Below are 72089 nucleotides of genomic sequence, written 5' to 3' on the forward strand. Positions count from 1 at the left end.
TTTTCAGGTTCTTAAAGACTCACGTGCAGTTCCCAAATTCTAAGGGATTTTTTTGGGATCGTTATTCAAATACTCTTCCAATTTACAATTTAGGAGATAATTCTCAGGAATCAGAACACTTGTGTCAAAATACTGTATGATATCACTTACATGTGGACTCTAAAAAATACAACAAACAAGTGAGTATAACAAAAAAAGAAGCAGACTCACAGATATAGAGAACAGACTCGTGGTTACCAGTTGGGGAAGGGAGGGACAATATCGGGGTGGGGAAGTGGGAGATACAAACTATTGGGTGTAAGATAGGCTACAAGGATGTATTGTACAACACAGGGAATATAGCCAGTATTTTGTAATAACTGTAATTGGAGTGTAACCTTTAAAAAATGTATAAAATTTTTTTAAAAAATTTAAAAAAAATACCACAAATACCACACACACAGAAAAGAATACTTGTGTAAACTGGGCAGCACACTTTCTCTACTGTAGAAAAGTCTGTGTGGAAAACCGTATTGTTACTCCTTGCTTCTTGGCCCAAGAGTAATTGAGACAGAGTATAAAGATAGCCCCTCCCAAACATCATACCCAAGTTCAATCTCAGTCATTTAGGTTCCAACCCCCACCAGCACTTTCTCTTTCCCTTTGCCCAGATTCATTAACTTCCTTGAATTAGTTCACCTCCCATGATTTTTCTTCCCTTCACTAAACTCCTTTGAGTAAGGGCAGTGTTGCAGTCATCTTTGTATTGCTGTATCTCCTTCTCAGAGGCCAGGGCAAGTTTTGCATATGGTAGGTGTTCAAGGCTTGTTTGTGGTTGTGTTACCACCAGAAGGTTTCTTGAAGAAACACTTCCCACCTTGACCCTCAGTAGGCTGGGTGATGTATGGAGCAAGCAGTGGACTTATAGTCAGAAGTTTTAAGTTTGACTCCTGATTCTGCCACTTACTAGCTATTTGACTTGAGGTTAAATTACTCAGCACCGATGAGCTTCAGTTTCTTCATCTACAAGGTGAATAATCCCTATCCAACGAGATTGTTGTGAAGATCAAATGAGATCAGGTATGTCAAAGTGTTTTAAGGCCTCTATAAAACTCAGAGTTTACTAGTGATCATGGAGTGAGAGCAAAGGATCTAGGATGACCTTAATGACTATTGTTAACACCCACCACCACTTTGGTCTATCTGTCTTTTCATCTCTGTATCCTTAGCACCTAGCACAGTGCTTTACAGAGTAGGTTTTCAGTAGATGGTTTTGAATGAAGGCCAATGTTATTAAAATAAATTTTCCATCCTGCTTAGGTGCTTGCTGGGGGAGGGAGAAAGCAAATGGTTCCAGAACGTTTCATGTGGATGTGGATGAGGGCGGTGTGTGCCGAGATGGAGAATGTCCCCTCCAGGAGGTGCCTGCGGGGGATGGAGTAGTTCTGGGTCCACCCCCTGAGGTCTGGAGCCTCCATAGGGTGTGCCTGCCAAGCTCGGCATGTGGTATCCCCGGAGCAGAGAGTCTGATGACATCTCTTGGTTGTGGCTCTGTTGTTGGGACACTGGTGCCCACAGAGTACACAGCAAGCTTGGGGTCAGGAGTGGTACCTGGAAGTGATGTTCTGGGAGGCAAGAGCATCACTGAGAAGAGTGGATTTTGCTCTTGGAAAAGAGGCAAAGAAAGTGACCTTGGCTAGTATTGGCCATAGGCCGGCAGTGGGAGCGGCGGGGCGGAGTAGGGAGCAGATGAAGATTGGAGCAGACCGTGGCTGCCCGGTGCCACTGACGACCACTGGTGTGGGGTGCTCAGAATCTTCTTTGAGACTTTCAGCTGAGGCAGCCAAGTCACCAAACACCAATCTTCCTGGAAGATATCCTTTGGAAACGTACAATAATTTAACCAGATCTTTTTTGTATTGTCCACCTCATTAAGGAATTACCTAAAGCAGAGGTCCCCAACCATTTTGGCACCAGGGATCGGTTTCGTGGGGGACAGGTTTTCCACAGATGGGGTGGGGCATGGAGGGGGTGGTTCAGGCAGTAATGCGAGCGGTGGGGAGCGATGGGGAGTGGCTGTAAATATAGATGAAGCCTCACTCGCTCGCCCGCCGCTCACCTCCTGCTGTGCGGCCCGGTTCCTGACAGCCCAAGGCCCGGTACTGGTCCGTGGCCCAGGGGTTGGGGACCCCTGTTCTAATGGACCTCAAAACCCCCAGTGGTACTTACTCTTCTATAAGAGGATGAGAGCATTTGTACAAAGCTACGGTGTAACAGAGCGAGAGCCTTCCACCCACAGCTTAAAGCTTATATTTTTGTCATTTTAGATCCATATAATCTCTATTAGGCACATGTAAATATAAATTTATGTGTAAATATACAAACATAGAACATATAAGTATCCATTTTGTAATGGAAATAATTATCGAAGGAGGGCAGTTATTTCCAATCTGAGGTGCTTCAATCAGAGCTCTTGAAATGGCTTTTGCTATTATATTTAGATTTTACGTCAGTTGTGAAGAATCTACCTTTCTATCGTTCTGACCGTCTCCTGTGGCCCCTACTCTATGATCTTTCCTTGGGACTTGCAATTAAGTGAGAAATGATCTTGGAAGGTTAAGTGGATAATACGATTGTGAAAACCTATTGAATCAATTTTTTTTTTTTTTTTTTCCCGTGACCATGAAACACAATCTCTAGAAGCTCAGGTTGTGCAACTCCCTGGAAGGCTCAGAGCTCAGCTCAGTGTTGTGTCTAATGAAAACAAAACCAAAAATAAAACCCAAGTGATCCATGAGGCTGGCTCTTTGAGCCTCATTGCCTGTAATTGTAAACATCTGAACTTCAGGATTTTCAGGAAAAGTTCTGCCCTGCAAGAGTACCCCAGTCCAATGTTGTTTTTGACTGGTGACTGTTCATGCTGCTTGTCGTGATTATGCCAACCCAGGTAAGACAGGTGTTCCTTTCTGCCTGGAACAGTCCCTGTGTGGCCTGGAAGAGCAAAGAGCTGGGGAAGTTCAGCTTTTCTGGAGGTCTGTTTGGCCAACCAAGATGCTTAGGTGGAGATTCATGTGGCATCATAAGTCTCTGTCATGGGACTGCGTTTCCTGAGGAGGTGACACTGACCCACGTTTGTGCTGTCATTACCTGGACAAGGGTGGTGTTCTCAGTGGCGGTTGCACTCGATACCAAGGAAAGGATGAGTTATGCCACTGTCACCTGAGTTGCTTCAGGGAGGGAGGTGCTCCAGGTGCACGGGGTTGCCTGTGTTGTCACAGGTTTAATAATCCTGCAAGGGTGGAGCTCCCTCTGAGGAGTTTACTTCTGATTGTTAACACTGAATCCTCTCTGTCCTCTCAGTCGGGGTAATAATAAAAATACTGCTTCTTCGGCATTAACTTTTAGACTGTTAAAGGCATTAACTTTTAGACTGCACGGTTAGGCTATTAGTGTGCTTAAAGATCCAGCTTCTAATCACCTGATCAAGCGTTGACAGTAAAAAACTATGACCCCTTTCATTTGTAGAACATGCTAAGATTTACGAAGCACTTTTACACCATTTCTCTCCTGGGTCCCTCAGGCAAACCCGTGAGCTGGACGTGGAAGGCCCTCTGCCTTCCCCCACCCCCTTTCTAAGAGAATGAGGCTTGTGAGGTCCTGAGTGCTGAGAATCAAGTCACCTGAGTAGGAAGTGGTAAAGCCAGGACTAAAATCTAGGTTTTCTAGTTCAAAGATGGGTGCTCTTTTTTTGGCCAATATTTTGAAGATCTGGTGGCAGGATAATTTGATGATTTACTCTTTTTTTTAGGACAAAGAAAGACGTGCTAACACTTAAGGAAAACAAACGCTACTAACATAATCTGCTGGTAACATCTCCAAATCTCCAGTCATTTCGCTTAATCTCAGCTACAGGGAGAGAGAGAATGGCCTTCCATTTGGGAGAGTCCTGCAGAGGCTGATGTGGCTTTACTGGCCATTCACAATATTCAGGGTCCTGAATGTTCCTAACAGGAGGCTACATGCCTTTTAGTGTTGTTTTCTACTTCAGGAGGAGAAAGCGATCAGATTCATGGAATCTTCGAGCTGAAAGGGAAGGATAGAGATGATTCATCTCTCCACTTAAGCCTTATACTCATGAGCAAAATGAGGCCCCAAATACTGGGTGACTCCCAGGTTCTACATGTTTGTCCAGCGAGACATAAACCCTTTCTTTTCAAACGATTTCAATCTAGTTCATGTAAACCACCTTTCCTTTAAAGAAGAATGTCATTTTAAAGGTCAAGCTACGAATGTCGTAGTCTGCCCCGTGGGGATTATGTAGAGTGACTTGGACGAGGATTTTGACAATCTCTTTATGTGGAAATGGCAAAGCCATTCCCCAACTTTTTATTATGAGTTTCAGAGAGATCTTACTGTGGGTGCACTGTGTGTGCATCCGTGTTGGTCCAGCCCCCTGAGTGAAATGCTGAGCAGAGGGCAGGGGTGTAACACAGAGCACTTACACACTTCCCTGCAGCCGTGAAAGGCCTGATGAGAGGAGGCTGAGGGTGCTTTCATGGTTAGTGGGGCCTGGGGCGCTGTGCTGGCTTGTTTGCTCTTTAGACTTCTGTTTGTCTACTTTGTTGATCATAAACACCGAGGTGGGGACTGTTTCCTGACTAAGAAATCCCTCTGACATTCTAGCAATGACTCACGGAGTCACTTCATGCCTACAGAGTAGCCAGTGGCACCTTGTGACCTTCTTGGCCTGTGTCACGTAAAGCGCGGAAATCATGTAAAACACGGGCGCCGGGTTTCTTCTGTCCCCTAAGGGAGAGCTCAAGCAGCTTCGGGCTCCCCCAGGGCTCCAAGCCAGGGAGCCTCTCCTGACCCAGCATCTCCTCGTTTCCAGTCTCCTCACTCTGACAGTCTGTTCCATGGTGTTTTCTCAGATCCATTTTGGTTCTCCTTTAGCTACATTGTAATTTTCCTGACTGTGGGACCCCTAATGGGCACTTCTCTTATATCCTGGCAGAATATAAGCACCTGGTAAGTGCGTAAAAACACTTATGTGTGGTTAGCTGCTGCAGTAGTGCGAGAAGAGGAATTTTCTAAGATTCCCTTCTTTTCTTCCTCTGTTCCTTCTCTCCTCTCTCCCTCTCTTCTTTCTTTCCTCCTTTCCCCCCTTCTTCCCTCCCATCCTCCCTCCCTCCCTTTTGCAAATATCTATGGCACTAGGGGACAGCCTCGTGCTTGGTTTGGGGAGAGAGCAGGAAAGAAGGCAGGTGTGGCCCTGATCCTCGTGCTTATGATGACTTAGGATTTTACCAAAAGTGCAGGGCAGGGGACGAGCTGGCTGTGGAAGAGGGCATGAAGGTATTTATCTCATGATAGGAGGGGAGTCCTAGATGGAGAAAGCCCGGCTTCCGTCTTGTCTTGGGCAAGTAGAGCTGGGGAGGGAAGAGCATGTGTTTGAAGGAACGGCGGAGCTGGAGGCGTCATCAGGTGGACTCGAGCATTTTAGAAGCTCAGGGCCTTTGGGCAAGTTTTAACACCCCTGAGCCCCTGGCACTTCATCTATAAAACAAGGGTGGTTGTGAGAATTGCATTAGTTACAGAAAAATGCATCTTAAACTCCTACTATACAAATATAAAGGATTTTATTTTAGAGAGCATGTCCCACTTTTTTTCCCTCTATGAAACTTGACCTGAGTAGCTGCTACATCCCTTTGGAGCATATGATAATAGGTAATAGGCCAGTTCTTGGTGGGTACAATTAACTCCTCTGTATGGTAGACACAGTTCCCCTGCTACAAGCACCTTTATTTCTACACGGAAGCAGCATTTTGTTGAATGACACAGGTCGTGCTTGAAGGAGCTAATAAAGTTTCCAGTTGAAGTCATGCTTGGAAATTGTTCCTAAGGCAGAATCTGGTCTGAAAAGAAAAAAAAAAAAAAAAAAAAAGCAAAATATATTCTGTGGTGATGCCATCTAAGGTCTAAATCTGCATTTCTGAAATGGTAGAGACTACCCCTCCCTCTCACCCAAATTAACCAACACAAACCAAAAGATGAATTCCTCCAAGATCTGGATCTTCTCCCTCACTTGTCACGTTTCACCACAATTTAGGGGACCGCTGCTGCCGTGACCAGGAGGCTGGGCCTCAGCATCCTAGGTGTCAAAGGGACTCATCTTGGGAGGGGGCTGGGAAAGGCCAAATGCTCACCCTAGTTTCTCCATGGGTTAAATGGGAGGCTCAGGACTGACCTGATTAATTGTTTTTTTCTGGAATAATAAATATCTATAAAAACCTCCCAGGAACACATGGTGCTAACCAAGCAGGACGTGACTGTTAAGCCAGTTTCTGTGGTGACAGCCACTGAGCAGCACCCATCGCTTTCACTGGGAGCCACTCTTGGTGCCCTGTGTCGTAAGCCTGTTTCCCATAACCTAGGAGAGCGGCTCCTTCCCTAGCCTTGGCGGAGCTGCAGACAGATCTCACATCCTGGACTATGAACTTTAGACCTTGCTTTCTCCATAGCTGCAGACAGACTGGCTCTCTTTAGAGAAAGCCTGCTGTGGCCTACTTCCAGATCGGTTGAGATCCCATTTGCAGGCTCACTGGTTTTAAAGGTGGTTTCTGCAAGGTAATTCAATCAAATCTTTTTTTTTTTTTTTTTTTTTGGTTGAGTCATTTTTTGATTTTCAAAATCACAAACAGCAGAGCGATGCTTTGCAGGGAGCTCTTGAGTAACAAGGGCACATTTGTCATACGTGACCAGTTTCTGATTGAAATGGAGATAATTATTGGGTGTTGGTATTATAATCAGTGATAGACTAATATAGTGACCACTAATAACATCTCTTGACCATCTCGATTTCTGAGAAGTGCTGGCCTGACATTTATGCAGCATCTAGCAAAGTCTATACCTACGTGAAGGAGCCTGGGCACAAAATGCCATCTTTTCTCCAATTTGTTTGTATTGGACAGTAAACGGGCAAGTGGTGTTGACGTAGTGGGTTTAGAAGTGTCTCTGGGCGTTGATCTTTTCATTTGAGAACTGATCAGGCGGGGCAAGATGACCCCCGAGTCTTATCTAGGGTAATTACTTTGTGATTCTCTGAATTAGCGACAATTTTTTGGATTCACTGGAAATAATGGACTCTGCTCTTATTTCTATCTTGGCTAATAACTTGTTAACTGACCTATGACTTCCTCATCTGGATACTGGGTTGGTGTGTTGATCTGTGTGTGTCCTGCCCTCTGGCAGTACATTCTTCTCCTTTCACCCAGAGACTCTGGACCAGCAGAAGGCCTGCGGGAGGGGCTACAAAGTAGCCAGTGGGGCAACAATATGGTGTCCGCCTTGGATGAAGCTGTAAGGATGATTTAGTGCAGAGTCAGCTAGATTTGTCAGTAGAGCAGGCAAGGGGGAGCCATGAGGACAGAATTTCCAACACGATTTCCTCCTCTGTGATATGGGTCACCTTGTCCTCCAATCTCGTCTGAAAAACTCATTGTAAACAACTTTTGATTGCCAGCGAAGAAAAGTGGGTCATCAACAGGCTGTTTCTCCAACGCACGTGTGTTAACTGACAAGGCAATGAGGACTCTGTGTGTATATGGGCCCTCCTTTAATAGTCTCCCTATTGCACCCGTTAAATAAGAGGCGGCAGGGTGGCTTCTTGTTGGCTGAATACTGCTTGTTGATGTGTTTTGTCAACTTCGAAATTAAAGCAAACAAAGAAATTTAAAAAAAAACAAACACCTTAGAAAATACTTTGATTTTCTTGCCAACATTTAAAAATTCAAGATTGTAGCTACAAAGGCAAATTTCTGTTTTTTCCCTGATAATTTCTGGCCACACTGGCGCCTATATTTCTGTATGGTTACAACTAGCTACAGCTCAGAGGTCACTGCCCCCAGGGTTCAGGCACTCTCCAGGGTGACAGACCCAGCTTGGCCCATTTTACCATTTACTTTTTCTGCCTGGCCCCCTGTACTCATTTCAGCGTGAGACCCTTGAACTCAGTCAGCTGAGTTGACTGTCACTTGTATGAGGCACAGGAAACCTGGTTCCAGAGCAGCAATTTCACAGACAATAAGAAGCTCTTTGGGAGTGAAGGCAAGGCTGAGGCATGGACTGAGAGGGAGGGAGGCCCCACCCCAGGCCCTGAGCTATATCTAAGGCAACCAGTTCAGGGCAGTGGGGCAGGCGGGCACCTGGGGTACAGCCCGGCAGCATGCCAGGGCGGTGCCCCAGAAAGGAGGACTGACTTCCTTCTCCTTGGCCTTGGCTCAGCCTCACGGGCGCATCGAAGTCCACGTCTCAGCATGACCACTGAGGACCAGCAGGGAAGTCTAGTTGGTAAATTCACCAGTAAGGTAATATTTAACCTATTTCCAACTGTAATCACGTTGTTGAAATTATCCTCCATCTCTTTAGCTGTTAGAACCCGTAAGTGAAGTATGATACCCCATGATGTTTTAGATTTTCATGGTCCTCACATTTCACAACAGGGATCTCAGCTCTGTCAATATTTTCATGTTCTAGTAACTAATAAAAGCTTGAGTTGGTCATATGGTAATAAATAGCCACCCATCTGGGGCATGGCCTTGTAAAACACAGAACAGGAAACTCCACATCATATGGAAAGTTGTACTTTTAGTTTCATAAACTCAACTTTTGCCTAACAAAGATAGCTCTTATTGAAACTGAGCCCTTAAAGCATAAGAAATATATTTAAATATTTTGTGAAAATCATACCTTTGTACAAAATATTTTCCTATATGTCATCTTTTGGTGGGTATTATCATGATTCTCTGAGATAGGCAGAAAGGTAATTAGCATAACCGGTTTATAAAGAAGGAAACTGGAGTTCAGGAAAATTGACTTTGTTCATGTCATATAATTTGGTAAACGAATCATAACTGGTTCCTGAGGTTTCTGCCTCTAAATCCATAGTTTTTCTACCCTCCCTCTGCTGCCTCTGTGTGTCACAGTGTGTGTTGGTATGCACATATACTAAAACAGATGTATGCCAGTGCAGAGAAGCAAAGTTTATTCTATCTAAGAAGAATTTTCAAAATGCTTGGTTTGGAAAATAGCATATGTTTGCCTGTAGAATATGTAGGGTACTTAAGAAAAAATTGGAGAGGTGCTTTCTGAAAACTTACAGAAAAATTCCATTCCATTGAAGAGATAACAATACAAATAATTTTATAAGCTTATTTTTCTTTCTGGGTTCATGGCCTCTAACAAAATAGTGTTTTGATGAACCGGTTATAAGAAAATGTCTATCCTGAATGACACTGTACAGGAAACGTTTCCCCTAATTGTTAAATATGTATTGGCTATTCTCTGTATCAAAAATATGCTAAAGAAAACTCACAATGTCACAACTCTATTATTTAGCTAGTGGTAGCAAATATTCACATAGTTCCATCAGGTTTCATATTTCACCTGAACCATGCCCTCCCCATCATTTTTGTTGCTGTTTAATTATCAAAACAAACTCAAAGCAAATAGAACACACTGAACAGGTTAGTGCCTTGGACAGTGGTTCCAATCAGGAGGGATGTATTCTCCCCCTTCCTCCTCGTATGGAGATCAAGCCTGTGTCTCTTCAACTTTCCAACCCACTCCAGAGAGGCTGGGTGTCAGCTTTCTTTACTTTCTGGTTGTTGGGTATTTTTTGGGGGGGGTGGGGTGGGGTTGTTTTTTATTGTCAATTGGCAATGTATTAGAAATATACTAAAAGCAAATTACATTTTAATTGAACTTTTTTCTCTGTACAGTTGGTTACGGAATTTCTTTCTGATACCAAAATGATGATGCTTTCAAACAGGGAACTTACATATTTGTAAATATTTAAGCAACTTGAAAGTGCTTGGAAAATTGCACCACTGTGCTTGGGCTGTACTTTTTTAGGTATATCTATATACTGAGAAGTAGAGCTCAAAAACATTAATTTGATTTTCTTAATTATTGTTTAAAATAATAAAGGTACTATGTAAAATTGTATAATGGAACACAATAAAAAGGTAAAATTATTTTTTAAAAAATCAAATAATTTAAATATTAATATCATATTATTAATATTAAATATTTGACCAATTTAAAATATTTGGAAAGTTCAAAATGTTTAAAGACTTGCAGAACTTTGGGTGGGGATGGAAACTATGGTGTGTCTGTCAGGAAAATATTATGCTTATTTATAAAGAAGAGGCACTCACTTAATATAAAAAATTACTTTGAAATGCCTGAAGCATTTGTTTCCAATATTTATTTTGTGAAAACAGGTTTTTAAAAAACAATTAGATGCCATTTTTATGAAACTTAGTGACCTGACTTTAATCAAGTTTTTACAAAATAAAAATATGATTTTAAAAAAGCCATTGGCATCTCAAAACTTGAAGTTATGTTATTTTTAGGAAAGTATATTATGTATTAGATAACTGAACATTGAGTCTTTTAACATGAGGTCAGGGTTGGCTTGACCCACGTAGGAAGCGTTGGTCATTTACTGTGCCTCCCTACTGCATTCGGCTTAGTTTTACCTTTAATGTTGAGTTTTCGTGTTGGGAAATAAGCTACTGGATGTTAATACTTCTCTCTTCCTCATCTTCCAGAGGCTTTATGTGATCGTTTCTTCAAATTAAGTCTACGAAGAAAAATTATCAAACGACCAAAATGCCTGCCTTTCTCTATCTGATCCTTTACATATCCTCACACAAATGTTAATAATATCAGTTCTAGCATTAATCTTCCCATTGTTTTTTGAGTGCCCTTTGAGAATTCCTCTTTCTGTGCCTTTACTCATGTTAGTCCCACATTCAAAATGTGCTCTCTCTTCCATTCTACTAATGGCAGCCTGCCCCTGTCTTTAACATCTACCTCGAATCTTACTTTCTTCATCACATTTCCTCAGGGTAGGTGTTTCCTCTGAACTCCTATACAGTTCGTGTCTAAGTCACTTTTGTCATATAGCATTCATTACCCACTTATCAATTTCTAGGACACAAAGTTAAGTAGCTGTAGGTCTTTCAAGGAGCTTATAATTTAAAGAGATGATAGCCTATATTTTCCAAAGTAAGAATAGCCCATGAAAAATAGGGGAGTAGGAGATCCCGTGAGTGAGAGGTAGCATCCAACAGATGTGAAAGCTCCTAGGAGAGTACTTGGTGCATACCAGATATCTGAACAATTATTAGGCCCCTTCTGTGTGACTGAGGAAGGGACAGGGAATCAGAAACGCCTCATTTAAGAAGTAGCCTTCAGTTTTGATCAAATAGGTAAAACCTGAATCAAGTGGAGAGGGGGAAAAAGAACTTTTCAGGCAAAGGATGCTATCTAGGCCAGCAAGTCTCAAACTTTTGGTCTCAGGACCCTTGACACAGCACATATTGAGGATCCCAAAAAGCTTTTGTTAATGTGGATTGTATCTACTGATATTTACTTTATTAAAAATTGAAACTGAGAAAATTTAAAAAATTTTATTAATTCATTTAACAATAACAATGATAAACTCATTACATATTAGCATTACCAACATATTTTTACTGAAAAAATAGGCAAAGGTTTGAAAACCAAAATCTTTAATGAGAAGATTGACATGCTTTTCTTCATTTTTGCCAGTCTCTTGAATTCCTGGCTTAATAAAAGAAAGCTGGATTCCTTATCTGCTTCTGCATTCAGTTTGTTGCAATGTCACAGATCATGTAGCTTCTAGAAAACTCCATTGTACACTCATGAGAAACGTGAGTGAAAAAAGCAAATAACCTCTTAGTATTATTATAGAAATAGGTTTTCCCTGGTGGACTCCTTGAGAGAGCCTCGGGGTCCCTGGACCACACTTTGAGGACTGACAGTTTATGCTATATATGGCTATCTATCTTGTTTTATGGATATTTTGTATTCATTTCTGGTCCCGCCCCCTGCCATAGTTAAATTGCAAGCTTCTTGAATGCAGAGACCATGATAGGTGCTCAATAAAGTGCTGATATTGATTTTGATGAGGGTGTGTATTCAATTTAAATACACACACACACACACACACACACACACACACACACACGTATGTAAAATAGATATATATGTGCCTGCATATCTATCTCTTGTGAGTTTCTTAGGGAGTAAAAGTTCAAGCACTGGAAATATGGTTACGTGATAGAGCTGACTATTAATGATTTGCCTAGGGGTAGTAATAGAGGCAATGTTAGTAATGAAGCTCATTACTCTTTCTACAAAAGAAATTAGTCAGAAAAGGAAATCCATGTGCATAGACAGGATGGCAAACTGCCAATTTCACATTTGCAAATTTTGAATTCCTAGGGCTTTGGGTCCCACTTCATCACGTCCCTTTCCTGCCTGGTGACAGATGGCAGGTGTGGTCAGATTTGCACGTGAATCAAGCATACCTTGGAGCCCAGGCCTTGAAATCTACCATCGGAAATCCATATTCTTAGGCAATTTCTCAAGAGAATTGCATCAGGAAGAGCTTAGCAGGTTCTTTCAGGAAGCCGTATTACCATAGTGTACTCAGGGCTCTGAGCAAAAAATGAAATGTGCCCCAGTCCCTTATCCTTCTCTCAGAACATGTCCTTCAGAGGTGCGTCAAAACAGGAATGGCTCTCATCTTACTTTCTGCCAGCATAAGCCTCGACCAGACTTGCTTTGCTTCAACTCATACATTTAATATGAAATTTAGCTACAAAGAGCTTAAAAATCCTTTGGCTTTTCAAACTAAGAATTGATACATCAGACCTCCTGGAGATGATGTGTTCTGTTTCCATTTTGTAGGTGGAAGGAACAGGTTAGTACAGATGGAAATGATCAGATGCATTGACTGAAACACCGGACACTTACATAATTTTAAAGCTAGGAAAAGTTCAGAGATTGTCTAGTGAGTCCAATCCTCTGTTTTACAGAAGAAGGCACTGAGACCAGAGACATGAAGTAACTTGCCTGGGGACTGTGGGCTTTCTCTCTTTGAGTCTCTGGGCTGAAAGTCGTTTGTGACCCATACCGTATACCAGCGCAGTGAGTGGTTGAGCTCAGGCTTCTTTGAGAACCCAGGCTTCATCTTCCTTAGGACCTGCACCATTTCCTGTATTGAGAGCTTGTGCAAAAGAATGAGGTATGGGGGACGTGGTCTCTGGCACCAAATGAGTGAAAAGAGGCTCTTTTGTTTTTCGCTCTTAAAGGGGACACCATGCTTCTGAGTGAGACTGGGAGCAAGTCATCCTGTAGACCAGAGAAGTGGTTCTCAACCCTGGCTGCCCATTCCAATCAGCTGGGTCGGTTTACAAAATGCCAAGGCTGTGGCCCCCAACCCAGATCAATTAAATCAGAATGGGGCTGGGAGAGAGAGCGTGAGCATCATACCAGGGAATTCTCAGCGCGCGCAAGTGGCCCAGCCCTGTTCTGGGGTCTGCCTGCGGCTGCTCTTGAAGCCTTGCTCTCCTCTTACTCTGAGGATGGACTTCAGCTGCCCACTTACATCCTATAGAAGAGGCAGGATCCCTGGCGGACCTTGCTTCAAAATTTCAAGAAGAACTTGTTGATGTTGTCGGGGAGGGAGTGTACTGCCCATCAGGGTCAGGGGCCACCACTTCCAGCTTCGTAAAGGCCAAGTAACTCGATGACACGGAGCTTCCTGCCTGTCTGCACGCTGCCCACTGCATCGCACGTCTGGCCTTCCATGAGCAAAAGTTTCACTACTGAAATCAGTGGGCGACCTTTCTCGTTTTTTGTACACCCGGAGGAAGAGACGGTTTGCTATCGAGTAGGTTTGCTACGGAGTTTAATACTTCGGTCAGACAGGGGAGAATCTAGCCATGGAAGCCTGAATGAGAAGCACTTCTGGTGCCTTTGCTTTTTCACTGTTCGCTGCTGGATGAGGTGGTTATTTTGTGAATGTGTTCAGTACCTTTGGAACTCACTGAAGAGACGGACTCACAAAATACCCAAACGTGGTCAGGTGACTGATATTTTTTCCCTACTTCTATTCCAAAGGTGTTGGCACCCTAGCAAGAGAGTAGGAGATTCCAAGGTGTAGTGGCCAAGGTACCGGCTTCTCCCCATCACAGCCGTGTGCTGCCTCTTGCCCACATCTCAACGAGTGGGAGCTGAAAATAATCATCATCTGGAGAAGCTTAGTGGGAGAAAGCGAAGGAACAGACACAAGGCAAAAGGCAAAGAAAAAGCTGGAGGCAGAAGGGGGCAGCTGTGAGTCTTGGCACGGCCAGCTCTGGCCTCTTCTCCCCATCCTTGGCTTCACCTGCAGGCTTCCTCCTGCCCTTGGCTCCAAACCTCCCTAGCAACACTGAGGAAGCTCCGATATCCTTGGCAACCAGGGCAGGTGCTCTGATCCAAACCGCTGCCCAAGGCTAATCTTGCATTCGAATTATTCTAGCGAGGAATAAGCAAACTCAGTCACTTCCCTACCCACCCACCCGGCCACTCTTCCCTTAAGGAAATTCGGTCCAGGGGCTCCCAGGGGAAAATCATGAAATTAAATTTTGATGTAATAAATTCCACTTTAGGAAGTAGTAATTTTATTAGCAGAAACTGCAATTCTATTGTATGTGTATATACTATTTCATAATATTAAAAAAAAACACTGAGTATATCAAATACTTAGATATATTTATTATAATATTTTGTTATGAATTATTAATTTATTTTGTTCAGATGAGTAGTAGGAAGGATCTTTAAAAGTTTAAAAAATATTGTGAAAGAAACAAATAAAAATGATCAAAGCCTACCCACTCTCTTTTAGTCCCCCGCTTTTAGACCACTGTTATCCTAATTTAGTGGAAAATCACCTCAGCTCCACTTCTGAAGCAAAGTTTGAGAACTTCTCGCGTGATGGATAAACTTTTGGACTCTGAGAGAAGCCACCCGCTGCTCAAGTTGAGATTCTGGTTGGTGCTCTGTTCCTGACAAATCTCGTGGCTTCGACAAAGACTCAGCCTGGTCCTCGTGGAAGCATGTTGCTCGCCCTGCTGGTCCTTCCAACATGCCGGAGCTCTGAGAGTCAAGCTAAGGTGTCAGTGGCCTGGGAGGGAGGGGAGAGGTTTAGTTATAAACCAAATTGCCCAGCAAACATTATGTGATGATAGCAGAACAGAAAGCAGGAGGCAGGAAAGCAAACTGTGTGCTGCCCAAGAGCCGGAGCAGTTGCCCTCGCCCCGGAGTGAGTTTTCACTGAAGCACCTGCGGAAAGAGCCGGAATTTCAGGCTCGAAGGGGAAGAGGCAGAATGGGGAGGACCCTGTACCTGGGGTGAACAAAACTTGAGTGGCGAGAGAGGGAAGAGCCAGAGCAGAGGAGGAAGTTCCCTGTCCTCTGTCACTTTTAATTACTTCCCCTACCGAGACCCCAGGAGGCAAGAAGGGGGCCCAGCCAGCATGGGAAAGGCGAGTCCTGCAGCTGGGGAAGGGCAGAGAAGCACAGGAGCAAGACGTGGAGCCAGACACCGTTGAAGGGGAGAGAGAACAGAGCCCCACGTAGAAATATTGGGATCAGTTAATTCACTAGAAGGTTCTTCAGTGAAATGCCTGAAATTAAAATGACTTATAACACTGGCTTAAAGGTGAAGATACTGTGGTGGGAAGAGCTTGGATGGGGTCCACGACAGACCTGGGTTTCAGCCCCAACTTCAGCTTTTAGTAACGGTGAGAGAGAAGGACTCATTGAGGAAGAAAAGTCAGCTTCCTCATCGGCAAAACGGTGAGAATAATAATATCTCACAGGTTTCTCATGAAGTTTGCCACGATGTACTCAAAGGGCCTGTCGAGATTCCTGCCACAGAGGGAGGGTTGACTAAAGAGCAGTTGCTGTCAGCTGGTTTGGAGTGAAATGAAGACCGTGAAGGCAGCTCTGTGGCTGAACATCCCCGTAGGGAGGAGATCGGGGTCACGCGATGCGGATCTCTCTGGGTTTGTGAGGTAGGAGCCCGGGCAGTGGACGTTAAGATAGTCACTCAGTTGCTCTACCCAGATGTTGGGGGGCTGACTGGTGAGGTACAGAATGCAGCCCACGTGGTCTTCGCTGGCCACCAGTGGGGACCCCGCGGTAGCACACAGCCCTCCCACTACCTCGTGGACAAGTGAGAAGGGACATGTGAGATTGAAACCCCAGACGCAAGCCAGGAAAACATGGCTGGGAAGAAGCAGGTGCACTGGCCCAGACCTCACAGGAGTTGGTTGCAAAAAAATTTAAAAAAAGATAAATGGGGAGGACAGCGAAAGAAGAATCCAGGAGAAAGATGAGTGTCTGGATCTTTCTAGCGATGGGACAGAAAAGGAGTATGGAAATAGGCATGTGGGAGAGGTGAAGTCAGCAACTTGTGATCTATCACCTGTTAAAGGGTGGTTTCTGGGCTCAGGGAGTGAGGGCTGAAGAGGGCCTCTGGAAACCTCAGCTGCGACCATCTCTCGAGGAGTCCAGGAGGCCATCTGAGGAAGAGACCGCGGGGTGACAGCCAGGTGCTGCCTTCAACACGGGGTGGGAACAGCTGTGGTGAGATCCAAGGATACCAGGTCTGGGTTCTAGTTTCCCCCGGCCTTTAACGAGCCCAGTGACCCCCCTATAAGTCATTTCACCCCGCTAGGCCTCAGCCTCCTGGCTATGCAGTGAAGGAGTGGGACCAGCATATCAATTCTAAACCTCTTAAAAATCCACATCTCCTTTTGAACAATGCCGGAATCTCCTCTGCTCCTCTCCCCCAGCTAGACCATCACCCAGCCCCTTCCAAGGCTGACGTTTGCTTGTTCTATGATGGAGAAGGACAAGATGTGTTCCCAAGATGATAATAAAAGAAAGATGGGGTGAAAAGAGATGCACAGGGCCTCCGCGTGGGCTCTGTGGTGGCCGCTGCTCTGGGAGAAACTGTCTGTTGGCCACAGCCCAAGTCTGGGTGGGGACAGTTACACTCAGATCTCCCCTTGCAGCTCGGAGCTGAAGGAGGGCAGCTTGGGAAACTGGAGCTGGAAACACGCCCTTACATGCGGCTTCCTCCACAGGGAGACTCTCTGGGGAGGCTCCAAGCCGCCCTCCAGCTCCAAAAAAGTAAGACCTTAGAAGCTCTGCCTCCAGGGTTCCCTGAATATTCCCAATCAGGTTTGTTTCCAGACTCTTTAAATGGGAAACCCGGACAATCTGTGAGCAGCCCCTTTGCCCTTCAGCTGGCGGTGCTCCCTCCCTCAGCCCCGTCCTATTTTAACTTCCTGTGAACAACCCTGCTCATCCTCCCCTTCAACCTACTATGCATAGGCAGCTCCGTAAGTTCTTGTGAAACGGGGGTTAAAGTGTAAAGAGGTAATGCTGCCTAATGGTTAAAAAACAAAACAAACTAAAACAGATTCTGGAGCCGCCCTGCCTCACTTCAAATATAAGCTTAATAGCTGTGTGTCCTTGGTAAGCTCCTTGACCTCTCTGTGCCTCATCTCCTCACCTGTAAAATGTGGTTAGTAATGTACTCAACCTCATAGATATAAGTATATTAATAAATATAAAATGCTTAGAAGAGTGTCTGGCACAGAGTAAGCACTACACAATGTATTAGTGGTTATTATTTTCCAGTTTCTCACATTTTTTTTTTTTTACCAAAATTAGTTCCTTTCTCAGTATTTTTTTTTTTTTTTGCCAAAGGGAAAAAGCCAAGAGCACACAATAAAGCAACTGTAGAGAGTCGGTAGTAACAAAACTGAGGAATTTCCATCCTCCCTCTTGCCTTTTACTCCTGCCCTAATTCGGAAAGGACTGTTGGTTATTATTTTCTATAAATCTGTCGTCTGTAATTAACTAATTTTTTTTCAAAAAGGAGTGTTAGTGAACTTAATAATGGAAGCAAGATTGGGGAGAAGGAGGTGGATTCACCTCCTCCCCCAGGTCTCTGTCTCCCTCCAGCCTTACCTTCACTTCTAGAGCGAATTTCAAACCACAAATACTTTCCTTTGAATTTTCAAGTTCAGGTTTAAATTTGAAGCGAATTTTCAGATTTAATTTTTAAATTACTCAATTAAAATCTGAGGGGGAAGGAAAGCGGTGTTTGATTACTCTAAGCAGAAGGAGAAACTGTAGCAAAGGAAACCGCGTTGCAGAGTTTAAGAACCTTTATCTGTGTAGAATTGGAAGATGTGGAGCACAAAGCTTGGGAGGAGAATGGAACAAACACGTCGATATTCATAGGGCTTTGTTTAACAATGGGGTCGTCTAGAGTCTAGATTGGAAAGGAGGTGAGGAAGTAAAGCAACACGTTATCTTTCATTGTAATTGTGTTTTATACAATATCTGTTAATAAGAAAGTATTGGGAAATGCTTTCCCAATAAGATATCATAAAACATAATCACAGGATTTAAAATGTAAGTCAATGAGCTAAAAATGTTTTCACCAAGTTTTTGTGTATTTTTTTTTTTTTTTTAGTTTCGTAACATCAAGGGATTTTTTTTTTCCCTATCAAATCGTAAATACTTCCTGGCTGGGTTCTTTCAACTTTACAATTGCACTTAACCTTATGTACCCAGACCCGAAAGTCCCTTAACCAGGGGAAAGTCACCTAACCACACCCCAGAAGAGGAAAAATAAAAGACATATTGTTGTGTGAGCCACTTTCTTTCAGGCAATGTGTCTGTTGCGATAAATTACTTCATTTATTCATCATGAGTTGGAGACAGTCGTGGTGCCTTGTTTACAGGAAGTTCTTTTCACAGATGGGCTTTACTAGCTTAACTGAACTTACGCCCCGAATTATATCACTCAGAACCCCACCTATAATTATTTTCTTTCATTCTTACGTGACCAGATCAGGGGGTGTGGGGCGGGGACCCTCAGAAGACAACATGATCTTCTCGAGGATTTCTGCCAGTTCAAGAACAGGCACGAGAAATGGCATACACACAACTTAGCAGTGCAGGAAATTTCTCATGACTTCTACACACTCTTGCTTGCCTCCTGTAGAGCTCTGACCTCGTGCTATCTATTTACCTGTCAGGCTCCTCGCTAGATTGTGAGCCCCTGGAAACCTGGGACCATGTCTTATTCAACTTTTACATCCTCAGTGCCAGGCATGCTGTTCAGGTGGACTAAATTATTATATTATGACTCTTTTATATCCCATCTCATTCTGCCAAAGGACTTAAGAGGTGCTCAGTAGACATTATTGTTGAATTAATAAATGTTTTTGAATGTCATGGACTTTGATACTGAGAAGGCAGAAATTAGAGCAGGCACACCTTGATGACATGGCAGAGATGGTTAATGTCCCAACTGGGGGCAGGGTGGGGCAGAGAGAGGGTATTTGTGGAGTCGTAGGGCGATGAAGGCCTCCGCAGCAGGAGGGTTTACCGAGATTCCCTCTTATCCCTGTTTGTGGAATGCCCCCTCTGACTTTACATGAACCCAGACAGTTGTCTGGCACCATCTATGTCTGTTGCACAACCAATATGTGTTTTCTTGCAAGCTTTTGATTTCCCTTAACAAACAGGTTTTTGGCTTCCAGAACTTGGAAAAAGAAGTCTCATGGAAGGGCTATGTGCTTGTCTATAGTGATAACCATCACCAAATGCCAGCATGGGGAGCCACACCATGGAGATTAGGAAATGGGAGCCCTGAGATAGTTGTCCTGTCCCAGGTCAGACAGGGTACCAGCCTTTGGGAGAGAATTGACTCTGCCCACATCTGCCTTACCAGCTGTTGGCTTGGCTTACTGGACCTCATTGTTTCTTGGAGAATGCTTTGCTATTGAACTAAAAATGTGGGATCTCCAGTGTCAGAAGGAACAATTCACTCTAAATCCATTTATTCCATCACTTGGCCCACAGGGAGACTGCTGGGTGGGATGCTACAAATCTTTCGTGGAGCCTAAGTGTCTTCTTCAACAAAGGATGAATTTAAGGGTGACCACAGGAGAACAATACTTCCTTTGTTGTGGAAAACCTCCTCTAATTTTTCCTCCGGGTTGTCGTTGCTGTTAAGGCTGTTTTGTTCATGCAAGTGTTTATAGCATGCCTTTGCACTTTGTCAGGGGAAACTGGCCTTTCATCCTGCCATTTTGCTTCTGACTGTATCTCATTGATCCTAATAATAGACATCATGGCAACCACCTGTACTTAAGGTCATTGCCTCATGGGTTTCACACTAATGCTAGCCTTCCTGGTGTCCTAGTCACAGATCTGAATAGGCACACCCCTTCCTAACTACTTGCAAACATGTCATTTAAAAAAACCAGAACAACTTGCTTCTCCATGAAAAGCTGTGACTGACACTCCACGAAGTATAATGTTGACAGACCTGTTGTTCATCTTCCCTAACCATGAGTTTGGTGGATGTCCCCTACCTGAATCACCAGGCAATCTGAAGGAAAGTTTTTTTTGTTGTTGTTCAGCGTATGTGTGAAACGTGCAGTGAGTGTACACTCACATCATGCCAAGTGGATTCAGTCACATGGACTGTAATTCGGGCCATCCAGCCCTACAGGTAATTGACACATATCTCTTTCAGGTCAGGTACCTATTTATACAGCTGATACGTGATTCGTAAAACTATGTTCTTGAATAATAGAAACTAAGATGGGGAAAGCCCCAAGCAATACAGCACCAGGAACACTCTGGGATGCTTGGCTGTGGGCACTACATTTCCCTCACCCTTTATTCATTTCATGATTCAAGTTGCTTAATCTCTTTTGGTTTATGTTGGTTCATCTGTAAAATGGGGATTATAATAATACATTACCCACCTCAAGACAGTCTGCTTGGTGATGATCTTTTCAGGTTCCTTAAGTTCTCATTCTGAATCATAGCGTTATATCACCAGTACAGAATTTCCCTGCAGGTTTGTTTTTGAACTGATTTGAATGAATGGATCTTTCATGGGCGCTGAGATTAAGTGCAGTTGGACCCAGCCAGCCTCTATTTTTGTTATCCCCCGTTCAGTAACAGATCAGCTTTGGATGGTTATGTATCACACAAATAAGGAGTCATCAGATGTGCACTCATGTCAAGATGGTCAGGTTTAGAATCCTGCCTAGTGATCTAAGTTAGATGGGTTTAACCAATTCAGAGTGATCTTATCAACATTGTTGTGTGGGTTAGGGGAAGTCACAGACATCCTCTTTGTGCTGAGTTCCAACTTGTAGGGAGTGAAGATCTTCAGACCATACTGTCCACCCTCCTTGTGTCAGTTTGGGATTAAATAACTAAGTGCAACTCGCTTTCAGCCCAGCTGGGTAAGTGGGTTGAAGAGTTTTTTTTTTAGAGATGAAAAATTTGAAAACAATAACAACCATAAGAAGTGGTTGTTGGGGATATATTTTAGTGATTACCTACAAATGGTTATGACACCGTACTTGTCGTTAACAAACTGAATTACCCAACAGTCTTCCTGGCTGGATGTGCTGTATTTCCTGCATGTACGTCTGTTTTTATCACAGCTTGGCATCATTTTTAAAACATCTGGGTCCTGATAAAGGGAATTGAATGCAAAAGAATTCCACATTAGGTAAAACAACAACTTTCTCCCCTCTTAATGTTCTCCTCCCCTCCCTTGATAATTCCCAGACTGTGGGAGGAGAGACTTAACCCCAGACCCCTACACTCCATCCACCCTAACCCTAACCCTAACCCCACCCCTGGCACACACACTCCTTTTGCTTGTCTATATCCTATCTGTCTGCTGAAGTTAAGTTTATGTCTTACTTCCTCTAGCTTTGAGTTTTTCCAAACTTTTTATCATGACCCAGTATACACACGCGTACGCACACTTTGTATATCATGTTTAACAAATACTTTTAGTACCTAGTATGTCCCAGCACTGTTCTAAGTACCTTAAAAATACTAACCAACTAAATCCTCATAATCCTATGTGGTAGAAACTATTATTCTCACTTTACAGATGAGGAAACTGAGCAGTCAAAAGTTTAAGTAAGTGCCTCAAAGTCATTGCTAGTAAGTGGCAGAACTCATTATGAGCTCAGGCATGGATTGTACTCTGGTCTGGTCTATTCTGTTATTTCTTTACACAAATGTTAGTCAGGATCCACTAAATTCCTTCAATGTCATGAAAAACACGAACATATCACTCTATCCCTCCCGTCACTGTAGTCTGATAGCACAGAATAAGTTGTCTATTTCACTAACTTGCCCTTGTCAATGCTGTTATTATTTAGCTTTGTGGATATTTAACAAGGTGACTGTGGTAAAGACTGTGTAATCTAGACTTTGAGTAATATATCAATGTCAGTTGTTAAGAGGCTATCTTTTCCAGCCTTCAAGGCCAGAACACACGCTGTGGATGAGGGTGATGGTTATCTTAAGGGGAATGCTTATGTCCACTATCAGTCACTCTGAGGAGGGCTTAAAATTGAGGCCGAGGATGAAACCTCAGAGAGAAAGGTCTTAATTTGGGATGGAGGTGTGGACACTTCCTCTTTCTGAGCTAGGTATTGTATTTGATCTTGACTCTGAGACATGAAGAAGTTTGGAATGGGTCCTGGGGAGGAGGAGAGGGGCTCTCCCTGGCTCTGTGGTGGCCATTGGAAGTGAAATAGGGAATCAGACGCTGAGAGACCAGGGCGTGAATCTGGGTTGTACGCTGGCTAAATAGGCCGAGTGGTATAAGGAACAGCAGTGTCCTGGAGGCCTCTGTCCTGAGGTCATAGTGGGAGAATATTTGTATAATGGAGACCCCAGCAGATTCTTTAATATAGTGCTTGGCGGGTGTTCCAGGTTGGCAGAAGGCTGTGTTCTACCCAACCATTCAGGGACCTGGTTCCTTCCTGGAGATGATTGCATTGCCATTCCTCAAGGCAGTGGTTCTCAAAGTGTGGGATTCCGCAGAGTCAAAGCTATTTACCTAACAATGCTAAGGCATTGTGTGCTTTTATCACTCTCACTCTCCCATGAGTATAGGGTGGCGTTTTCCAGAGGCTACCTGACAGGTGATATCACAGCAGACTGAATGCACAAGTGGATATGATAATCTTGCTGTCACTTGTTAAGCCCTGCTTTAAAGAAAGTTGCCAAAAATGTGAAACAATGCCCGTCTCCTCACTAAGTTAATTTTTGGGACATAGAGTTGCCACTAATATTAACATGTAAAAGACTTAGAACATTAATAAAATATGTTATTAATATTAACATGTAATAGTTTTATTGTTTTTAGTGAATTAACAAATATATATACTTTTAAATTCTCAGTTTTAATGTCTAATAAAGTAAATATCACTAGATATAACCCATATGAACAAACACATATGACGTCATTAATAATTTTTAAGAATGCAAAGAAAGGGATCTTGAGGCTAAGAAGTTTCAAAACTGCTGAGTTGGAGCACTGATGTCTGCATGGTTAAATCTGGTTCACTGCCATGACTGGATTGAATTGGCAGGAAGAGGGAGAGGAGGGTTCTTTTGGACTCGTGTCTCTATGGGCAGCTTCTTGAGCTTCCCAACATCATAGTAGCTGGGTTCCCAAAAAAAGAAGCATCCCCAAAGGGAGCATATAATTTTACTTTTATATTAAGAGACTGGAGTGTTCTGAACAATATGGATTATAAATCATATATTATACCATGTCGTATATTACGTTTCCCTTATGAAAAATTGAACCTACAATTGAATAAAGAAAAATCTTCCTTATATATCAATTCACTCATATGAAATACTACTAAAATAATAACAGTTAAGTTATTTAATCAGTCAATTTTCTTACAAAGGGTAAAATGATGTGAAATTGGGTTCACCAAGAAAAGTCATGAATTCTGTCTCCCAGATTAGACAGTAGCAGGGACCTTGTCTCATACTTTTTGCGGTGAGACTCCATGAAAATTTGAAAACATTTTTAAGATAAGTTCACCTTCCAGACGATTGGTTTAAGAATATGTGGTGTGTGTGTGTGTATACATAATGGAATATTACTCGTCAATAAAAAAGAATGAAATATTGCCATTTTCAGCAACATGGATGGACCTAGAAATTATCATACTAAGTGAAGTAAGTCAGACAGAGAAAGACAAAATATCATGATACCACATATATGTGAAATCAAAAAATAATGCAAATGAATCTTTATACAAAACAGAAACAGACTCACTGTCATAGAAAACAAACTTATGGTTACCAACAGCGAAAGGGTGGGGATTAGGAATATGGCATTAACAGATACAAAGGACTATACATAAAATAGATAAACAACAAGGATTTACTATATAGCACAGGGAACTATGTTCAATATCTTGTAATAACCTATAATGGAAAATAATCTGAAAAAAATATATATATAACTGAATGTCTTTGCTGTATACCTGAAACTAACACAATATTGTGAATCAACTATATTTCAGTTAAAAAAAAAAAAGGTAAGTTCACCTTCTGAAATAGAAACTGGCAAAGATCAATATGTAAGGGATGCGATCAGCCAAGTGGTTTGGTGTTTGTTGCTGATGATTAGAGTGTATCCTGAATCCCATCATGGAGACTAGAACATTTATCAAATACAATTCAAGTGAGCAGCCTATTTGTAAAATAAGATTAGAATATATGTGATTATAAAAATGCAAGTTGCAATTACATAATAGTATGATGACAAACATGATGGCAGCAGTGATGCTTTGTAAGATCGATTCTAAGGGAAATGAAGGATAAAAAAAATTGCTGTGGCAGTGAAACACTGTATATATCAGTTATTTATTCCTTCTTATTGCTGAGGAGTATTCTACTGTATGGCTGCAACACAATTTTTTTATGCATTTACAAGTCAAAGGACCTTGAATTGTTTATGGTTTTTTGGTGATTATGAAAAAAACTGCAATAAACCTTTGTTTTTATATGGACATAGGTTTTAATTTTTGAGGAGTAAACACGTAGGAGTGGGATTGTGGGGTTGCATGGTGAGTATATGTTTAGCTTTATAAGAAACTGGCAAACTATTTTCCGAAGTGGTTGCACCACTTTGCCTTCCTACCAGAAGCGCATGGGAGTTCCAGTTGCTCTACATCTTCGATCCTCACCAGCACTTGGTTTTCTCAGTTTTACAAGCTTTAGCCATTCTAATTGGTGTGTAATGGTATCTCATTGTGGTTTTAGTTGGTATTTCCCTAATGATAAAGGATTTTGAACATTTTATGTGCTTATTCCCCATCCATATATTTTCTTTGATAAACTGTTCAAATCTTGCGCCCACTTCAAAAATTGGGTCGTTTGTTTTCTTATTATTGAGTTCTGGGAATTCTTTATAAATTCTAGATGCAAGTTCCTTATCAGATGTGTGTTGCAAATATTTTCATCCAGTCTGTGGCTTGTGTTTTAATTTTTGTTTTGTTTTGTTTTTGGCCACACGGCATGTGGGATCTTAGTTCCCCGACCGGGGATCGAACCCGTGCCCCCTGCAGTGGAAGCACGGAGTGTTTTAATTTTTTAAATAGTGTCTTTTAAACGTTGGTGAAGTCCAGTTTATTTATTTCCTTTTATAAATCATGCTTTTTTTGCTCCATGTAAGAAATTATTGTGGGTCCCAAGGTCACAAAAGTTTCTCCTATTTATTTTTTCTAGAAGTTTGATAGTTTTGGATTTTACATTTAGGTCTATGATCGCTCATGAATTTAATTTTTGTATATGGTACTAGGTGTGGGTTGGGGTTCTTTTTTTGGCACATGGATGTTCTATCACCATTCGTTGAAAAGGCGAAACTTCTCCATTCAATTGCTTTGGCACCTTTGTTGAAAATGAACTGACCCACTGTTTAGATCTATTTAAGAACTCTATCCTGTTCAGTTAATCTGTATGTCTGTCCTTTGGTGAGTATCACACTGTCTTGATCACTGTAACTTATAGTAAATCTTGAAATCAGGTTGTGTGTGTCCTCCAGCTTGTTTTCAAGATTATTTTGGCTATTCCAGATCTTTTCCTGCTGTTTATTGGTTAAGTTACAGCCTCTGATCCTCAAGTCTCTCACCTTTAAAAATGTAGATAATAATCACACCTACACCATAGAGTTATTGGAAAGGTTTCATTTTGTAAATCATACAGTAAGGTGCCTGGCACATGTTAATCTGTCAGTAACTGTTAGCTATTATTACTATTTTCATTCTCTAATTTGCAAGACAACTTTTCTACTATCTCACCTGAAACCTGAACTTTACTGTATCCTGAAACATATATACACCTGCTGCAACTTTAAAAAATTTTCGGTGGAGGTTCACTTACTATAAAATAATTTTTTAGAATAACACTTTGTCTAGTTGAGGAATTAAAATATAAATTTAAAAAGGAGTATCCTGGCATGGAAATATTTCTTACATACCTCAGTCTACTAAGTTTTTGTGGAGAACAATACTGGAAAACAATGAAAGTGAATAAAAGATGCAACTGACATTCTGAGTAGAGGAAGGAAGAGCATACAGATCAGGGGGAAGATTCAGGAGTCAGAATTCAGGAAACTCGCTTCTTGACTTGCAACTTCCTAGCTGTGCAATCTTGAACTCACTCTTGTAGTCTGTTTTCTCATCTACATAGTGTCTCACAGTATCTGTGGTGAAGATAAGTGAGCTGATTATGCTGTGAAAGTGCTTTTTAACGTGTAAAATGTGGAACCCATGGTTCCTCACACTATGTACCAAGATACATTGGGATGTTGCAATGAAGTCGTAAGGGTGCTGTGGCTTATTTTAAATTTTCTTAGGAAACACAGTAACATCTGTTGGGTGCTGCCTGAGTTATTACACTGTATTGTTTGGCCCTAACTATTTAACAAATAAAAATATTAAGTATACATTTTGGTGTAGGATCCTGTGAGAAAAATGATTGAGTCATTAAGCGTACTGTGAATGAGAAAGTTTGGGAATCTCATTGATAAATATCCATTTGGGGAAAGCCTTGTAGGTGCTGGGCACTGGTGTCTGGCATAAATGGGAATTATTTATTTTTGGTGGTTTTGTCACTTCATAATCTTTAATGTGCATTTTTGGTGCAGGGAGTTTTAAAACCCATTTCAGGAAACAATACCAGAAGTACTAGAACAAACTCGTAGCATCATCAGGGTGTGTAAATAGCCTGGCCAACAGCCTCCTTCATCCCTTTACCCGCCCCAGCAAACACATAGAGTGATCTTATGTGCTAAGTGCTCTACATATATTAATACACTCAGTCTCTGCCACTCTCTCGAGAGGCATTTTGAACACCTTGTTACAGATGAGTTAAACAGGTTGCAGACGGTAAAGGACTGAGCCAAGGCTACTTAGCTAAGTGACAGATGTTTGGCCCCAGTCTCTTGTGCCCTCATACGGTCTGCTAAGAAAGCCAAGGATTGTAGGAGAGGGGATTCTAAATGACTGATGAAATCCTATATAGTTCCAAATTGATATTATTTTAAAAGTTTCACTTTGATCTTTTTTTAATTGTTTGAGGAAAACAATGCTTGGTGAGGTTGGATGTAGCTTATCTATAATCATTCAGAATTCTTAACTGCGTGATCGTGTGTTCTTACAGCCTAAACTTGATTCTACCAAAATCTGTGTGTTGTAGACCCAAGAAACTATAAAAACCCAGTTTTTTAAGGGCAAAATGTTAAACTGATTTTTAAAAATATAGTAAAAAAAAAAAAAAAAAAGAAAGAAATAGAAAGAGGGATAAGATGCCAAAATAAAAAATTCAATTTCCTTTTTTCAAGGAAAAGTAATGCTTTCATGATGTGGTAAGTTACCATCATTACCAGAAGACATATGGTTTCATAAACACAATGCGTGAACTAAGGAGGCTTGTTGAAACGTTTTGGCCATGCAGGTTTCCCGTGCTGCAGTGACTGGTTGATAATAAGAGGTAGAACCTGCCAAAACTCCAATCCTGCTACATTTTGTGATATCAGCCAAGGAACTTGGTCTGCCTGTGCTGGCCCGTGCCTCCCACCTCATCACCTGGGTACCCTCTCTGGATTCCCTGCCCTCCAGCTGTACTCAACCCACTGCAGTTATTCCCACCAGCATCTCTGCTTAGGTCTCTATGCTTTCACTCTTCTTTTTGTTCAGAGCTTGCACTCTCCAATAGAACTTTCTGTAACGATGTCCATTATGGTAAACACCAGCCACATGTAGATACTGAGCACGTCAAATGTGGCTAGGGTGACTGAGAGGCTAAAATTTGTATTTTATTGGTTTTTCATTAACTTAAATGTCCACAGGTGGCTAGTGGCTGCAGTCTGGGACAGCACAGCTCAGATGGTCTTCCCCTTATAAATTGTCCTCCTCCACTTCTAGATCCTTATTGTCAGGTCACCTCCTACTCGTTCTCGAAGATTTAAGAGCCGATCTCCCGGGAAGCCTTCCCTATCCTTGCTGTACCTTCTCCCTCTAAAGCCACATGCAGATTTCTGCGGCCCCATCTTTGCACCCATAGCAACGCCTTCCCTTGATCCCAGCAGCACTGTGATAAAGATTTTATCCACTAGACTGGGAGCTCCATGATGTTCTGGGACTGTGTCTTTTCATCTTCAAGTATCCAACATGTTGCCTTGTAGCTGATCAATGCCTCCTTGTGGATGGAATAGGATTGGAGTTGATCAGTCTCTCAGGCATAAGATTCTATGACTACGTAGGAGAAAGATTGTGGAATGTTGCACTGGAATCATCAATGAATAAAACAAGTTAATTCACTTCATCTAAGGGGACCTTCTGATCCACCCAGAGAACTGAGTGTCATTAGATGTCACCCTTTAAAATGATCATATTGGAGTATACAAATTCTCTTCATGTTGTTGAGGAACTTAGCACAGCACTCTGCATTGGTCTGTCCAGTTCTTGGCTCATTGTTGCCAGCTGTGGTCTCAGTTTTATAGACCTAAAAGCAAATTTTCCAGGAAGTGGCAAACCAATATCTCAGGTTGGGAGAAATTGAAGAAACTACCTTAGAAAGTTTACCTGGGTATCCCAAGCTGCTCAAGTCCTCTCCTCTCTGGAGGTGAAAATGGAAAAATGTGAACATCTTCTGTAAGGCAAGGTCAAAAACTCACACAAAGGAGTGGTTTGTGTGCAGTGTTATACTATCACCCAAGGCTACCCAGACCTTTTCTTTTTAAACTTGGTTATAACAACATAAGCCATTTACTTTCTCCTCTTTTTGTTTTCCTGATAATCTGTAGAAATACTCTTTGTCCCTTTTATCCAAAAGACTTACATCTAGTCATTTAACACCAATATAGATTTATATATCGATTGTGAAGATAGTACCAAAACTCACTAAAAATATTTTAAAAGTGTTTTTTCCAAAACAAATGATAATGATGATAATAAGTAATAATAATAATAAAATCCTTAACACCTTCTTTATCAGCTTGCGTACCTCACTATTGTTCATCTCACTTTATGCAGTTGTGGTTGGCAGGGCGGGGGAGGGAGTTTTCATGCTTTAGAAGCTTAGCATAGTTTGTTAATATGTGAGACACAAATTCAAAGAGCATGCCACAATACTTAACATTTGGTAAGATGTTCTTACACTTACAGGATATGTTTGGACTCCTGACAATTAAAATCGTGTATATTTAGTTCATGATTAGTAAGACTTAAGTTGCCTTTCCCCCCACAAAATATCATATCCAGACATTTGAAAGTCTTCAGATGGTTTTGTTTAGCATCAAAGTGTTTTCACTTAAAAATGTTAACATTCAAATCAGTCTCACAGCGAGTGGATGACAAAAGCTATGGCAGCAATCTTGTTCAAGGAATGAACATTTCCAGTTAACCATGTTGAGCAAGATGTACTTGAATGAAGCTGGCAGTTGATTCCAGGCTTCCAAGTGGAGTTCCTGGGACGTAAAGCCGCCATTGTCATTGGCACTTTGAGTCATTCAGGTCACCCAGGAGAAAAACTGGCCTAGCAGTTCGTCCCCTGTGACTCAGCCTGGTGGTAGGTTTTAGTCAGGGGAGTGATTCTTTGATTGGAAATGTCAGCAATGAAAAAATCAGCTTCTAATGGTATCAGCTGGACAATTAACCAATTTCATTGATTTTTTTTTTTTTTTTTACTGTCATTTTTTTCTAACTCACCCAAGTCTGACCTACTCCTTTAATTTTTAAAAACTTTACCACAAATTGTGCATTGAGTGGAAGGCCAATTCATTTATTTGTTCATTTATTCAGGGATTCATAGATTGATTCATCTATTCAGCAAATATTTACTGAGCATTCACTGTTGGCCAGGCACATTTTTATGCACTGGACTAAACCAGTGATTAAAAATTAAGTCCTTGCCTTTATGGAGTTTACCTTCCTGTGGGGACAGATAGTAAACAAATAAACACATATAACATGTCTAGTGTTCCTATGTGCTAAAATGAAAAATACAGTGTGGTAGAGGATAGGAAGTGATTGGGGTAGAGATTGCTTTTTTTATTTAGGATGGTCAAGGAAGGTCCCTCTGATTAGGTAATGTTTGAACAGAGACCTGAGGAGAAGAGGGTACAAGTCAAATGGATTATCTGAGGAAAGATTTTTCTAGGCAGAGAGAACAGCAAATGCAAAGAGGCCTGTAGCAAAGGGTGGGTTTAGAGTATCTGAGGAATAGAAAGGAGGCCAATGAAATCAGAGCAGGACTGAGGGGAGGTGGGCAAGATAGGAAGCAGAGAAACTGGAGGCTGTTGAAATGGTCCTGCTGAGACAGCCAAGGGAGCAAGGATACTGGTAGGGAGATAGACTTTGCAGAGGGAACCAGGGCCAGATCAGTCCCTCTGGGTGGAATGGAAAGCCCCCAAAGTTTTTGGACAGAGGGTTGCTCTGACATGTTTAAACTGTTCCCTCTCACTACCATGAGAGAAGAGGAAGCTGGGGCAAGGGTGGATGCAAAGAAAGCAGTTGGGAAGCTGTTGCAATGACCTAGACCCAGTGGTGGCTTGGATTAGAGTTTAGTGGTAAGAGGTGAGAAGTGGTGGAATTCTGGGTATATTTTGAAGGTGAGGTCTTCAAGATTTGCTAAGTATTAGATATGAGATGTGCTAGAAAGAGTGAAGTCAAGGACCACTTGAAGGCTTTGGCATGAGCACCTGGAAAGATAGTGCTAGAGCTACCATTGGCTGGGACGAAGAAGACTAAAGCAGGTAAAGGCTTTGCTTTATTTGGGGGAGGAGTGGGGAATCAGATGGTCATGTGAACATTTTAAGTTTCGGACTTCTGTTAGATGACTGGATGGAGATGTCTAGTTGGAAGATAGACATAAGAATCTGGACAGTAGGTGCATGATCAATGTTGGAAATATAAAAATTGGGAGCCGTAAGTTATAGACAGTATATAAAGCCATGGGACTAGAAGATAAGGCGGAAGCAGTGAATGTAGATAGAAGACAAGGGAGCAGAGGACTGAACTCTGGGAAAGATGACAAAGGAGTTTGAGAAGGGCTGGCCAGTGAGGTGGGTGGAGACCAGAAGAGAGGGTGCCCTGAAAGCCAAGTGAAGAAGGTAAAGAAGAAGGAAGGGATCAACCGTGGCAAACGCTGCTGAGAGAACAAGTCAGAAGGTGGCTGAAGGTTAAGCATTAAGTTTGGCAATGTGGAGGCTACAGCTGATCGTGGTGCATACTACTGCATTAGGTTTTTATGGAGGGTGCTGATGACAGAGCAATAAGAATGGGTTGAAGAGTGTGGGAGGGGAGGAAATGGAATTAGTGAACACAGAAGGTTGTTTTCGAGAGTTTTCTTGTCAAGGAGAACAAAGAAATGAGGCAGTAGGCTGGTACTGTATGTGCCGCTGTATGGATACATGTGTGTGGAGATCAAGATATGTAGCAATCAAGGGAAGTTTTCATCCTGTCAGTTTCAATGCTTTCAGCAATGGGCAGTGGTCTTTTAAAGAGAGATCACATTTGAGATTGAGAACATTGTTGTGTTCTGTGAAAGAGGAAGGTGATGGGAGAAAAGTGTCTTCATGAATGACATAATTACTACTTTCTCTTTGCTCTAATTTTTGTTGCACAATCACAATAAACCATTACTTCACTCTGCCTTTTATAATATAGTAGCAGCATCATTGTAAAAAATGGTTACCGTGTACAGGAAATATGTTAGTTTCTTTTACTTAATTCCTACAATAATTGTATGGGGTATCTATTTTTTTTAATTAAAAAAATTTTTGTTTGATGTGGACCATTTTTAAAGTCTTTATTGAATTTGTTACAATATTGCTTCTGTTTTATGTTTTTTTGGTTTTTTGGTCACGAGGCATGTGGGATCTTAGCTCCCTGACTAGGGATCGAACCTGCACCCCCTGCATTGGAAGGCTAAATCTTATCCACTGGACCACCAGGGAAGTCCCATGGGGTATCTAGTCTTATTTTTCTATTTTATGGAAGAGGAAACTGAGGCTTGACGAGATTATTGGTTGTGCCCAAGATCACACAACTGGGGTTTGTGCTCAGATGGTTTTGACCACAGAATTTGAACTCTTGACCACCACGCTTACTTCCTCCTTTGTTTGTAACTGCGCTGAGATGGGACTTGGACCTTTGTGTATCATTTATACATTATGCATCCGTGTTATTATGTGCATTTAGTAGCTTCCTGTTTGTAAATCCACCTTGTATCCTTGCTGGCTTGCTCATGAGGTGGATCACGTGTTTCTTGAGTTATCTTAAGAGAAAGGTGGAACAGGTTGAGGGCAGTGACATACGCTTCAGAAGCTCTCAATAACCCCCAACGAACCTGGATTCTTCAAAATCTTGATTACAGAAATTAATGGGTATAGTGGGGAACGTCTTCTGTGTTTTTCAGAATAAATCAAAGAGACAAAATATACTAACTAGTCTTGTCTATGTGCCAGTGATGTAAGAGATTAGAGGAAAAGAGTCTAGGTATATAAGGAAATAAGCAATAATAAATCAAAACATGATGCAATAGTGTTAAAAATGTCCTGCTTGTAGGAAACAATCTTTTCAATCTATTCAGTAGGTAAAATGTGTCTAGCTTCAGAAAGAAGTTGAAGGCACAATAAAGTAATGAAATCGGTTAAGTTGAACTCAGGTGTTCCTTTGAGTTCACCAAATACAGATAAGAGGCTTCACAACAGAGACAGAGAGAACCCCACTTCCCTTCAGCCACAGCTCTCAGCCCTGCAAAGTAGCTGATCCTAGAACATGCTCTCTTCCGTTAGTTTGATGAATCCTTCTTAAAGATGTGGTCAGTACTAAAAACATGTCCATATACATTTCATGTATAAAAAGGGAAAGAGTAAAAGAGCTGAAAATGGAGGATATTGTATTTGTCTTGGGTTCTTTCTACTCACTATGGTTTATGAGATTATGTAAGGTTAAGTAAAAGTTTTAGTCTAAGGACACTTCCAAATTAGAGCACTTAAGCAGTTTGAGTCTCTTGATTGAAAGGTATCAGAGCAGGGCACAGTGACTTAAAGTCTGATTAATGAGAAAATATGTTACTACTCGCGGATGCTTTGGGATGGATGGGATTGCTGAGCAGTTTCTCAAATATTTATAAATTAATCACTGGATTAAATGCACTGTCCTTGTCTCAGAGACTCATCGGGTCTGGTTTTGAATATGATGCTTTTTATTCTTTGTGAATTTGAGGCTTGACAGCTGATACTCTCAAGATTTTTAGAACAGAAAGAGTCCCATGTTGTTAAAATTACTGAAAAGAGTATAGTTCTCTGATTTCTTGTAATATTTGATACTATTATTTATGAGTTTTAGTAGAATCTGAATTAGCTGAGAAGGCTGCATGCTTCGAGATTCTAAAGGTACTGTATCTGACTTCTTTAAAATCCTTAGCATTCTGGTGTGGTCTCTTCCTCCCCTCGTTAGGAAGGAAGCCGGCACAAGATATCTGCAAGTTCTTGGTCCTGTTCCTAGCCCCATCCCCCAATCCCACCCAAAAGCACATGTACCCTTATTTGGAGCATGGCTTCTGCTACTACAGCATCCTTTTCTCTTATAATTGAGGATGATCTGCAACAACTTTTTTTTTTGTCTGGGGGAGACAGTAAAGGAGTCATCTGAGTATTTCTTAAGCACCTATATAATGATGGACATAAAACCAAGCTCCTCAATCCTGGGAACTTCCATGACTAAGTGACCTAGCTACACATGCCTGGGGCAGTGTTATGCTGGAAATGTTGAAATTATATACAAGCTAGATACATTTTTGTCTTCCATATTGTTCTTTAAAAAGACATGCAAAAATAAAATGTAAAGAAATGGCAAATGGGGCTTTTGCCACAAGGGAGACACCTGTAAGTTTACATGGCCTATAGCGGAAGAGCGGGCACCAGGAGGGTGGACCCTAGAGAACATGATTCTGCCTTAAGCTGACGAATATCTGAGCCCAGCTCGCAGTCTGACCATGTGTTTGCAACTATTTTTCGGGAGCAAGTAATGTTGGAGATTAGTTTTACATGACCAGAGATGTTGTGTTCTGGTAAGGAGAACTGAGAGCTTGTATCAGGAGTCAGTGAACTGTGCAAGTGAAGGAAACAAAGACAGGTAAGCATCCCTACCTGTGGGGATCACAGAAGATGTGGATGCAGAGGGCAGGATGGAGGGCAAATCAAGCAGTTGTGTTGAAGGTAATAGAAAGCCGGTGAAGGGGATGCTGATTGGAAGGGCTATTTTGTGTTACTAGAAGCCAGCTTACATAGAATTAATTGTTATCTGCTACTCAAATAATAGGTTAGATTTCCTAATTTTCTATGCCCTTTCTCAATGGGTCTGCACTTGGCTCCTAGAATTTGGAACTGCAACCCAGAGAATGTCCTTAGTCTCCATTGGGTGATGTCAGGGCGATGGTGAGCTGGCCATGTCTGCACTAAGTTGTGTGTATGTGGAGACATGGAGCCAAAAGATCCAGTTGCGGTGGGAAGAGACAGAATGAGAGGGAGGATGTGTGGATGTGTGTGTGTGTGTGTGTGTGTGTGTGTGTGTGTGTGTGTATGTGAGAGAGAGAGAGAGAGAGAGAATGAGGAAGAGGGAATAGAGACGGAGGATAGAGAAATCTGGGGCAGCCTGAGAAGGAACCACATTCCTCTGCATGGGGAACAAGAGGCAGCAGATAACGAAGCCTTTCACCTACAGTGCCTCATAACACTGGCGAATTTAGAATGGATCCTTCTTGCATTAAAATGAACAGTTGACTTGGACAGCATACAACTTTGTGAATGCAGGCCTATCTGTGAAGGTACCATGTGCCGATGCATCACGATTTGCAGAAGATTTTAAAGTCATCTGCAAATTCTTTGGCCCTCCTCCCGTTGAGTAGGGAGGCCTGTGTTCTTCCTGCCTCAATCGGGACATGCTTGACACTACTTCCGCCTACAGAGCGTGGTGAAAGTGATGCCGTGTGTTTTCCGAAGCCACAGAAGGATGAAAGACCCTGCACCTTCCGCCTGTTTCTTGTGGAATGCCCACTCTGAGGACAGCTGCCAGGAAAGAAGCCTGACTATCTGAGACTACCATGCTGGAGAGACCACATGTAGGTTTTCTAGTCAACAGCTCCAGCTGAACTCTCAGCCGACAGCCAACACAAACTCCAGCCACAAGAATGAGCTGCCTTGCATGTCCGGTCTTCAGATGACAGCAGACCCAGTCAGTACCTGTCTACATCTGCATGAGAAACTCCAAGCAAGAGCTTCTCAGCTCACCCTCCTCAAATTTCTGACCCACAAAACCATAAGCAAGAAAGAGGACAGGAGATGGCTATCAACCATGCAACCAACACTCTCTGCCACAGACTGCTTGACTAAAGAAAACTTCTCTTTCTTGCTACCACTAAAAATGGTCCAGTAGACAAATGCGCTGGAGACCTCTCAACTTGTTTGGGTGTAACATTGGCTAAGAAGGTCAAGGGTATTTTCTTTATAGTTCAATCTCTGTCTGGATTAGCTAACACCTCTCATTTCTGTGCCACAAATTGAATTCCCACTTGTCTTTTCACAAGTATATAGCATGAGTCACCCTGTGTGGAGGGCAGGGTGGGAGAACTGGGGAGAGTGCATGTGGGCCAGTGCAAAGTCATCACCGCTACTGGGAAAACTCAGACAAATGCCTCATGACCAGTGCTGGGAAGAGTCAAAACAGTGGGGCAGGAGGAAGGGGGAAAAGGAATAATGTCAAGGGAGAGGCAGTGCTTGCTTGATTGCATGCCAACCACCTTGGTCTTCAGAGGAAGTGGGAATTCCAAAGCCCTTCAAACTTAAACACATGACTTCTTTAAGACAATCGCTATCAGATGGAAGCTTCCAGCATGTTATTTCATGAACTTTTTCTGAATCATGGAATCAATTATGTTGCCCTCTAATGTACCATCTGAGAAATCAATGTTAAATTGACTGTTATCTAGATTTAGTGAACATGGAACAATTTATATTTGAGAGCTACAATCCAAAGAGTATGCTCTCTGTTCATTCTTCTAGATCGAGGCTCACACGTGCACAAGCGTCCAGGGGCCAGGCCACCATGGCACAGGAAGGAAGCCTTCTAACTGAGATCACAACGCACAGATGACCCTTCCCAGGAGTCGTGGCTGCTCGAGGCCATCCAGTGGCTATGAAAAAAGTGATTTAGTTTGCCAAATATAGCAGCCTTTTAAAAGAAACTCCAAAGCTGGTTTTTAATGTAAAATCTGATTTTTGAATGTTGGCAATGGATTAAAAATTTTCATAAGACACCCTGTGTGCCAAATTCAGCCTGTGGCAGACAGTTGAATCCTTTCTCGATTCTTTAAGTTTTATTCCTGCATCAAGCTAGCTCACCGGAAGGTAACATCCAAGGCTATGTTTGCTTGACTCCTTATGGAAGTCGTCATTGAGCTTTATTTTAATATGATGCCCTTGACTTCTATCAAAGATCAATGTCTGTTTTGCTATGCAGCATTTCTTATAAAGATATACACAGCAAATTTCTACTAGAAATCCTTAGGAAAAAGAAGTCTGTCTTTCCAGATATATTTGTGTGCTTCCTTTCATCAAATAATTAGAACTGTGTAACTCATTATATTTCTTCATTTTGGCTTGACTTCTAAGGAGCTCAGAGTTAAATATAGTGTTCATACAAATATACTCCATGTTTCTGGTACTATGAACTTTCACTTTTATCTAATATTCCTAAGAGTTTCTAAGTTTCCTTTTATATATCTGTAACTTACCTGTTTCTCACACATCTTCTTACTATTAAGAGATCAAAATCTTTTATGTATATCATATACACATATATAACAGATCATATTTTATATGACATATAACATATTTGTGAGTCTAATACTTTTTTACAACTTCAACCCACCCTTCTACTTTGCTTTTTAAAAAATAAATACAATAAAATGTTAAAGAGTAATGCTTTGCCCAATTATATTTGGCTGTCCGGCTACCTGACTACCTTAGAGATATAACTTAGGACATATAAAGTGTGCTTTGTTTTAAAATAGGTTTCCCACATCTCAAATGTTTAAAAATTGCAGATAGTTAAATATATATATAAATAATTTATAGTTTCATCACCCAGTAACTACTACCATGAACAAATTTTACTTTCTCCCATATTTTTTCTATGTATAAATATTTACTATAGATAGCATATACTATGTTTACTACATGATTTATACTATGTAATGCTATATACTATGTAATATTTACTACATAATATATATTTAATATATGTGTATATTATATAAATTATATATGAGATAATATTTCAAACACAACTTTGGAATGGGATTTTTCTTCTTAACGCTATATTCTTAGCGTTCTCCCATGACCCTAAACACTTTCGAAGAAATGCTTTTAAACATGTTTGTCATATTCGGTTAGACATTTTACCCTTCTATTGTTAGACATTGGGTTATTTCCCATTTTCAATATTTAAACAGGGCTACCATGAATGTAAATATTTGTGTGCAGCTTATAATTTTCCTTAGGGTAAATTCCTAGAAGTAAGCTTAGCAAGGACAAAGGGCCACATTTTAGAAAAATACTGGCAAAATTACTTTCCATAATGGTAGCATTAATTGAATCAGTATCCAAATGTCCCTGTCTCTTGACACGCTGTCAAAGATGAGATTGCCACATAAAAAATATTTTGATCATTTAATGGATAAAATACAGGGCCTTATTACTTTATATTGCATCTCTTTGATTATAAATGAGGCCAGGGATTTTTGTTCTTGTTTTTGCTTGTTTTGAGTCTCGGCATTTGTATTTCTTCTTTTGCAAGCAGTATATTCACATCCTTTGCCCGTTCTTATATTTCAGTGTTAGTTTTTTTCTTGGGCCAAAAAAAAAAAAAAAAAAAAAAAGACGTGGGCTAGATTTTATTTCCGTGACTGTTCTACTTCTTTGGACCAGTATCTGAAAAATCTCAAACTTCATACCAAATGTTTCCAGACTAAACTCTACTAGCCCTTTCCATCCAATGATATACAGATCTGTAGTTTACTGAAAGGGAAATTCGGCTGCTTTGTAATAACTCTCACTGTTGTTTGCCAAAGTGCAGTTCCACAAATTGGTAGACACTGACATGCAATCCATGCTTTTTTCCCACCCCTCTGAGACAATGAGAACCCTTATCTCCTTGTCCCAGGAGAGCTGAACGCTGCTACATGCAAGAAATCCCATTTGCCATCAATTCAGTTTTCCATGTGGGACTTTCCTGACGGGGCTTTCTTGATTCTTACTCATTCTTTTCTTTCCTGGCCACCCACCTCTCCCTTCTTCTAATAATTTAGAGTTGTCTTTCCAGAAATATCAACCAGGCGGGTACAACTTTTCAGTGCTTCCTACTCCAGTGACGTAAAACACCCACAAAAATTTTCTGCTAATCCTGAGTAAAACAAACAACAATATGTCAGCAGTGCTCTTGAGGCCAGATCGTGCAAGTTGTCATGCAGAGCTACCAGCAGCAAGCCCATCACTGGGGTGTGTGCATTCTTGAGAGGCAATGAGACAGCTTTGGCTCAAACCTCCTGTATGTCATATTTAAAGAAATCAAAGATATTTGTTTTGGTTTGGGGGCTGGAATTTGTGCCTCAAAATAGCTACAGTTTTCTCAGAATTTAGCATTGCCAAAGAAGCAATTTGTAAGCTGTAGTAGTGAAACAGGGCACAGTTTCCTTCCAACTTCATTATGTGCATATTAGGTTGTGTTATTGTGTTTACATAAGGCATTTCTTTTGAAACACTGTACATTTGGTAGAAATAGGAAAAGCAAACACATTTAGGTCCCATCTCTGTCTCTGTTTAGCTTTGGGAGAGACATGAAGGGGCACAGAGTTCGTCTTTGCTGGGCTAGCCTTCATGCTAGGAGAGTGGGTAAGGGCACCCATAGGCAAATCCTCATGGGCCTTCTGGCCACATGGAGGTCCTGTGAAGGATTCTACTTTATTGATTTGGTGCCCTGAAAGCAGCCAGAAAAAGTACAAACAAGTAAGATGAACAAAACCCACCCCTCTCCCTCTGATTCCACGAATATTGCCGTGTACAGCCCACAGTAGCCCCACCTACACCTCCCTTCCACCTCCCAGAAACCCTTGTACCAGCCACTGACTTGATCCAGGGTGTGCCTTTTGGAGAATCCAAGACAGAGGAAGGAAGAAACCATTCTGGTTATAGAAAGGAATGGAATAACCCCAGGCTGTAGGCTACCCACAGCGTGGGTGAACCATCACTGAGGGTGGGCCTGGGAGTGGAAAGTGAGGGTGGAGAACTGCGTAGCGTGTTCAGGAGGTCTTCTCTGAGCCACTCATGTTGTGATTTGTTATTTCTATTGGGCATCAGTTGGTCTGGACCCTTGGTTGAAAGTGACCAAATCAAAAACCAAAAACGAACACAAAACACTGAAATGAGCTTAAGCAATAAAAATAATTTATTAGCTAACGTAATTGAACAGTCCAAGGGTAGGCTAGTTTCTGACGTGGCTGGAATCAGAGGCTTAAAAGTGATAAATTTCCAGATCCATCTCTTTGCAAGTCATTTTTCCTGGGTGAGGATGGCCAGTGGATGTTTAAGACCCCCAGCCTACCAGCTTCACAACCTCAGCAAGAAGAGAGCGTCTTTCACCAAAAGTGAAAGATGGGGAGGACAGGGGAGAATGGAAGGTGGGCCAGCTCAGGTCAGCTGTCCATCTTTTAACTCAGTGGAGGAGACCTACATCCTACATTACATGTCCATTCCTAAATTGGGGAGTAGGGCCCCCCAGGAATGAGAAGTTTCTATTGTCAGGAAGAGAGGATTCTGTTGCTAGAAGAATGAAAGACATCACAATCCACTTCATCATGGTGTGGTAGCAAAGGCACTAGGCTTACAGCCAGACCTGTCTGTCCCACTCTGTGTCCACCATGCTGTCACCCTGGGTAAGACACGTCTAAGCCTCAGACCCCTTAGTTGTTCAATGGGAACAAGAATTTGCACTTGATCATTTCAGCGAGACCACTGTGCGAAAGATACAGAAACAGTAAGAATGGAAGGGATTATTGCTATTGTCTCTTTCTGGCCCCTGGAGCTGGCTATTGCAGGTCATCTGTTTACTGGCGTCTTTAGTTTGTAAGGTTCTAAAAGGGAAGGTCATTGCATAAGGTTCAAACTAAGAGCTGCCGTCAACCTACCCAGGTGTTCAGACAGCGCATCTGCCTCCCACCTGCTTCACCCAAGTGATTCAAAGAAGAGCGTGTTGGTTTCAGCTTCCTAATCATCATCAGCATGACATGGAGAGGCACCTCTCTGTGAGGCAGCTTCACTCTGAAGTGTTGGGTTTCTATTTGCAGACTCTTTGGGAAACGTCTTTGACTCCTGAGGACCAAAGCATTTGAAATATTCATCTTTTTTATCCCTAAAAATGGAGCAGGAGGCCTGGCACCTCTCCTGAAGCCCCAGCCACACCTGCTGTTTATTCTGCACTCATGCAGCAATGACTCTCCTCTAGAGTTCATGGCATTTCCTTTGACACATCAAAGTGAAACTCCTAGAAGACAGAAACAACATGTCTATTGTTAGATGAAGAGTACTCCATTTCAAGGTGAAAACTAAAACACCGGGTTGAATTTTTTTTGAAGTCCTAATACCTTGAGTGTTTAGATTTGGGGGTTAGGGGCAACTGAATGGTTATTGGGGAAAGTGCAAGCTGTCATTCTTGTAAAGCCCATCCCCTTGGAAAAGGACAATGTTATAGAAATATTTCAAAGAGAAAAAAAAGACCAACTGAATTCACAGGAGTTTTTCCCATATCCAAGTTGGTCACTAGACTCCCTATACTCTGGATTTTACACTGAAATGTATCCTTTTTCTCCCTCACTCCCTTAGTTCTGCCGCATTCAGCTCCTACCTGAATAGCCCCTCCTAACTCATTTCTAATGCCTTCCCTTTTCTTTTTTTTCTTTTCTTTTCTTTTCTTTCTTTCTTTCTTTCTTTCTTTCTTTCTTTCTTTCTTTCTTTCTTTCTTTCTTTCTTTCTTTTTCTTTTTCTTTTTTTTTTACATAGGGAACAGGTTTGTTTACTTTTTGATCTGCTGCTCTCCCCAAAGAGCCAGAAATTGTGTTTTTAAAAAATTTTTATTGAAATATAGTTGATTTACAATGTTGTGTTAGTTTCAGATGTACAACAAAGTGATTCAATTATTCAATATATTCTTTTATATATAAAAGAATATATATATTATTTTACATTTCTTCTATTATAAGTTATTACAAGATATTGAGTATAATTCCCTGTGTTATACAGAAGGTCCTTGTTGGTTATCTATTTTATATATAGTAGTGTGTATACTTTGATCCCAAACTTCCAATTTATCCCTCCCCTCCTTTTGGTAACCATAAGTTTGTTTTCTATGCCTGTGAGTCTATTTCTGTTTTCTAAGTAAGTTCATTTGTATCATTTTTTTAGATTCCACATATAAGTGATATCACATGATACTTGTCTTTGTCTGGCTTACTTCACTTAGTATGATAATCTCTAGGTCCATTCATGTTGCTGCAAATGGCATTATTTCATTCTTTTTTATGGCTGAGTAATATTCCATTGTATATATGTGCCACATCTTTATCCATTCATCTGTCGATGGACACTTAGGTTGGTTCCATGTCTTGGCTGTTGTAAATAGTGCTGTAATGAACATTGGGGTGGCCTCCTCTTTTCTAGTCTGTCTTCTCTCCAAATGTCCTTCCTCTTAGTCTTATCCATCTAAGTACACATCTGAGGTCATTTAGTGTGATGTACTCTAGGCTAGCTCATTAACTATCTGTGGCTTAGTTCTCTTAGTAGTTAGTTCAAAGGGTTATGTGAGGCTTAAGTGGATTAATATATGTAACGTGCTTAAAATAGCATCTGGCACATAGGAATTCTTTTTTTTAAAATTAATTAATTAATTCATTAATTAATTAATTTTTGGCAGCATTGGTTTTTCGTTGCTGCATGCGGGCTTTCGCTAGTTGCGGTGAGCGGGGGCTTCTCATTGCGGTGGCTCCTTTTTGTTTCAGAGCACGAGCTCTAGGCACGCGGGCTTCAGTAGTTGTGGCGTGCAGACTCAGTAGCTGTGGCTCGCGGTCTCTAGAGCGCAGGCTCAGTAATTGTGGCGCACAGGCTTAGTTGCTCCACGGCATGTGGGATCTTCCCGGACCAGGGCTCGAACCCGTGTCCCCCGCGTTGGCAGGAGGATTCTTAACCACTGCGCCACCCGGGAAGTCCCCACATAGGAATTCTAATTAAGTGCTGGCTGCATAAATGTTGGCTATTATTACCAGATCCTTGTGGGCTCCAGCTTAAAACCCTTCCCTCTCTTCTGGTGAGGGAAAATGTAGCTCCTGTCCCTGGCCTGCATCCCCTCATGGCGCGGCCCCTCGCCGTGGCTCCACCTCTCCTCTCACACCTCTCCCTCATGTGCTCTGTCCTCTGTGCTCCCACCACACTGGTAGGCACTAGGTATGTTTCACCCAGGTGATTTCTTCTCCCTTCCCTCCATGACCACTCGGGGAACTCCTTATTGTTCTTCAAGGCTGTGCACCAGTGGAACCTCGTCTAGATTTTTCTGGGGAAGACTTAAAGATGGCTTTTTTGGTGCTTTCTTCTATTGTAGCAATTATGCTACCACACTTAAAGATAACAAAAATAACTACTGCTTACTGGATATCTAGAACGTGCCAAGGACTTTATATACATCATTTCATTTAATCCTCAAGACAAAAAACATTATTCCTATTATAGATAAGGAAACTGAAGTTCACAGAGCTGAAAGTCACTTGTCCAAGGAAGCAGTGGTGCCAGGATTGACACTCTGGTCTGATTCTGAAATCCGTTGTCCTTTGACTATATGCCATGCTTCTTTGCAGCATGGTTGATCGTTTTCTTGTCCTCTTGCCTTCTCTGGACCTTTGAGCTGCCTCAGTGCCATGAACAGCAACCTTAAGAGCTCCCTCACTGCTCATGGAGGAATCCGAGCCCAGTAAAAGTCTGTGTACTAGGCACCCTTGACTCAGAGAGCCCTGCATATCTTCTTCCAGCCCCAAATGGAAACAATCACTTTCATTTGTTTTCTGACCTGTCTGATCACTAATTGGAGTTTTCTTCTATGTCAAAGACTCTTCTACCTGACTCCTGGCAATGATCCTCTAGAAGTAATAGTTTTCCAGTTCTCGTGTGGGTAGAGGAGTCACGTGTTGAAGTACCGTGTACATGCAGCCTGAAGTGGTTCCCTGGGCACCACTCTGCAGCTCTGGCCAGCATCCCTGCCTCCTGCTTCCTGGCGAGAAGGGAATTGGCAGCAGACTTCTTGAGGGCAGCAATTGTACCTTGGATGCACAGTGTGTAGCCCAATATTTGGCATAGAATAGACACTCAAAAAATAATGGTTGAATAAATGAATGATTGTTAGATGCAGTGATAACCAATCAACAGTATGCATTAGGTGGAAATTGAAGTCAAGGCATAGGTTCCTCAGAAAGGCCAAAGGATGACTGACCCTCCATTTTGCTTCTAATGAGAGACTCCTTCGAGGCACATGGTGGGGAGGGGAGGATGCAGAGGATCTGGATAATCGTTGTTTGAAGAATGGATTGAGACGCCTACTAGGGCCATCATCGACCTACATGCTAATCAAGACAGTGGTGATTCCTCTATCCAGCCAGACTTGAGCTGAAGGACCTTCCCTTCTGATAAACCTTTCTCTCCATTATTCATTTATTCTTCAGCCCTTTGGAATTTAATAGCTCTTCTGATTTGTTTCAATTCTAAAATTAACAGAAAATATCTTTCTTCAAAAAAATGAGACAATGAATGCAAAATACTTTAAAACAGAACCTGGCACATATAGAGTGCTCAATGTGTTTGCTTTGTTTTTTCACTCCTTTCTTTACTAAAATTATGTTGTTAATATCGTTACGTGTGATCCTTGAAAATACTTGTTGCAAAATTAGATTCTTCATGACGACTAGTCAGTCTTCTAAGAAATAAAGTAGAACAAAAAGAAGGAGGAAGTCAGGTGCCATTTTAAAAGAACTACATGTAAACTATAGATAAAATTAAACCTGTGTGAAAGCCAAAGCTTTCACCAAGGAACGTAATGTATTTCTGTCCCTATAACCATGTGTGGGAACCTTGGCATTCTCCAACTTTACTGAGGAAAACAGATTTTACTGGGACTGATTTCTCTGAGCTCCTCAGACACTTGCTCTTGTCTGCAAGAGGTGGGCGCTATTGCGGACGAAGATGTGCATTTGATCCCTCGTGCCTACATCCCATGTCTCTGTGGTCCTGCAGACTATTCTCAACCCTGTCCAGTTCCACCTAGAGCTTCTTCCAAGGGCAACATCTTTAGGGCCTAATTGTTCCCTCACAAAAGAAAGCCCACCTCCCCGATCTTGGAGCATTTCCCTTTCAGCCTGTGAGAGAATTAGTTCTTGTTGTTGTACCAGCCAGCCACTTTCTTGGATTAGCATTCCCAGGCCTTTCCAGGCTCAAGGAAACTTGGCAGGATGATTTGGCAGCTCCCTAAGCTTACTAGAAATACTAGAAGCCCACAGTATGCATAATGCTAATTAAGTTTTCAGCTCTGTCTCTAAACCCTTAGAGTGTTTAGAAGATTGAGTAACTTGGGAAATGTCCTGGTGGGGATTGACCAGAGAAGACACTAATCCCTAAAAGCCACTCAAAAATCAAGGCTGTGGGGTGCACACGCGTCCTTGGCCAGGGTGCCCCATCCCTTCAAAGAGTGGTCTTTTTCATTGTGTTTCCTCACTGGCAGTGAAAACCCTCTGGGAGCACCACATCATTTTCCAGTATCACTTCCTGAGGCGCCTCTATTGATTTCCCTCCTTCGCCTTTGGAAATGTTTGGTTTTCACTGAGCCGTCACACTCAGAAGGTGTGGCGATACTGTGGTGTTCTGCCACACCTCAGGGGTGGGGCAAGACGGGTGCCCGTGCCAGGTGGCTTCCCCCGCACCCAAGGTGTGGTGATGTCACCTATTCTTGCCACATCTTGGAGTATTTTATTAATCTTGCACTGCAGTCATCCCTAAAGGAAGACAGATTGATCTGGTGCTTTAAGCCCCTCCTTTGACAACCTTCGAAATATTGGTCACTGCTGTGGGACTTGTACTATATAGTAAGGATCAGGCTTCTAATTTTCAAGATTTTATTCCTTTTTTTTTTTTGTCCACGCCGGTGCAGCATGCGGGATCTTAGTTCCCCAACCAGGGATCGAACCTGCGTCCCCTGCAGTGGAAGGGTGGAGTCCTAACCACTGGACCACCAGGGAAGTCCCCTAATTTTCAAAATGTTATACTGATCACTGCAATATCTTCTAAGAAAGAAAATGCCAAGTGAGGAGACTGAAGTGAAATGGGAGATGCTGGGCTTTCCCCTTTATTATAGAAATTCATGTATTTCGAGAGGGTACAAGTTAGGCAATAAACTTGGTTCACGTTCTCTAAAACTTGGTGCTGGATGCAGACTATTATGTATAGGATGGATAAACAAGGTCCTACTGTATGGCACAGAGAACTATATTCAAGATCCTGTACAAACCATAATGGAATCACTTTGCTGTACAGCAGAAATTAAACACAACATTGTAATCAACTATACTTCAATAAAATTAAAAAAAAATCAGATCAGAGCAACTTAAAAAACGTACAGTTTGCGTAAGACCTAAAAGGAGTATTTATACTATATTACTGTTCATTATAAAGTACCCATGTGAGACTTAACAAAAAAAAACCTTTGTGATGAAGAAAATCTTTCAGTTACTAATATTTTTTCTAATTTATCAGTTTTGAGGTCAGTACTGATTCCTGGCTTCCAGCCATGGCTGGAGCGGTGGGGACCAGTTCCCTTCTTTGAGCTCTGGAGTTTGGGTGCCCACGTGGATGGCATCACTGTTGATTCAGTGTAGTCAGGCCTTGGTGAGAAGCTCTGGGCCAGAGAGGTGGGAGGATAGTGACCCAGCCTAATCCTTAAAGGAGTGCCGGGGCAGCAGCCGGTCCTGCCCATCGGGGAACCCACAGCCTCTGCCTGTGCTTAGTATGGAGTTAATTAGTTTCCAAGGGAAAGAAAAATCAGCAGTTCCTTTCTTGGAGTGTTTTTGGTCTTATCGAAGAGTCAAAATGAACGTGAGAATGCATCAAGGGTTAACCTGTAAATTATGTGGCATGGATTATGCATTCAGTGGGAAAGCAGAAAAGGTGGACGTCAGGATGAACTGGAATAGCTGGAGGAGTGAGAGCTGGCAATCGGCTTAGAACAATGGGTACAGTTTGGGAAGGTCCCGTATGAGGAGTTTTATAAGATTCAATTTGTATAAATGACTCTCCAACAAACATTGCTTTGGCTGTCGCGAGGTGTAGAAGAAACAAACCAGGATCCCCTGTCTTCACACACTCCAGCTCTTTCCTGAGCTGCTTGTGCAAAGTAATTTACAGAACACACAACTCAATTTAGGTGTAAAGTGAATGTAGTGTATTAATAAGAAAACGTTCAAAATATCAGTGGGGGAGGGACTGGTGAAAACTAAGATGATGAAATTACCTCAGTCAAATAGAAGGAGTCAGTCAAGGATTAATTTTTTTTTTCCAGTTAAAGAATCCTTTATAACAAGAATTGGCAGATGGCAGTCCTAGGACCAAAGCAGGCCCATTGCTTGTGTTTGTACAGCCTCAGAATAGTTTTTGTATTTTTACGTGGTTTTAAAACTATATAAGTATCTACATAATATCCTTCCCTGTTTTGCCTCCTGGGCCAAAAAGCCCAAAGTATTTACCGTCTGGTCCACAGAGAAGGTTCTGCAACGCCTGCTCTATGATAAGGGTTTACTTGAGATATTCTTTAGGGTTTATTGTGTTTTTTTCTTCCCTAACATCTTATATGGTCTTTGCAGCTTTATGAAGTGGTCAAAACGGACACCATTATCTTTATTCTATGTAGAGCTTTTTAAAGTTGAGCGAAGTTGAGAAGTATGTCCTGTCACAGTGCCCTTAGCTTTGGGAAATGTACATTGAATCATCACAGCCATTGCTTGGGGGTAAAATATTGCAGTGCTTTGAAGACAAGGGGGATGCCTGGTATAATAATCCTGTTTTAGAGGAGGGGGTGGACTTATATACCTAGGAAGCAAAGGGTCTTCTGTGAGAGGAAGAATCAGAACCGCAACCCCTGCTTCTAGCGTTTCTGGGAGACCTGGTGTGGTGGGTCCCTGTTGGAGTTGAAGCTTCAGCATTTGGTTTGACTGAATATGGATGTTCATTTTGACCCAGTGGTATGGGTTAAATTGCATTCCCCCAAAAGGTGTTAAAGTCCCAACGCCCAGTACCTGTGAATGTGACCTTATTGGAAATAGTGTCTTTATAAAAGTAAGCAAGTCCAAATGAGGTTATTACGGTGGGCCCTAATCCAGTAGGACTGGTGTCCTTATAAAAGGGGCAATTGGGACACAGAGATAGACATGTAGAGGAAGACAATACGAAGACCCAGGGAGAATGCCGTCTGAAAGCCAAGGAACGCATGAAGCCACCAGAAGCTAGGAGAGAATCCTGGGACAGAGCCTCCCTCCCAGCCCTCAGAAGGAACCAAGCCAGCCAACATCTTGATCTCAGACATCTAGCCTCCAGAGCTGTGAGACAATAAACTTCTGTTGTTTAAGCCAGCGGTCCCCGACCTTTTTGGCACCAGGGACGGGTTTCGTGGAAGACAATTTTTCCACGGACGGGGTAGGGGGTGGTTCAGGCGGTAACACGAGCGATGGGGAGCGATGGGGAGAGGCAGATGAAGCTCTGCTCGCTCGCCCACCGCTCACCTCCTGCTATGCGGTCGGTTCAGTAACAGGCTGTGGCCCGGTACCGGTCCGTGGCCCGGGGGTTAAGGACCCCTGGTTTAAGCCACCCAGCTTGTAATGCTTCGTTGCAGCAGCCCTAGGAATCTCATTTACCCACAGCCTCCCTAGCACAGTGGGTACGCTTTGGAGATACTATGTGACAGTAAACTGAGGAGCTTAGCAGCGAAGACCTGAGTGAGTCCTGCCCCCTGGGCTGGGCAGTCCTGACTCAGTGGGCAAGAATGACCAGTCTTAGCATGTAGGACTGAGAGCAAAGTACACAGAGCGTCTCTGTGACACTGGGTGGCGACCTCGGTTGTGACTTTGTCAGACTCCAGGTCTCTGCACCATTTTGGACCTGCAGATGCCCCTGGACTTCTTGCTAGTTTTCTGGATACTACTCAAGAAGAACTTACCAGATGGCTGGTTAGCAGAGCAGGTTACATTTTAAAAGAAGTAATAAAAAAGAGATGTGACCCTCGTCGTATTTCTAGTTTGGGAAATAGCTTATCCAGGTAAATTTACAAGAGAGGAGTTGGCTACACACAGTCTCTGAGACTGTGCAAGTGACAGGGCCACTGAGGAGTAGTAACCAACAACTAAGCAAAGACATAGGTGTCTGGCCTCCAGCCCAGTCCCGATTCATCCCACCACACCGTGGATTAGTTATGGACTTTTAGTTGACTTATACATAGTCACAAGGATGATCTTCGTCAAAAGACTTAATTTTAATGAGTTTTGCTAAGAGCTGCAATATTATTAACAGAAATGTGTTCACTAGGGAAAGGTTTAAGCCTTTCAAAGCCTATTCACAATTCATAACGTTTATTTACCAATTGAGTTCATTTTACGAGAGCATATGAAATTTCTCCTGAGCGCTGTTGGTGTTGACAAGCAATAAATAAGGCCATTTAATATTTCTCAACGTTTTACCATCAAACTTGAGTTTCTCAGTATTGGATGGAGAGGCACTTTTTGGTGGATCTACTGCAAACATGGGCATGTGCATCTCCCTCCATTCCTCCACTCTGTCTGCTCAGGACGTGACTTCCAGGCAAGGAGAATGGCCACCTCCATATCTGCAATGAGTCTGAAGATGCCAAAATGCCATTTCAATTAGCCATGATGTGTTCCCTAAGATATACTCATATTTATGAATAAATTTTCATTTGAGCCTCTCTTGAATGTCACTCTGGGTTGGCAATTCAACCGTGAATCGATTTTCAAATTTCTTCTTCATATTTGGACATATTCTGGGAAGCCCGCCTGCTTGAAGACCGATCGTAGCGAGACATACTAGCAGCATCTTTGAAAGCACAAAGCCAAAGCCGGAGTGAGTGTGACTCAGAACGTGTTGCTGGCCACATAGGACCATCTATAGCTAGGAGAACAAGCAACCCGGGGCCAACACTAGCTCTAACTCCATCAGGCCTGCTGTCATCACAAAATAAAGGTGGTGAGAACCTACCTGCTTCCCTTGGGTCAAAGTGGAGCAGTGGCCTGTCTGCTTTTAGGTAATGACTTAGCTGCTGATTATGTCACTGATAAATGTTTCCTTCTCTAGTTTTCCTCCCCGTCTCCTCCTGCCTTTTGCTGTATGACTGACTGAAGTGAAACCCAGGGGAGAGGAAGCAGACACAGTGAGAGTCCTGACTAAAGGTGACACGTAGCAGAAGAAACGAAAGTCTCATGGCATCACTACTGTGTGATGCAGAGGTCAAGGTCCATACCCTATGTGGGCTGGGAAGCAAACAGCTTAAATGAATGGAACTAGCGATTCCCAGCTCATAGTGGGGAGGCAGGGCTGCCTAGGGAACAAACCTCCAGAAGATAGACATGGTCTCACCTCGGGTTTCAACCTTGCTCAGAAATCTCTTGAATGTGTCTCTTCACAGCTTGGGCTTCCTTCTATGTCTTGTCTGTAAACGGAAGGGCTTGTGCTCAGAGTTTTCCAGAGGGTCTTGTGTGTAAGTGTGCGTGAGAATGTGAGTGAATGTGAATGTGTGAGTATAAGTGTGTGTGAGAGGGCGTGTGTGTTGGGAAGGGGGAGGAGGAGGGTGGTAATGAACAGAGCAGTGGGTTCAAGCTCATTTATCTAAAAATCATAGTCAACATGTATGGACTCCAGACCATATGCCTGGCACTGGCAAATGAGCTTGAGTCTGAGGGCCATCTGGAGGCTGAATTTCCTCTTTCTTAGGGACCCCAGTCTTTTCATTAAGGGTTGCAACTGATTTGATGAGGCCCATCCACATTAATATGGGTTATTTCATTTCATAATCTCACAAAGTAAGTAGTATTGTCACAATTTTATAGATGAGGAAACTGAGGTTTAGAGAATGTATCAATATTAGGTGTCTCTGGAGAAACAGAACTAATAGGGGGTGTGTGTGTGTGTGTGTGTGTGTGTGTGTGTCCAACTCTTATCTTTCCCTATCTGTCTATCTATCTATCTATCTAATCTATGTATCTATGTATCTATCCAGACATTTATTTTAAGGAATTGGCTCATGCAATTGTGGGGAATGGCCGGTCCAAAATCTGCAGGGCAGACTGGCCAGCTGAGAAACAGAAGAGTTGATGTTGCAGCTTGAGTCTGGAGGACAAATTTCTTCTTTCTCAGGGGACCTCAGTCTTTCTCTTAAGGTTTTCAATTGATTGGATGAGGCCCACCCACGTTATGGAAGGTAATCTGCTTTGCTCAGAGTCCACTGATTCACGTGTCAATCACATCTAAAGAATACCTTCAGAGCAACATTGAGACTGATATTGCCTAAATATATGGGGACTGTGGCCTAGCCAAGTTGACCCATAAAGTTAACCATCACAGAGAAGTGAAGCCCATGTCATCAGATGCAAAAAAGAGGCAAGATTTGAACTCCGACAGTCCGTCGTCAGAGCCCATGGCCTTCACCTCTACCTTTCTCACCTATGTCGGGTGCCAGCGTGGCCGTGTGCAGATGGCCCAGCCTCTCTACTCCCAGATGTCTCAGCAGGAAAATGACCTCACAATATCTGCTCTGCCCACTTCCTAGGATCGAGTAGTGACCCCTGGGGGTAATGTATCCAAAAGCTCTTAGCATCATGTGAGTAAATGTCAGTGGCACTAAAAATCTAGGTCCTTTCTTCCCCCTGCCCCCCATTTAAAATGATTTCTTTGAGAAAGTAAATCAGCATAACCCTTTTTAGAGGGCAGTTTGAAATTTTCTTTCAATATAAGAATGTGAATCCTCTACGATCTTACAGTTCCACTTCTAGGAATCTTATTTTATAAATGGATAAAGACATAGTTGTAAAGATTACTATTCCAACTTTGCTTAAAAGACAGAAAAACCCCAAAACTGAAAACAATGTAAATTGCTCCATAATAAAGGAACACATAACAAAATGATGACAAATCCATTCAGTGAATTGCTATACAGGTATTAAAAAGAATGAGATGCTGCTATACAGATGACCTTGGAAAGATGTTCAGGATATATTATTAAGTGATGAAAATGATATTCAAATAACTTGTTAGGATGGTCCCTTTTTTATAAGGAATAAAAACTATATATGTGTATATATTGATAAACATAGAAAAATGCCAATATATACATATCAAATTGGAGTGAGATTAAAGAGAGGAAAGAGAACTGTCTCTTTGTATATGCCGTATATATTTCTACATTTTCTTTTTTTTTTTAATTTTACACTTTATTTATTTATTTTTGGCTGTGTCGGGTCTTCGTTTCTGTGTGAGGGCTTTCTCTAGTTGTGGCGAGTGGGGGCCACTCTTCATCGCGGTGCGCGGGCCTCTCACTGTCGCGGCCTCTCTCGTTGCGGAGCACAGGCTCCAGACGCGCAGGCTCAGTAGTTGTGGCTCACGGGCCCAGTTGCTCCGCGGCATGTGGGATCTTCCCAGACCAGGGCTCGAACCCGTGTCCCCTGCATTTGCAGGCAGATTCTCAACCACGGCACCACCAGGGAAGGCCCTATTTCTACATTTTCTGAATACTTTATGAGTTTTTCGTTTATTTAGGTATTGGTTGCTAAAATGTTCACTATGTCAAACGGAGATTTAAAGATAAAATTTTAACCTTAGTCTATTTTCTTTAATATTAAGTTGACTGCTCCCTCCCACCCCATACTATGGGTCTACACTAATTTCCATAGCTTTGCTAAAGCATAATTTAGGAAGGGAATCACTAGATGAGACCACCTTGACATTATAGGACATTTGGGAAGGACATCCCCTAACCTGTTCTCTTGACCAACCGACATGATGGCGCCCACATGGAAGTGTTTCTGGCAATTCTTGTCCTCTCTGTGTCTGGCAATACCAAGACTGATAGATACATGGAGACAGAGATGCGAATGCCAGTGTCAGCTCACTGAAATGAAACCCTCACAGACATTCTCCGGCTTTTCTATATTTGGAGAGTAGTTTATGCAGGCCTGGAGAGCAGTGACTTAGCTAGAAATGTTGAGCTCTCAGATGAAAAAGTCCTTCAATAATAAAAAAATTTAATTTATTTTCCCTTTCTAATGCAGAGCTACTGGGATGGTATTTTCAACAATACTATATAAAGAGATAATGAATTTCAGGCAAACGCTGTTTCTCTGCTCCCACCTATTGCTCTGAAGAGCTTTTAGAACTTTCTACCCAACCAGAGCAGATCTTTTCGTGATTAATATCTAGGTGGCATTAGCTAGCAGTTGTGAGCTTTCTGAGAGCAGTGACTGCAGGGTCTGATCTTTATCTCAGAATCCCTGCACGGCACTTGGCGTCTGTGTGGGGAGCACTCAGGGGTCAGCTGAATTCATCTTCTCGTCTTGCTCTCTCTAGGAAACATTTGCAGCTCATATTTGATCCTCATGCCCCCCTTGCTGACAGCTCTTCAATGCCTTCTTCTGGCTCTAAGCGTCAAATCCAGAGCCCATACTGTGTCCTACCAGGCCTTTCATGCTGGGCTGATGGTCAGCCAGTTGTACTGGTTCCACCAGCCAGGTTGTTGAGAGTCAACCTCCCTTCTGACCCGCCAGGTCTGTGCCTTTGCAAATTGCTGAATGTCTAGAACATCACTCCTCCTTACATGACTCAGTCCCTGCCCACCTCTCAGCCTCATCGCCTGCTCATTTTCCCTGTAGTCACGCTCTGACTTTCTCTGGTTCCCTTGAATGTGCTGGTTCCAGGGCATCTCTGTCCTGACTCATTCTGTGTCTTCTGCTGAGGAATCTTTTCAGTATCCTGTCACCTAGTCATTAATTCTTTCTCACTCTTCCCATCTCAGTTGGAACGTCAAGTCTGCAGACACCTTCCCTGAACCCCCATCCCCAGACAAAGTATACTCTCAGAGCACGCTATAGTTTCCTTAAGCATTAATCAAAACTTTAATCAAATGATTATCCGGGTAATTTTTGAATGATAGACTCCATGAGGCCAGCAAACTCCTCTTGTTCTCCCAGCACCAGTGTTTGTCACACAGAAGATTCGTAATAAATATTTGATGGAGTGAAACAATAAATAAAAGTTTAGGCCAAAGCAATGTGAATCATCAGATTTTTTTTCTAGAGCTATTCAGATTCTATAAATAAACCTTGTTGAATAAGAAGAGCTCTGATTTAAGTGCTTCCTGCATACTAATTTCATCCATGTTTGAAATGTAGCCTCTGAGTTTTCTTAGCTCTATTGCAGCTGGACAGATCTATTTGAACTACTTAGGGGCCCTGCTTTACTTTTTCTCTTTCTTTTCTCTCTCTCTCTCTTTTAAAGCATTCTCTTTGCCACCACTTCCTAATTACATCTCTAATCTCTGGAGCCATGGTCAAGTAATGTTAAATTTCAACCACAAATGAGGATTCTGTGAAAACCAACCTGGAAACAGAAATAAAAGGCAGAGCTTATGGAATTTCTCTTAGGTTCTGTAGCCTGACTTATTTTAGACCCTGGGATTTGAGCATGTGCTAATTTGTCTGTTTTGTTTGTCTAGATCAATTATGTTTTTCTGTATTTATTTGCAGTAAAAAATATTTTCCCACATGAAGGAATCATTTTGAGTAATATTATAACAAACTGAAGTTGGCCACACACATCCTGAATGATATTGTCAGTATTTCTTCTTTTCTAAAAAATTTGGTTTTAATTAGTTTTATGACCCATAAGATAGCCATTTCCATGAATGAACTCTATGCTTCATGTCCCTACCAACCACCAGTCATTTTATGCAATGTTAATAGTCAAGAAAAATCTCTGCATTAAACCTTAAAACATCATTCCAAACACCCAACTAAAACTCCCCAAACCAAACCAAACAACACATAGTTTTTTGTTTTTTTGTTTTTTCAGAATGGAAAACACATTTTTCTTTGGGTACTATCAATGTTCATTTTTAAATGATGCATTCATTTCCCAAGGTTCTCCTCAAGCTGAAATACTCTTCCCAGTGCCTATAACCTTGGAATGATTAGATAATCAAATCTCCTAGGCAGATTTTAATGTAGCCATATGAAGGAAAAGGAATGGTGGTGAGCAAGAGAGAAGAACTTTCTGGATAGAGTGACCAAAAAAGGAGGATATAAAAAAATATGGGGCTTCCCTGGTGGCGCAGTGGTTGAGAGTCTGCCTGCCGGTGCGGGGGACACGGGTTCGAGCCCTGGTCTGGGAAGATCCCACATGCCGCGGAGCAGCTGGGCCCGTGAGCCACGATTACTGAGCCTGCGCGTCTGGAGCCTGTGCTCAGCAACAAGAGAGGCCGCGATAGTGAGAGGCCCGCGCACCGCGATGAAGAGTGGCACCCCGCTTGCCGCGGCTGGAGAGAGCCCTTGCACGGAAACGAAGACCCAACACAGCCATACATAAATAAATTAAAAAAAAAAATATGAAAGGTCAGAAAATCTCCCAAATGGTATAGTTCAGGCTCTGGTGAAAGCCAATTTTGGCTACCTGAGCCCTGGCAGGGGCAGATGAAACAAGCCAGTTTAGCTTGAAGAAGGAGATACTCTGGTTAATCCCAAGATAGGACCCCAGTCCCCCCATCCCCTCTCCCTAGAGAGCATACGGTCCCCCACTTGGGGGGGCATTCCCGTGGTTAGTTGATCATTAGACTACAACTGTTCCCCAAATCAATGTGTGTGAGGACAGGAAACCCAGAAAGGTGAGGTTAGGTAGCAGCAGTTAATATTTTTTCTAAAAAAAATTTTTATTAGAGTATAGTTGATTTAAAATGTTGTGTTAAGTTTCTGCTGTACAGCAAAGTGAATCAGTTATACATGTACATATATCCACTCTTTTAGATTCTTTCCCATATAGGCCATTACAGAGTATTGAGCAGAGTTCCCTGTGCTATACGGTAGGTCCTTATTAGTTATCTATTTTATATATAGTAGTGTGTATATGTCAGACCCAATCTCCCAATTTATCCCCCCCTCCCCCTTTCCCCTTTGGTAACCATAAGTTTGTTTTCTACATCTGTGACTCTATTTCTGTTTTGTAAATAAGGTCATTTGTACCATTTTTTTTTTTTTAAGATTCCACATATAAATGATATCATATGATATTTGTCTTTCTCTGTCTGATTTACCTCACTCAGTATGACAATCTCTAGGTACATCCACGTTGCTGCAAATGGCATTATTTTGTTCTTTTTTATAGCTGAGTAATAGTCCATTGTATATATGTACCACATCTTCTTTATCCATTCCTCTCTGATGGACGTTTAGGTTGCTTCCATGTCCTGGCTATTGTAAATAGTGAGCAGCAGTTAATTCTTGATGCAATGCTCCAGTTAATAGAGTCTGAAAACCTAGTGGACATTTTTTATGCCCCTGGGATTTCTCCACCCAGGAATCTGCATCCAGAAAGGCTTTAGGTGAGAAGCATCTGTGAAGTGGTTCTTTTTCATTCTCATTATTGAGGAGCAGGAGGGAAGAAGATGGCCTCTGTTGTCTGGTCCGCATAGCCTCAGTTAGGAAGGAAGGAATCTCCTCAGGACCTCAGCCTAATGCAGCCTCCCACTGTGCCCCCTCCCAAAATGGGCTGAGAGCCGATTATGGAACTTCTACCTTGTTGACTGAAGAAGCAGGCTGAGGACAAAAGGCTTCAGCTCTGATTTTAAAATTCTACAAAAACAGAATTTGGGGCTCGTCTAAGTTCAGTTGTAAAACTGTGCTTGAGGTTGATTCTATTTAATTTCCTTAAAAAATTAAGTAGTGACAGCAAGCTTATTGGTGTTCTCATATCATCAGATTACTGATGTGAATAACTGTACTGGGGCCTTCTTTGGCATAGGGAGCAAGGGATTTCATTTTTAAGCTATCACGGTCAGAGTAGAACCTTGGCTTTTGTTGTTTCCATGTTGACTTTGAAGAGGTAATGTATTGGGTTGGTCAAAAAGTTCGTTTGGTTTTAAGTAAAAATAAAAAATACATTTTTCGTTTTCACAAAGAACTTTACTGAACAACATATTCGCTAAACGAACGAACATTTTGGCCAATCCAAATAGATGGTGAATGAGAAAGTAGAAATATCTCCAAGTCCAGATTAATGGTCCCGGTCAAGATAGCATAGTAGGAGGATGTGGAATTCACGTCTCTGCACAACTAGGACAGCTACCTGGCACTGGTGGGGGACCAAGGACACCTAAGGGGACAGGACGAACTTGTGGGATCTTGGTTTCCAGGCCAGAGGTCGGGCCCAAGCCCCTGTGGTGGGAGTTCTGAGTCCAAACTGCTGGACTGACAGAGAACCTTAGACCCCAGGGAATATTAATCAGAGTGAGGCCTCCCGGAGGTCCTCATCTCAGCACCAAGACCTGGCTCTATCCAACTGCCTGCAAACTCCAGTGCTGGACGTCTCAGGCCAAACAACCAGTAAGACGGGAATACAGCACCGCCCATCAAAAAAAAAAAAAAAAAAGAAAGAAACGACAAAAAAAGTTACAGACGAAGGAGCAAGGTAAAAACCTACAAGACCAAATAAATGAAGATGAAATAGGCAATCTACCTGAAAAAGATTTCAGAGTAATGATAGTAAAGATGGTCCAAAATCTTGGAAACAGAATGGAGAAAATACAAGAAACATTTAACAAGGATCTAGAAGAACTAAAGAGCAAACGAACAGTGATGAACAACACAATTACTGATATTAAAAATACTCTAAAGGAATCAATAGCAGAATAACAGAGGCAGAAGAACGGATAAGTGAGCTGGAAGATAAAATGGTGGAAATAACTGACAGGGAGCAGAATAAAGAAAAAAGAATGGAAAGAATTGAGGACAGTCTGAGAGACCTCTGGGACAACATTAAATGCGCCAACATATGAATTATAGCGGTCCCAGAAGAAGAAGAGAAAAAGAGAGGGTCTGAGAAAATATTTGAAGAGATTATAGTCAAAAACTTCCCTAACATGGGAAAAGAAATAGTCAATCAAGTCCAGGAAGCACAGAGAGTACCATACAGGATAAACCCAAAGAGAAACACGCTGAGATACATATTAACCAAACTATCAAAAATTAAATACAAAGAAAAAATATTAAAAGCAGCAAGGGAAAAGCAACAAATAACATACAAGGGAATCCCCATAAGGTGAACAGCTGAACTTTCAGCAGAAACTCTGCAAGCCAGAAGGGAGTGGCAGGACATATGTAAAGTGATGAAAGGGAAAAAACCTACAACCAAGATTACTCTACCCATCAAGGACCTCATTCAGATTCAATGGAGAAAATAAAACCTTTACAGATAAGCAAAAGTTAAGAGAATTCAGCACCACCAAACCAGCTTTACAACAAATGCTAAAGGAACTTCTCTATGCAAGAAACACAAGAGAAGGAAAAGACCTACAAAAACAAACCCAAAACAATTAAGAAAATGGTAATAGGAACACACATATTGATAATTACCTTAAATGTAAATGGATTAAATGCTCCAACCAAAAGACATAGACTGGCTGAATGGACACAAAAACAAGACCCATATAGATGCGGTCTACAAGAGACCCACTTCAGACTTAGGGACACATACAGACTGAAAGTGAGGGGATGGAAAAAGATATTCCATGCAAATGGAAATCAGAAGAAAGTTGGAGTAGCAATTCTTATATCAGACAAAATAGACTTTAAAATAAAGCCTATTACAAGAGACAAAGAAGGACACTACATAATGATCAAGGGATCAATCCAAGAAGAAGATATAACAATTGTAATATTTATGCATCCAACATAGGAGCACCTCAATACATAAGGCAAATGCTAACAGCCATAAAAGGGGAAGTCGACAGTAACGCAATCATAGTAGGGGACTTTAACACCCCACTTTCACCATTGGACAGATCATCTGAAATGAAAGTAAATAAGGAAACACAAGCTTTAAATGACACATGAAACATGATGGACTTAATTGATATTTACAGGACATTCTATCCAAAAACAACAGAATACACTTTCTTCTCAAGTGCTCGTGGAACATTCTTCAGGATAGACCATTTCTTGGGTCACAAATCAAGCCTTCATAAATTTAAGAAAACTGAAATCATATCAGGTATCTTTTCCGACCACCACGCTATGAGACTAGATATCAATTACAGGAAAAAAAACTGTAAAAAATACAAACACATGCAAGCTAAACAATACACTACTAAATAACCAAGAGATCACTGAAGAAATCAGAGGAAATCAAAAAATACCTAGAAAAAAATAACAATGAAAACACGATGACCAAAAACCTATGGGATGCAGCAAAAGCAGTTCTAAGAGGGAAGTTTATAGCAATAGAATCCTACCTCAAGAAACAAGAAAAATCTCAAATAAACAACCTAACCTTACACCGAAAGCAATTAGAGAAAGAAGAACAAAAAAACCCCCAAAGTTAGAAGAAGGAAAGAAATCATAAAGATCAGATCAGAAATAAATGAAAAAGAAATGAAGGAAACGATAGCAAAGATCAATAAAACTAAAAGCTGGTTCTTTGAGAAGATAAACAAAACTGATAAACCGTTAGCCAGACTCATCAAGAAAAAAAGAGATAAGACTCAAATCAACAGGATTAGAAAAGAAAAAGGAGAAGTAACAGCTGACACTGCAGAAATATAAAGGATCATGAGAGATTACTAGAAGCAACTGTATGCCAGTAAAATGGACAACCTGGAAGAAATGGACAAATTCTTAGAAATGCACGACCTTCCGAGACTGAACCAGGAAGAAATAGAAAATATGAACAGACCAATCACAAGCACTGAAATTGAAACTGTGATTAAAAGTCTTCCAACAGGGCTTCCCTGGTGGCGCAGTGGTTGAGAATCTGCCTGCCAATGCAGGGGACACGGGTTCGAGCCCTGGTCCGGGAAGATCCCACATGCCGCGGAGCAGCTGGGCCCGTGGGCCACAACTACTGAGCCTGCGCGTCTGGAGCCTGTGCTCCACAACAAGAGAGGCCGCGACAGTGAGAGGCCCGCGACCGCGATGAAGAGTGGCCCCTGCTCGCCACAACCAAAGAAAGCCCTCACACAGAAACGAAGACCCAACACAGCCACAAATAAATAAATAAATAAATAAATAAATAAATAAATAAATAAATAAATTTAAAAAAAAATCTTCCAACAAACAAAAGCCCAGGAACAGATGGCTTCACAGGCGAATTCTATCAAACATTTAGAGAAGAGCTCACAACCATCCTTTTCAAACTCTTCCAAAAAATTGCAGAGGAAGGAACACTCCCAAACTCATTCTACGAGGCCACCATCACCCTGATACCAAAATCAGGCAGAGATAGTACAAAAAAAGAAAATTACAGAACAATATCACTGATGAATATAGAGGTAAAAGTCCTCAACAAAATAGTAGCAAACAGGATCCAGCAACACATTAAAAGGATTATACACCATGATCAAGTGGGTTTTATCCCAGGGATGCAAGGATTCTTCAATATACACAAATTAATCCATGTGATACACCATATTAACAAATTGAAGAATAAAAACCGTACAATAATCTCAATAGATGCAGAAAAAGCTTTTGACAAAATTCAACACCCATTTATGATAAAAACCCGCCAGAAAGTGGGCACAGAGGGAACCTACCTCAACATAATAAGCGCCATATATGACAAACCCACAGCCAACATCGTCCTCAGTGGTGAAAAACTGAAACCATTTCCACTAAGATCAGGAACAAGACAAGGTTGCCCACTCTCAGCACTATTATTCAACATAGTTTTGGAAGTTTTAGCCACAGTAATCAGAGAAGAAAAAGAAATAAAAGGAATACAAATCAGAAAAGAAGAAGTAAAGCTGTCACTGTTTGCAGATGATATGATACTATACATAGAGAATCCTAAAGATGCTACCAGTAAACTACTAGAGCTAATCAATGAATTTGGTAGAGTAGCAGGATACAAAATTAATGCACAGAAATCTCTTTGCATTCCTATACACTAATGATGAAAAATCTGAAAGAGAAGTTAAGAAACACTCCCATTTACCATTGCAACAAAAAGAATAAAATACCTAGAAATAAACCTACCTAGGGAGACAAAAGACCTGTATGCAGGAAACTATAAGACACTGATGAAAGAAATTAAAGATGATACAAACAGCTGGAGAGATATACCATGCTCTTGGATTGGAAGAATCAACATTGTGAAAATGACTATACTACCCCAAGCAATCTACAGATTCAGTGCAATCCCTATCAAAATACCAATGGCATTTTTCACAGAACTAGAGCAAAAAATTGCACAATTTGTATGGAAACACAAAAGACCCCGAATAGCCAAAGCAATCTTGAGAAAGAAAAACGGAGCTGGAGGAATCAGGCTCCCTGACTTCAGACTATACTACAAAGCTACAGTAATCAAGACAGTATGGTACTGGCACAAAAACAGAAATATAGATCAGTGGAACAGGATAGAAAGCCCAGAGATAAACCCATGCACATATGGTCACCTTATTTTTGATAATGGAGGCAAGAGTATACAATGGAGAAAAGACAGCCTTTTCAATAAGTGGTGCTGGGAAAACTGGACAACTGCATGTAAAAGAATGAAATTAGAACACTCCCTAACACCATACACAAAAATAAACTCAAAATGGATTAAAGACCTAAATTTAAGGCCAGACACTATCAAACTCTTAGAGGAAAACATAGGCAGAACACTCTATGACATAAATCACAGCAAGATCCTTTTTGACCCACCTCCTAGAGAAATGGAAATAAAAACAAAAATAAACAAATGGGACCTAATGAAACTTAAAAGCTTTTGCACAGCAAAGGAAACCATAAACAAGACGAAAAGACAACCCTCAGAATGGGAGAAAATATTTGCAAATGAAGCAACTGACAAAGGATTAATCTCCAAAATATACAAACAGCTCATGCAGCTCAATATCAAAAAATGACAAACAACCCAATCCAAAAATGGGCAGGAGACCTAAATAGACATTTCTCCAAAGAAGATATACAGATTGCCAACAAACAAATGAAAGGATGCTCAACATCACTAATCATTAGAGAAATGCAAATGAAAACCTCAATGAAGTATCACCTCACACTGGTCAGAATGGCCATCATCAAAAAATCTACAAACAGTAAATGCTGGAGAGGGTGTGGAGAAAAGGGAACCCTCTTGCACTGTTGGTGGGAATGCAAATGGATACAGCCACTATGGACAACAGTATGGAGGTTCCTTAAAAAACTAAAAATAGAACTACCACGTGACCCAGCAATCCCACTAGTGGGCATATACCCTGAGAAAACCATAATTCAAAAAGAGTCATGTACCCCAATGTTCATTGCAGCACTATTTACAATAGCCAGGACATGGAAGCAACCTAAGTGTCCATCAACAGATGAAAGGATAAAGAAGATGTGGCACATATATACAATGGAATATTACTCAGCCATAAAAAGAAACGAAATTGAGTTATTTGTAGTGAGGTGGATGGACCTAGAGTCTGTTATACAGAGTGAAGTAAGTCAGAAAGAGAAAAACAAACACTGTATGCTAACACATATATATAGAATCTAAAAAAAAAAAAAGGTTCTGATGAACCTAGGGGCAGGACAGGAATTAAGACACAGACGTGGAGAATGGACTTGAGGACACAGGGAGGGGGAAAGGTAAACTGGGATGAAATGAGAGAGTAACATTGACATAGATACGCTACCAAATGTAAAATAGATAGCTAGTGGGAAGCAGCTGCATACCACAGGGAGATCAGCTTGGTGCTTTGCAACCACCTAGAGGAGTGGGATAAGGAGGGTGGGAGGGAGACGCAAGAGGGAGGGGATATGGGGATGTACGTATGCATATAGCTGATTCACTTTGTTATACAGCAGAAAGTAAAAAAAAAAAAAAAAAAAAAGAGAAACTAACAGAACATTGTAAAGCATTATACTCCAATAAAGATGTTAAAAAAGAAAAAAAGATTAATCGTCCCCAGATTGCTATTGTTATAAGAGCTGATAAAATAATGTAATTTAAAATTTCAAAATGGATCTATATTTGTTTTCAGTCAGTCCAGGACAGAGGGTTAAAAAAGGCCCACTGGTTGGCCAGGATTAAGAAAAGCTACCAGACATCAGGCACAGTGGCGTTTGGTGACCACTCTCCATATATCATGGCACTTTGCACTGAAAACTTAGAATAAGAATGTTTGCCAGTAGAGTGTACAGCAAAATAATTTTTTATGTTTCCTTGCTTTCAAAGTTTTAATCCAAAAGTCAACATCAGAATATTTTTTGTTGTAAATAAAGAAAACTCAACTGAAAGTGACCTAAGCAACACAGAGCATGTATATTTCACACAACAAGGCATTTGAAATTTTGGTGATTCCAGACTTATTTAATTTAGTGTTCAAATGATATCATCAAGGTTCCAGCATCTCTCCATCTCTCCTCTATAACAAGTTGGCTTGTCTTGTAGCTGAATTTCCTCATGACCCCAAAATAGCTGCCATCATTCCAACCCTCAAATGCAGATAACAAGATCCAGAGGCAGCAAAGGGTTTGTTTCCTTTTGTGTGCGTCTCCCGTTATCAATAAAGAACACTTTCCCTGAGTTACCAGTATATTTTACACCTCACTGTTGCAGGGAAGGAGGCACAGAGAGGGATAGCAGTTTAGTAGGCAATAAACAGCATTAGTCACAAAACTGGAGTTCGACACACTAAACACAGGTAGACGTTCCTAGGGGAGAGGGTAGTCACATGTGCTTGATTATTGACAATATTTTGACTGCAGCCTTTTCCCCACTTTCTCAGAGGGGTGAAGCAATTTCTTGTTTGGAAATGAAAAGAGGGAGAGATGTGTGTTGACAGAACATGGGTTTTAGGTGTTACCTTAGGTGATTCCCAAGTGGGGTCAGTGTTAGTATTTTTTCTGAAGTTTCCTTGTCTTAATAACTTTCCCCTTTTGTAAGAAGACCTCAGTGTTGTAGAGATCTGGGGAACACATCTACTGTGTCTTCTCCTTCTTAAACTTACTGAATGATACAGGCGGGAATCAGAGATCTATTCTCTATGCCTTGACCTCTCTCTGGAGCAGAATGAAGAATACTCGAAAAGCTTATCAAGTCTCCTCGTAAATAGAGAAGACAGCAGGGAAATGAACTTTGGGGGATCATACAGATGAGGGAAAACGCAGACTTCTATAGGATCTGGGGATATAGAGGTTGCAGTCTCCCCAGGTGACTTATTTCAGGGTCCAGCTGTTCCCAGTATCCCTTCACACTGCAAATCTGCCAGGTTCCCTGGTTTTTTCCTCAAAAGGGGATATCCATGGATTTCTATGTGTTATGTAATGATCCCAGTTCTTGAAAAATGACTAAGAAAGGCAAAAATAAAAGTGACCGTGAGAAGATAAAAAAGCGGGGGAGACGGGGGGAGAGAAAAAACCTCAGAAGACTTGGATATTTCAGAATTGGAAAAGAGGAGTTTAGTAAGCAAAGGAAAATTGAGGAACAAAGTCTATTTCTCTATCTTTAAAAATATTATCTGTAATTCTGCAGTAGAAGTCAGATGGTTAAAGAGTGGAAATAGAGAGTAGGATGCTGTATTTTCTAGGTTTTGATTTGAAAGAAAACTTTCAGATACTCAGCACACAAGTGGTGATTACATTAAAGCCATTTGATTTTGTGCAGGTTTTTTTTTTTTTTTTCTTCCCATCCCTGGGTTCCCTAGTTCCCCACACAGTTTTATGTTTAAAGCCTTTGTGCAAGACTAAATGACCAGAGAAGAGCTGTTTTTTTAAAAAATGGTTTGAAGTTTGTTTGCTTAACAAAGTGTTTGCAGTCATAATTACGTTGCATATTAAAGTTCAAAACCATCTCATGTTGGAAGTGACTGAAAATTGTTACCATCTGATGGCTTTGTGGGGAGAGCTTTCACAAACGACACTGCACGCACTACGGGATAAAGACCCAGTTCCTGGGCATTGCCCTGGGGAGACTTCAAGGATATGGGCAACACTCAGACTGCAGCCTTCTCATAGTGGCATCACAGGTCTTAAATCTGACTGTCATAATGCTACGGCCTTGATCTGTTGGAGTCATCCAATTCAGTGTGGTCTTTCTGCTATTCTCATCTCTTTAGAGTTCTCACTTCTTATCTCCAGACCACTCGTCTATCTGTGGGACCGGAGAAGCCGGGATGAGCTGTAGTTCCTGGGTCTGTACCCTGGGTTATAGTTCTGTAACTCTCACCGTGGAAAATCCATCGCAAAACCAGGTTTTCCGGGGGAGAGAGAGTGCGAGAAAGAGAAGGAGAGAGAGAGAGAGACTGTTTAGGGTGTCCTGGGTGAGTCAGATCCTCGTCTGTTGTGTTGAAAGGCAAAACTGTCTTTGATTTAACCAGTGCTCACTTCCATCTTCCCTGGCATGTGAAGCCTATTTGGGAACAGAAAGATAAGTTTTATATGGCACATTTCAAACATCTTGCCTCAGGCAAGAGCCTCACCGTTTCTGAGAGGGAAATCTCTTTCCCGGTCTCCACACCTGAGTCTTTTATTTCTACTCAGAAGGAAATGAAACAGTGGAAGCTTGTCTGTCCTAACGATAAGCACAAGGCAAGAATGAAGTCCTAATAAACCCCGTGGCGGGGCATAATTATGCATGAGCTAGTACAGATGACCACGATGCTTGGCGCCATGACAGGCATTGTGTTTGCTGAATGCAGTCTTCTGTGTGGGTTTGGTCTAAATCTGGAAACCCAGGTTTGTATCAAATTTAAGAATGAGAATAGATTTTTTGTTTCTCTCTTTAAGTAACCGCCATCTTACACTCATAATTTAACTTGGATCAACTTGAAGATGAATTTTGGTTATTATCTCATTTGTCTCCTTTAATATGGATGCCTGCTCCCTTTTACTTCTTTTATGAGATCCTGCCTGATAGATGCTTGAGAGTATACCCATTCTGCTTAATAAAATAAACTAAAAAAGTGGGGTCAGAATTTGGCGGAAAGCCAGCAGAATGACAAAAGAAGCAGCTAAGTCGCTGGCTTTGTGATTCAAAACAGAGAACAACTTTAAACAAAATAAGAACCATAAAATATAGGCTTGACTTTATGAGTAGACATGTTTGTTTTTGGGGGGTGGGGTATAAGGCTATATGTGCAGAGGGAGGAAAAAGCTAAACAGAATTATCTTTAAAACTTTTCTAAAAGCTAATTTTGGAAGTTTTTTTTTTTTTTTGAAATCTACATCAAAACCAGGTGCTTTCAGCAATACTTAACAAATGAATGTTGTCCCTCTCTCTCCTTACCCTACAATAGTAGTGATTGGAAAACAGCAACAAGTAGACATTAGTCATCATGGCACTCTTTCTATGCATGGAGCCCCACTATATAGATAGCAGATGCATCACTTTAGAGAATAGAACTGATTTGGACCAATCATACTTCAGTATACACTACTTTTGCAAAGTAACCCATTATTCATGAGCATGTAAAAATCACTTGGATCTAGTAACACAGAAAAAACACAGCCACAGGGAGAACCCCCAAATCCAATATTAGTGCTAAGATGATGTCCCTTAATTCAGTGAAGTTTTAAAATGACAAATGGGATTGGCCATCTTCTAAAGCAAACTTATTTGCTTAGTACATTTGAAGCTTTTGAGAGTTTATTGCATTTTAATGTCCTGCTGCTACGTGACCCTTAACTTTAAAAATAAGTGTATTGTATACAAACCAAAAAAATGTCTCAAAGGTTTTTAAAAGGAATGGTCTTCAGTGCTACTCTACAAAAAGATTAATACATTAAAATGCCAGGCTTAACCGAATGGATATAAGGATGTGTTGTTACCTTTGGGAATATGTGCCTGAGACCCATGAAAAGTTCACCTACTGAAACTTCAGATATCTACATACTCTGTTCTTATAATCATCCACTATTCCTTTCTGATAAATTCTACCTCTTGCATGAAAAAGAGGGTATTAGGCTTGAGATACCCAGATAAGCTCCCCGTTGAGTGGATCTTCCATCTGGAAGTGCTGAAAGAGGAATGAGTCATGTGGCAGATGAGTCCAGGGAACCTACATAGACGCAACTCTTTGAACTCAAATCAAGAAGGAAAAGTCCAGTATCTATTTGCTAAACTCCAGCCATGAATGACTACTACAGCACAATAAAATGATCAGTGGGCTTAACCCGAGTGAAAAATCTGTTGTAACTAGTTGATCTAATGAGCTGAGCGTGGTATGGTATAAGCAAAGAACAGCACTGTAGTCTCCTCATACTTAACTTTCACATCTGTTCTGGTCAATATCCTTTTTTCCTTCCTCTAAACAATACCTTTGGAAGATTCCTCTCCAGTTCAGGTCACTTTCAGGCTGGGCCAATGTCCAGCCTGAAAAGTACATAATAATTACTAATGGCTAGTGTACATTCTGATCGTTCAACGTCCATGCTATCCTAGTTGGTGACATACTAAATAATCACCTTCATCGTCTGATAGTAATGACCAGTCACGGTTTCAGCAATTAAAAATTTCAACTTTGTCTAATATCAAAACTCCGATTTCATATCAATTCAAAGTTTTTCCCCTTCCATGTCAGACAGGCCCAACCCAGTCTCAGAAACTTGCAATGCAAGAAATGGACATGGCCTCTTTACCATTTCTTCACCTTGTCCACTAGTCCCAGCTATGTTCTACTTTGGCTCTTCTAGGCTAAAGAAGAAGGAGAAGGAGATGAAGTGAAGTAAAAGCAAAAAAATATCTTACTTGGCCACTGCTGTTGTAGCATGGAAATGAGGCTCTCTGTGCGGCAGGAGCCCAGTTTTAGGTCCTTTCTCTCATGGGTGCTGTCTTAGGTACTCAGAATGGGTCCACTCAGCCTCCTTCTGTGTTGCTTCCAGTAGGAGGGGTTGGACAGATGAAAACTACACTACCCAGACTTCCTTGCAGGTAGAGTTCTAGGTGTGAATTCATTTCTGTCAATTGGATTCACTCACCAGGAGGTTTGGAAGGCAGACATGAGGTGGAGATCATCTTCCTGAGGCTTTAGGCTATGGTGTCTAATGAGCAGAATAGTGGAAACATGAGGCTTTCCTGCAGCAGTGTTCCTGTGCTCATTGCCACAGTCCTGTGTGGGGAGAAGTGACGGTGGATGTGGCTTTCACGTCTAGCTCTAGTGATGGCCCCAGAGATGCTAGTTCCTGTAGTGGGTCAGTTCTATATATTGTTCTGTGAAGCATTCTAGGAGGCTTGCTCCTTTTGCTCTTCTGAAGATTTTGCAAGCACCTGTCTTGACTGATGCAGGAGCTTTTGCAGGTTCTTGATGAGACCACTCCCCTCCTCCCTAGAGGACCTCCAGTGTTACCATTCCTAGAGCAAGGGGTGCTCCCCTGGCTGATTGCTTGCAATGCCTTCGCAGCTACTGCAACTGACAGGACACGCACGCTTCTATTCTTCAGGCTCTTCCAGTCTCCTTATTCCAAGACATGCAGGCCAAGTTTTCCCAAGAATTCTGTAACCAACCAGGCTCTGTTCTGGATCTCTGTTTAGAGAGGGCATGGGGGAGGGATAAGAGATGTGTGACATGGGTGAAATGTCAATATCCTCTCCTGGCAAGACTCACACTAGGTTCTTGTAAAGGCCCTCTTGTCTTGAATTGAGGGAAACACCATCGTCTCTTTCACCTATGACTCTCAGCTCTGGGACCTCAGCTGAAAGGGAGATAATAGGAGAGGTCTCATTTAGCATCCAGTTCTACTTACTGTGGCTGATTTTCCAGATTGGAGGCCGGTACCCTCCTTGGAGGGTTGATTGTGGAGGAGGAGGAGGCTGGTGGCCAGTCGGGCAGTCAGCAAGATGAGATTTTCTATGGCAGCACTGAAGTAAAACCACTACCTGGGACAAGCCTTTAACCATAACTCTGTTAAAACAGTGTTTCTTCTCCATGCTCATTCCCATTCCAAGCTTTGCATTTAAAAAATTATTTGCTGTATTTTTTCATATTTCTATGTTTTTTTTTTTTCCTGAAAATGCTAATGGTAAAATTCCAGATTGAACCCAGTAGGAAAGAGATCTTTGAAATTTACTAGTTGTTCAAAAAGTTATGTGGCTGCATTTAAAAAACATCTCAAAGCAAAATAAACAGAAAACAGAACCCAGGAATATTTGTCTTTTAAAAAGTATAGAATAACAACTAGTTCACATGTGTGAGCCTCATTTTCCTAAAGCAGGTGTCCCCAGTCCCTGGGCCGCAGACCGGTAGGGGTCCACAGCCTGTTAGAAACCAGGCTGCACAGCAGGAGGTGAGCGGTGGGCAAGTGAGCGAAGCTTCATCTGCCGCTCCCCATCGCTCCCCATCGCTCGCGCTACTGCCCGAACCATCTTCCCATCCACCCCCCGCCCCAGTCCGTGGAAAAATCGTCTCCCCTGAAACTGGTCCCTGGTGCCAAAAAGGCTGGGGACCGCTGTCCTAAAGTTTAGAATCAATGGTTGGATTAGCCAACCAAATCCCCTTCCAATTCGGATACCATATTGCTCTCTATGAGTCAACAGAACCAAAATGGCCAAACATCAGCTACTTCAAGGAAGCACTGCTCAAAGAGCTCAGATTGGCTAAAAACAAAACAAAATACCCAAATGAATTGAACACTTATGTCCACACAAAACCCTGCATACAAATGTTTATAGCAACTTTATTCATGATTGACAAAACTTGGAAGCAACCAAGATGGTCCTTTAGTAAGTGAATGGATAAATAAATTATGGTCCATCCAGACAATGGAATATTATTCAGCACTAAAAAGAAATGAGCTACTAAGCCACGAAAAGACATAGGGGAAACTTAAATGCATATCACTAAGTGAAAGAAGCCAACCTGAAAAGGCTACCTTCTGTATAATTCCAAATATGTGACATTCTGGAAAAGGCAAAACTATGAAGACAGTAAAAAGATCAGTGGTTGCCAGGGGTTAAGGATTAGGAGTTATGGGGAGGGTGAATAGGCAGAGCTCAGAGGATTCTTAGGGCAGCGAAACTATTCTGTATGATACTACAATGGTGGCTACATGCCATTATACATTTGTCAAACTCATGGTTTCATCAAGAGTGAACCATAATGTACACTGTGGACTTTGGGCAATAATGATGTGTCGGTGTAGGTTCATCAATTATAACTTATGTACCCCTGTGTTGGGAGATGTTGTGCATATGTAAGGACAGGGGATGCATGAGAACTCTGTCCTTTCTACTCAATTTTGCTGTGAACCTAAAACTGCTGTAAAAAAACAAAGCTTATTAATTGGAGAAACAAACAAAACATAGCTAAACCACTATTAGCCCAAGTTTCTTGAGAAATAATTACATATTAGGCAATAATAATTTGAAGTTTAAGTTAAGGTTATTCATGCACCACAAAAGGCAACATGTCCTGGCCATCTTTTGCCAAATGTTTTCATGAAACTCAGGCGAAAGAAATCAAGGAAGCAAGATATTAACTGAATCCAGGCCCAACTTAACAACTCCCAACAATTTCTCCCAAACTGGCAGGTGAGAGAAGAACCACTGGCTGACATCCAGAGGTCTTAGATCAAGAAGTAGCCATCACCCTGTTGCGTTTTCCGAGAAATACAAGCTGAACTTTGAACATGGCTATCTCCAGAGGAGCAATTAGTTGAGTGTTGGTTCTTGGTTTATAATGATTAGGATAAAGAAAATGATGGAACAGGGAATGAATTTCAAGAATCATGTTTGAAGTGTCCCATTTTCTGTTGGCCATATCCACTCTGTCAGGAGATGAATTCTCTTGGTGTGTGATTCAGTAGATTTGGTAGTACGAGACTTTAGTCTCTGTCTCCAGTTCTGCCGAATGTTCTTAATGCAGATATAATGGAAAACAAATCGATTTTTTTTTCCTGCCCATTTTTATCCATTTAAATGAGAACTCTGAGCATAAAAAACAGTGTTTTGTGAGTAATTAATTTAAGAGTAATCAATATTCGAAGTATTTATTAAGTGTACAGCATCATGAGGCCCTCTAGTGGCGAACCCACAAGAAAAGTGCCTCAGAAGTCCCACAGAAAATAGAAATTCTCCCTTTCTACAGGTGAAATAATGTTCTATACGTACAGGTGAAGAAGTTCTAACTAACTTTAGCATGCTGCACAAAAATTGGTGTAATATGCCTTCAGTATACTAACATTCATATGCTCAGTTTTGTTTTGTTTTGTTTTGGCAGTTGACAAGAAGTTAATTTGCTTTAGTGAAACATCTCTCATTCCAGCCTTTCTATAGAAATAGCTCTTTCTTGCTGTTTTAATGTGGTGCACACTCTAGCTTCACAAACCTGTTACTCCAGTATAACCTGCAGTGTCCTAACTAAAGTTACTCACTTGGTCTTACCTGCAGATTTTGTGTCATGTTTGCTTCTTGAATCTGATTAATAGACTATTTCTCTTATCCCCTCATTAATATGTGGTGTCACTTGACCTAATTTATGTGTGGAATCACTACACATTGGTTTCCAGTACCCTACACATAAGATACACATTTGTGAGCAGAAAGTATCTCCCTTCAGGCTTGTAATCCCCTTCACATGGAAGATCAATGAGGGAAATCTTTATATTCTGTATAAAAACAAAATCAAATTTATATACTAAAATCATTTGTCTAAAATTTTAAGTTTTAAAATTAATTTAATTTTAATTTTAAGTTTAAGTTTTTCAAAGGAAAACAAAAATGCGTTTTTGATTAAAAAAAATAGAAATTTTCCCTTTCTACAGGTGAAATGATGTTCCTAGTAAAGTATGCCGTTTTCTTGGATTTCTTTAACGAAAGCAGTGGGGTTTTATGTTCTTTTGCCATTGCCTTAGTACCTTGAAGATCAAAACATGTCAAATTAATAATAATTATTGCATCAAAAGCTTTATAACCACTTACTGAGTAGATGTGGTCCACTACAATTGGGTTTATCAGAGTAGAGGAATACACCCCCAAGAAACCATGAGAAAGTTCTCCTGGGATTGATCTGTCACTGTTGATTCTTTTCCATCATTGAAACGGTTGCCTTGGAAGTGAACTGTGATTCCTGGGCAGGTAGCAGCACTATTCAAAAAACAAAGGAACAAATAGTAGACCCAACTGAAAAGAAATCAGAAAAATTGATCCTGCTGTTTGGTAAATGACTTATAGGAATTGTTTTCTACATTCTCGAATTCCCAGCAGCAGCCGTTAGAGTGGATGCATGTGTGTGTGTGTGTGTGTGTGTATCCCATGTCATAATAAAAGATGCTTTATAAGACTGAATAAAAGTTTAATAAAATTAGCCAAGGTCTTAAAATTGTTTCTTCTAAACTTTAGATAGTATCAGTAATTAAAAACTTTAGTTTGTTTTTTTTCTTTATTCTATTGAAAGTAACATTATTTAAATACATTTAAAGACA

This window comes from Eschrichtius robustus, chromosome 9 (genome assembly GCF_028021215.1).
Source record: "Eschrichtius robustus isolate mEscRob2 chromosome 9, mEscRob2.pri, whole genome shotgun sequence".
In the NCBI taxonomy this organism is placed as follows: domain Eukaryota; kingdom Metazoa; phylum Chordata; class Mammalia; order Artiodactyla; family Eschrichtiidae; genus Eschrichtius; species Eschrichtius robustus.